The following is a 71,522-nucleotide window of genomic DNA, read 5'->3' on the forward strand; positions in this document are numbered from 1 at the left end:
GAAAACCCTTTCACACCCCGCCCCACCCTCACTGTAACCCTCCCAACATAAGCCACTATCCCCAACTCCATGGATGGTTCAGGCTGACCAGCCAAGCAACCTGGTTCAACTGACAAGCCTTAGTTTCCTCAACAAAAACCCTCCACTTGAACAAAGCCTTCTAAGCTAGCCTGTCTGTGCGCTCCCATTCCCTTCACCACCCACCCCCCCCCCCCCCCCCTCAGCCCCCCCCCCTCACACACACACTTCAGTCCTCATCTCTCTAATTACACTAGCGAGGGTGTGGGTGGGAGGGGGGTCCGTGCTAATACCGTCTGACCCCAGCCATTTACTTTCAATGAGAAACTCCAGTTAATTGCACCTTGTGCGGGTGGGATGAGTTACAGTAAATGTGTGTTTACTATATATATATGTATGTATGTATGTATGTATGTATGTATGTATGTATGTATGTATGTATGTGTGTGTGTGTGTGTGTGTGCGTGTTTGTTCGATAGCATGTACGTGTGTGTTTCAGTGTTTTGGGGTGAAGGGGTGGTAGAAGTGTGTTTACTGTATGTAGGCATGTATGTCATATAGTATGCATGTGTTTGGGTGGAGGAGGGGGGTGGAGAAGTCTGTTAACTGTATGTGTGTGTATGTAACATAAGTGTGTGTGTGTGTGTGTGTGTGTGTGTTTGGGGGTTGTGGGGGGGGGGGACATTACTCGACCACAGTAATCCTTTTTGTTAAAGCTAATGTGGCAGAAAAGACCCTCCAAGCGCAGTCCCTCTCGGCCCGGATTAATTCCAGTGTGTGTGTGTGTGTGTGTGTGTGTGTGTGCAGCGGGCATGGCGCTAAGGGTTCCTCGGCCCGCTGCTTCTGAGGATTCTCAAATTACGCCGTTCCAGACCCAGATTAAAACAGTCCGCAGAATACTGTGTAATGCCTCCTTCTTCTCAATCTTATCACTCCTGCTCTGAAGCATCACCCTTGCGGGTCAAAACATGCACTGTAACCCAAGGCTTCTTCCTTCATAGACACCCTATCAGACCCGCAGAGAACAGTTTGTTTTAGGCCAGCAAGTTAAGGTTTGGAGTGAGGGTCTAAAGAAGGGGTTTTGGACTGCATCAGTACCTGGTCTGCCTTCATAGAACCTTGAGCCACTCCTTCCGGTGCTTTCTGGGACTGGAGCCCTCCTACCTGGCAGGTGTTCCAGCCCTGACTCTTTGTGCCCAACACAGATTTTACAGTGGCTCCCACTACTACTTCAGAGATCTTGGAGCGGAGGAAAGAGTTTAGTCTCCTCGTGTCTTGGAGAGAAAGCTCAACTGCCATGCACTTTGCCACTAAGATTCCGCCATAAGCTACCCATATTTCTCCACATCGGCAAGCTGTTCTGGAGACAATGTTTAGCCCCCCTGTGGGGAATGGCTTGGGTGTGGGTGTGTGTGTGTGTGTGTGTGTGCGTGTGTGCGTGTGTGCGTGTGTGCGCGTGTGTGTGTGTGTGTGTGTGTGTGTGTGTGTGTGTGCGTGTGTGTGTGTGTGTGCGAGGGGGCAGGCGGCAGAGCTTCAAAATGGCTCTGGTCTCAGACTGTGTCCCCGTCATGGCCAACATCTTGCAAAACCCTTTTCACTAGGTGTGGTTATGAGCAGCAGTAATGACCCATGAAGCTCTCTCTCTCCCAGGCCCTGCTAATGTGTGCCGGCAACACAAAGAGGCAATTCAAAAACACTAGTTATTTGGACCACGCCTGAGCGGGCAGTTCTTTAAACCGCCAATACTATCTTTTGGAGTGGGGAGATGAAAGAAAGAAAGAATAGAAAGAATAAGAAAGAAAAAGCCACGAATCTATTTAAAAGGTGTACGGTCTTGAGATGGAGGGTGATTTACGCTAACGATGTCACCAGGTGCTGACATAGTAAAGCTGCAATCTGAGGATTTTCTGTGGCGTAAACAAGCACAGTGTTAGCTCTTTAGACCCTGTGGCTGGGTAAGTGGGACGGCGGCACATTCAGCGAGGTTTAGGCAACAGGAACAGAAGTATGAATACATTAAGGAGGTTAACTCGGGACAGCAATGGAGAAACCAACTGACTGTTGTACAAGATGGCGCCGTGCTAGTAGCAAATGGTTCCTGCAGTTCTTTCAATGATACACAATAATGTACAATTACACAATATTGTTCCTTTCATTTTTTCTTGAAGTAGGTGGTGTTCTTCTAAACATTTATTTGCTACAAATCATTTTGTTTGCTTCACTTGCATCTTTACAACAACAAAAAACATTCCACTAAAATGGCCAGAAATGTGATTATTGTGTTTGACAATACCAGGATACAGAATAATACACAGTCGAAAAAAATGCTAATTCCTCTTTTCAAATGTGTACGAGTGCACAATGAGATTTTCATGTTCAATAACACAAATTGTTTTTGTATCTCTAAAGAAAAAAGTTTACCCTTATGGCCACAAAAAGATGTAAAGCAGTTTAGTGTTGTGACAGGATAAAGTTTCCTCCTGTCAACACTTAGGAAAATAGGATATTTCTATTCAACATTGTTCCATTCAGATACATATTTGCAAAAGGAATGGATTCATGAAATGCACTTCATACTTAATGGGTCAGTTTATAACTATTAAAAAAGTGCACAGGTTGGTAACAAAGAAGAAAACAAAATCTCTGTGAATTACATACAGTTATTCTTTGATGACCAGTTAACACCCTCAAATTTTGAAGGAGTCTGTTTAGTTTCATTACCCATAGGTGGTACAAAATTACACTCATGGTCCTATACTGCCAGCGGACAAAGATGAAAAACAGCCCAGGCTCATTTATGAATCTACGCATGGCTGCATCTTAATAATGACTTCCAGTCATTTACGACCCTGAACAAAGAAGTGGACAAAATAAACAGATTAGTTCCAAGCAAGATCCATTAAAAGGTGCGAGAGAAAAGTATTTATTTTACCGTCCGTGCCACAAAGCGGCCAAACAAATTGTAATTTTTTCTCGTCCACCGCCGCGGGGTATTGAAAACACTATTTGAGAACAGCGTGGGCGAGGATCGGATTGGGCCACAGTTAGTGACGTTTCCAGTTGTGTGGATGGTTTGCGAAGGGTTAAATGAGAGTGCATGCCAATAACGAGAAGGTCCCCTCTTGGTTGCTGGCATCCTTTGTGAACCCCTGAGCATCTGGCTGGCATGGGGGGGAAGAGGATGCCCACACCTGACCTCCTAACGAGGTCTCGGATAGTTTCTGAGGGATCTCTGTCGTAATTAAGTGTCAGGGGACGGGCCGGGTCACACAGCAGATGAAGCTTGCTTCAAAAGACACACACATCCTGCTCTAAAGGCCAGATCCCTGAACGTGGAGCAACCGCCAGCCCAGCTGTTTCGTACCGTGCGAGAACGTGTTTCATACACTCTACTTCTTATGTCATGTGGGTGGTCAGTAGCACTTTTGGAACCAGAGGCAAAAATATTTGAATTAAAAACCTCAAAAGCAGGACAGAATACCGAGTAGGAATTACATGAATATGTATAATATATATATTCTATATGGACACACGACGCGTGACTCGTTTGAAAACGTGACTGTCATAAACGTCATTGATAGTTGGCTGAATGAGCCTCGATGGAGTACATATTGACAGCTGTGGTCTGTGAATAGTGCTCTCTGGCCAGCCAATGGCCTTGCTTTTATGATAATCAATACCTTACTCAGCTTTCAGCTGCACATCATCCAGTGATATAAATGTAACCAAATTAAGGTCATTAGATTGCATACTGCTGATCAGTGCACTTACTAATCAGTCAATAAAATGAAAAGCCATTTCCCGGGATAATTCGTTTTTGTGGGCCTGACCAGATTGCTGTCATATGGGTTGCCGCTGTGTTGAGTGCTGAACTGACAGAGGTTCATAACCCCTGAAGTTGGGAGAGAGGGGGAGCGATACAGCCTTTTCAGGACTCACAAAGCTGAAACACATGGACCATCACTCTTAAAGAGGTGGCGCCCAGATAGTATTTCAAGATCTCTAGGCTTGTTGTGGTGGCGTTCACCAGGAATGATGCCAAGAGCCTTCTCCTTTAAAGCAAAGATGTAGTGAAACAGTCAGGAGACAAGGGCCCACTTATGTGGTCTCGACACTTTTTATGGAAGCGTTTGGGGGGTAATCGTTTTGTTTTACAATATTTGACAGGAAAGCATGTGGCAGAACGGTGGGGAAAGACAGTTGTTGACGATTCAGCCATCTAGGATCAGTAATCTCCACGCCTTAAGAAAATCACGCTGAATAGCATCATTGTAAAGCACAACTGATGGGTTTTAGGGGCACTGCGTTTAGACATAGTCCTGGTTGACCTCCTTCAGAGGAGAAAGAAACTGACCAGCCATGGAGGGACAGATGCTTTCATTTGAGCACCTTCTCCCCCCCCCCCCCCAAAGCTTTCTGGGAGACCTTGAGAGCCTTGTTTAACCGGGGAACAGCAACCCTTAAGAACCTTACAGCTGCTTCAACCACTACATTCTCAACAGGGTGTCCCCCCCACCCCCTCAGGATCTTCCAAAGAGATATCTTCTCAAACACGGCGATTCTTCCTCTGCCCCACAATGAAGCTTCCCTCCCCACTTCAGCCAACTTTAACCACCCACCTCCTCCTCCTCCTGTTCCACCTTCTCCGTTAGGACGACGGCCGCAGAGCGGAGAGTTGTGTGAAGAAGCTCAAAGCCTTCCAGAGGAGAGTGGCTTTTGAAGGATAAACCCCAGGATTAGGAGGTAGATCCCTTTAGGTTTCTCCTGTGGGCCCCCACAAAACTGGCACAAAGGAGGATATCAGCCCCTCTTTTCACAGCTCATCACAGTAACCGCCCCCTAGCCAGATTAGATCTAAAGTAGAGGCGAGGGGGAGTACCGGATCATTCCGATGGAATTGGACCGATAATGGAAATAATGATAAGGAGGGACTGAAACGGTCCTCATCTTAATGGATAGAGGCTATGAATACTACTGTGTTAAGGTGAACCATCAAACCTTACGATGAAAGTGGAAAACGGTTTATGAGGGCGGGGGGGGCGCTTCAATACTTTATGAATATATAAGAGGTTGGTGGGGGAGTTCACTGTTGAATTGAAAAAAAAAGTGTTAATCAACCAAGAACAAAATGTATATTCTACATTTAAGGAAAACAAAAACAAAAAAACTTACTTAACTACACCAGATATTGTTTTTAAAGTGGTGCTAATCCTAATAAAAATATGAAGACAAACCTTAAGCAACAATCCCTAATACCCTTCTCACGGCAAAGTACCTCTTCTGCCAACTCCTTAAATCGACTAATTAAAGAGCTAGCCTGAATCAAACAATGGAGACCCCCAAGTGTTCTATGACATTCAATATGGAGGTCACTCGACAACTATGTGTGGGCGCATTAAGAAAAGGTGCCCTCCCTCAAAGAGCACCGCCTATCCTCTTGTGTCCTTGCGGTGTCCAAAAACACACCTTTGTTTTGAGGGACCCATAATTCGGCTTAACGGTGGGATGAACAAGAAAAGGGAGCCCCTAATCCTATTAGCGTTGCACCTGAGCTAGAATGGCTAATCCTGTTTAAAGTGACTACACAGACTCTGTAATCTCCTCCCGTATCCTGATGTTCAGCTGGCTTCACTGCAGCCCCGAGGTGAGACTGCAACTTATCATCACACAGTAGCCAAGTCTGCACAGCAAAATCCCATCGCCTACCTGGATTACCACTGGATGCAGTGGTTTCACACAAAGTCTATCAAACACACACCACGGACCCTAAAAAGCCTAAGCCATAAAGTATTCAAAGTCCCGTACTGTGCTGGGTGTGCATGTTGATTTGTTGAGAGGACAGAGAAGTGGCTGCTTTTTCTTCTGGACTCGAAAATACTTTGGGTGGAATTCAGTGTTCTCGTGACATTGAGTAAGTCATGTTGGAGGACAGTGCAAGTGTGTTTTGCAGTTCTCACAATTAGCGACTGCAAACTACGTCCATGAGCACTCGACGTGTTTATGTTCCATTCACCGACACAATTCCATACAATTAAGAAGGTTTTTTCCAACCTCGCCCGTCCTAAAGTGAGAAAATGCATCCCAAGCAGGCCTATCCCAAGCCTTAAATTATGGCAATTCCCTTTGCGAGCTCTGTAACCCACTTTCAGAACTCCTTGCCCCTAGTCATAAGATTCTGGCGCATGCGCAACACCGTTGTCCCTGGTTTCTATTGTCACACCAGTCATGTTCCCTCTCCAGTTACCGCCACTGTCCTCGTCTTCAAACAGTCTTCAGCTCTCCATAACCTCCCCCCCCCTGCTACTCTCCCCTCTCCTTTTCTCTCTGTCTGCCTCTGAAGCAGCCAGCCTGCTAACACAAAGTCCTCAGTCAGGAGGTCACCTCCATTAGTTTTTCTGTGATTCAAGACTTTACGGTGTCGCTGGAAAACTCTGAAATGTCAGGTTCTGGCAAACCGTGTTTGATTGCCTTTGTGCAAGAGACATTACAGGAGTCCTGCCGCCCTATTCTTCGGCGGTGACCGGGGGTAAGGCCGGAAGAGTGCAAAATAGAGCACAGATTGGCTACATGTAATGCTCAGAAATAAAATCAGCTCGTTGATATCAAAGGCCCGTGCAAGGCTGACGTCACTTCACACACACGAGACTGCATCACGGTTCTAACGGAATTGTAAACCTACACAGTCAGCCAAGTGAAGAATTATCCTTTTGAGCATCTTAAAACTCCTTCCCATCCCTTCTAAAATTGTTCACTCATTTCAGTTCACATTCAGCTTACCCGGATGATTAAATTATTAATAAAACTTTAGTGTCCTAATAAAAAAAATCTTGTAAACTAGATTTTAATTTAATTTCATTTATTGTAATGGTTGAATGATTAAATTTACATTGCATGTTTTTTACTGAGACTTGAAGACTGAGACACCTTGGGTTTCCTGTGCCAGAAAATCTGAATGATGGGAAACCATAATCTATCATTATTCAATCATTATTATCAATCTTTAAGAAAATGAATTGCTATCTTAAGGAATTAACACAGAACACCAACTAGGTCTGAGACGTTGTTTTAGAAGGGTGTAAGAAGCAGATTCACTTACAGCATGCAGCTTGGGTAAAACCACAAAAATGTTCAAGGACCTTAATACAGGCCTTTTCTACGTGCGCCCGTTGTAATCATACTAATGTAGGGAGCAGTATGTAGGTTCCATCTGGCACAGGGGTTGGACATTCTTGCCTAACTGTACTTTGTGTTCGGGACTCTCCTAGACCATCCACCTCCTTCCCTCTCCCGATACCAAGGCCCCACAGACAAAGGGCTTTCTTCGGACCACGTGAATGACAGGCTTGACATGTCTGCTATTCAGGAAAGAGAGCTCCCGGATGGCTTGGGCGCAACGCTACACTTCTTCACTAGCTTTTTTTCCCCCATTTTCCCCTTTCCATTCCATTTCCATCGTCCCAAATCTCCAGTTGTTTGAAGGTCAAAGCTTACTGCGCACTGGTGGTACAGCAAATCCCCCACCCCAACTCTCAACTGGAGAGCGCGCCACGCGGGCCTGAGACATCATTCGCTCCAGCCCATCACGCGGCCGAGCCTCGCTAAAAAGAAACAGGTGGAGGACAAAAAAGACCCGGCCTGCTGAAATCCATGAGCAGAACCAGTCGAATGCTTTTTAAAAGAACTAAACAAATAAACCTCAAAAACGTATAGTAGTTATCGGAAAAAATGTTCTGTAACCTATATGGCACGTGCAAACCCAGAAGTTGCCAGCGACTTGGAATGTCAATGTAATGCACTTTGTAAAATTAGATTTATACGATGGAAAACCCCTAATAGCAGGCAAGAACAGTAAAACAAGCCATTCATTAGCTTTACAGTGGAACAAACCAGTGATAGGGTTTTGTGGTGGTAACACACCAGCATAGTCCAAAATTCAGTGGCACTGAATGGAAACTGCTAATTGAACTATAATGTCATGTTGTTGGTGCATTTGGATACAAGCATGTAGGTAGTATACAAGCAGCATATTGGAAACTGGTGGAAAGCATAGAAATGCATTGTCCGTTGAACTAGCGATTACTGCAATAGCATTTTTGCTAATCTCTAAGCGGCATAAAACTGCTCTGAGAGTTGAGTGCTATTAAGTGCTTTAGTCTTGTTCTAAACATTTACTATATGGGTAAATACAAGGACCTTTTAGGTCTGTTTTATCTCAAGAGGGATGAAGTTCTCTCCTAAATTGATGGTTCTCTTTCGGATAACACAAATATTCCTTCACTCCGAACTTGCATTTGATAACAATCAGAACTTCCGCCATTACTGCCAAATTTGCCACATTCTTTCACTACTACTACTACTACTACTACTACTACTTTAAGACATTTCGGGATCCCAATAATTTGATACAAAGATTGACAATATGCCAAGCAAATTAACTTTCAACGCTTAGCATTTCTGTAAAATAATTTTCTGTAAAATATTATTGATTGTATTTTATTTTATTGAGAAAGCAAAGTAACATTTTGGTTTGCACTCTGCTTTGTGAAACACAAATCTTTTGATCTTGTGCTTTAAAAACCTCAATATAATTTTTATATTATATTCTTTTACTGTATATATTTTCCAACAACCTAAAATGTAAATTGCCAGAAGAACTGTCATTTAGAAATTTGTATCAGTCAGTAGTAATCAATAGAAGAACAAGTATAACTGGCACAAATATATTTTTAGGATGGTATAATTGTAGCTAATCGGGCGGTGCACATTAAGAATAATTTGTTGCTGACGTGTATTTTTAATTAGTACAATTTTCTAAATTGCGACCTTAACGGGTAGACGATTCTCAATATCATTCTTCAATGTCCTTTTTATGAACACGTTATAATTTAAAGCCAATGTTATCTGAAAGGTACCACACAGATCATTTAAAAACGTGCGATCCCCAGAACATTGACTAAACAGAGGTTAATCTCACTGCCAGGCTCAAGTCCAGCCATCTCTCTTTGGTTCCCGTACACATGAAGCTTTGTATAGAATTCTTTCCATTAAAGTTGATGTGAAACAGAAGTACTCTAAGTGGTCTGCACACAGATACCTTTTTGCTTTGCAGAGCATCCGTTTCTTCTTCGGTTCTGCACCAACAAACACTGGACTTCATCCCTTGGTAGGAATGTTAATTCATTTCCACAGCGTCATATTGTTTCAATCAAAACAGTATCAAGCCTAGCGTGACATGGTGAGATGATACAGACTCTAGAATTGCGCCCAAAGTATACCTGTGTCTCTATAGAGTGCGAGAACACAGTAAAGAGTACAGGTCATGGCCTGTTAGATAAAGTTCTCCATATTATAGTTCCAAGAACAGGGATGCTCTTATCAAGGCTTATTACTAAGATATCCTTTTTGGTCCAGTGAGAGGAATGGATTTAGATGGGAAAGCACTTTCAGAGAGAAGTCGTAAAATTCTTACAAGCAAAATGCAAGGTAGCGCCGGAGACACCATCTCCTTGACCGGCTCCATTTTAATGTGCTCCCATGCACGCTGTTATTACTGTACAGTGTTACCTTTCCATACACTTTCCATTCTCATTCAACCATGAAGGTTCCCCATTAGTACACCATGTCTCTCCATGATTGAATACAGCGGAGCCACACAAAATAGACACAAAAGTGCCCCTCGTACTTTTCCCTGGGTAAGTACTGGGTAAAAAACAGCATTATAAAACTTCAGAAATGAGGGAGCAATGAGACATTTGCCGGAAGCAGGCTAAAATAGCTTTTTACTCTCTGAAGAAGCATCTGTCCATTACAGTGATTTAATTAAGGTTCATTTGGAGAGAAAGACCGAACGAGAACCAAATAAAAGGGAAGTGGAGAGGGAGAGAGATGGAAGAGCAGAGTTTTAATATGCTTTGTCCATGTACATTTGCGTCAATAAACGTAAACTATTACTGAGGATTAATTAGGGGAAACGTTGTGAGTTCTTTTTTTCTTCTTTTACGAGGGTCCATACAAATTTACCAACATTTATATTTGTCAAATGCTCTGCAATGCTTTTACAAGCAAGGAGCTATTAGGACATTTAAGCAATTAACTGCTAGTACTTTATAGTGTTGGTAGAGATGTAAAACAGAAATAAAGTTACATTTATATACATTGCACGTAAATCCTATTAATGTTATTCTTTATTGGAAAGCCTAAAGAAAAACATGTCGGCTGTAAACGGTTTAACCATCAATATCTGAAACATTTCTGTAACAGTTTTCTTGTGATTATAATCCCAAGAAGTGATCCGTCATCAGTAAACTGGAAGTCAATCTTTCGACCATTGAAAATTATTCTAAAGTATGCTAAAATAATACCAATATCATAGACATTTACGGAGAGGTATTCAGAATAAGAGTTTTTGTTCGGGACACAGGATCGGTTTTATCCATCAAGGTTATGTAGCCTGATTCTAATTAAATAATTCACAAACTTGATTCACAAGATTACTAAACTGTTTCCCTTTTGTCCTAATTTTCCAACTGTGTCATTGTAGCTCCAGAGCACCTTACAAAGTTCACTGTTTCTCAGTTCTCTTGGTACACAAGACTGTCTCTATTCAAGGCTTGAATGTGGGTCAAGCATTAAAATGCATGAGTGGCGAATAAGGATTGATGCAGTGTTGATACTCTGTTAGAGGACTATTTACCTATTGATTCCAAATACATAAATCAAACAAGGAACCATTGGTTGTCACCCATGACCTTATGAGACCATGGCAGAGAGAACAAGTTACATAGAACGGATCGTCAGTACTCTGCTTACTGCCTGTGCGACAGGTACGGTGGTTTTCAGTCCCGCTAGGTGAGAATAATGAGGTGGGGGGAGGTCACAAGAGGTTGGTGACACACTGATTTGGAAGACAGACACCGGAGTTACAAGAAACTCGCTTTATTTGTTCACGACTCACATTTCAGACAGGATACATCTACAACAAATGCAATGTTCCTAGTCTGAAAGAGCTCACACTGAGAGCAGAAAAAACATTTGCCGGACTCGTGCCTAGAGCACTTTCAAATACAGTTGCTGTGTGGGACTGCTACAGATGAAATATTAGTCACGGTAATTTACTCTATAAGGTCAAGCTAGTAGTTACTCCTGTGCAAGTGTCGGAACATTGGGACAAAGAATATAAACTATCCCAATTTCATTGCGTCCCACATTTGCACAACTTTGATTAACACTGGAAATGGATGGTTGTGTTCTAGCAAATGAGTCAGACTCTGGGCTTTCACACTCTCAGGGTCATTTTATTTAATGAAGCTTTGAACCTAGATTACTGATTAGTCAATTCCTCTTTCATATCAATTGCTTATATAGATATTATGCACCAACTTGAATCTTTAATGAGATGTTGGAGCCCTTAGATGTAACATTGTGTCAAGCCATTAATGGCCTACTCTGAGCTAAAATATGGATCCCACTGTGTGAGACTTTTGCATTTTTATTATGAAATAATATAGTCGTTGATATTCACATTTTTAAAAATAAAAAAAGATTAATAAACGTTCCCCCCGCCCACTATCCTAAACATCTGCTTAGCGGTACAGTCATAAGACTTGAAAGTAAATGAATTCAAGAACTAAATTAATTGAAGCTCTAGTCTGCATGGCACCATGTAACGGCTGGCTAAAAGGAAGCAGTGTTTTATGTTAGTGAACGCTGCAGACAATCTTTTCATTTAATCGAATTCTCCAAATAACGAGTAATTATGCTCTCCGTCATGGAAAACTGCTTATTTCCCATTCCAGAGAGGCAGATTAACTTTTATCAGGACACAGATAATTCTATGTACTTTCTCCACAGTGTAATCCACAACCATCACTCAATTAAGTCACTGAGAAAGAACTCTTGTCCCGGCCCAGCTACAATAATGCTGCCCCATCACGGGATCAGTCATAGTTTTAGGGACTCAGCAGTGTTCACCAGAATGGTTCACCCACTTGTCATGTATCTGAACGAGTACATAAAGACTGTTTTGTTTTTCACCTGGTTTTGAACCCAAGTCATGTTTATGAGGAGATGGAAACATCAACTTACTAAATTAACTCCATGTGTCGCTCTACAAAAAGGTCAATATCAAAACACGGGGAAGGGAAAATCGCTATCCCAAAATACCTCAAATTAATAACGAGCACATCTGGTGAACGCACAACTGTGGACTGACCCCCAAAGTACTAGTCACTGGAAACAGAAAAATGAGTCTTCATCTGGAACGGGGGTAGATTTAACTACGGTATGTTTCTATCTACAGGAGAGAACGGGCTAAAAATCCTACTTGAGAAACAAAAAACCTAGTATTGTGTTACAACGCCTTAAAATATTACTACTTTGCTACACCTAAGGTACTAATGCATAAATCACAAACACAACCAGCCATTAAAATATATCACAGAGACCATCTCATGTGGAGCTTCACCACATTACACTGCGAACAGTATGTGGAGAGTGAATGGTGAAGACAGCCACATGCAGTGTTTCCTTATTTAACCTCTACATTCACAGTGAATATATCCATCTGTGAATGTGCTATAATCTCAAAAGTTGTGTTTTGCAACACTGAAAATACAGTGCAACTACATATATGTAATATACACATCGAAGCGACAAGCATGCGATTTTAAACTCTTCAACGATGGCAGTTATTTACAGTGTACTGGCAGGTTATGCCACCATTTTGAAGTATTTCAAAACCAGAGTTCAGTTTAAGAAATTTCCAAATTGATTTGCTTTTTCCACTAAGCCAATAACATCTCTCGATACCCAACGACTTCTTGTTTGCAATTCAACTCTGCGTCAAGGTGATTTTGACCTGTTCAAACATTATTTGTGGCCAACTTTAAGGATAGTCTATGTCAAGCTATTGTTTCGGCTGTCGACATACCGAAAATGTCTCCCATCAATGAATGAGAAAATGGCGGAGCAGCAATATCACCAGAGCAAACACGATGCAACGCCACCTAGAGGGAACCACAGTGAAATCAGCGACTTCAAACTAAGGACTAACTTCCAAGGTCAAACTTCCAAGATCAAACATCCTGGAACGTACTTCATGATTTGGGGAAATGGTCTCTCGGTCACTCACTTCAAGGTTTGCCCTCAAAACTATAACCACTGTGTACATTATAATCTGGACAGTCCTCACTAGCCAGCTAGCCTTTACACTCATCTCCATGTTTTCCAATAACCTCAGCAAATGTAGGTCAGGGGGGAGAGGGCCCAAGATATCATGAGGAAAGAATACCTTGTAATTTGTTGAGTAAACATCCATCAAATCACTGTATCATTGTCAATTGTAAGCAACTTACACGGTGAAACAGCAAACTGCATTGTTAATTTTAACAGTATGAATTCTAGAACATTCTAGAACCAAATTCTAAAAGATAAGAACCCTACAAAAACTATGGGATTCCTAAAGTTAGATGGCCATTCAACCAACCTACAAGTAGAACTATTCAATTCTGTGGCGGCATTTAATTTATATCTAGAAATATCTTACATTTGGATACACAGTCAACGCTTAGGTTTAGTTAGAGCGATAATTATCATATAACGCACACCATAGGAGATGGTTTTTAACAGGAATGATGTGAACTAAAACATTTTCAGCTTTCAAAACACTCCTTTAAACTGCAGTAATCTACAGCAATGGTCGCCTTGTACAAAATAATTATACTTCACGTATTTGCATGGCATTAAGTTTGTATCTGTGCATGTCTGAGAAAAATGAAAATCCAAAAATATTCAGGATTGGTTTTCAAAATACAACTTCCCCAATATGTCGTCACTGAAGGCTGGCACAGCAAGCAATAGAGTGCATACACCTCATTGAATCACTACACAAGCGTGTTGCAGTTTTTAATATGGGGGTCACCTTTAATCTCCAAGGCCTGCTACAGGACACTTTTCTGAAAAACCTGTCCAGAGAGATGATCTCAGCACTGGATAGATAACTGTCTGAACACTTTGTCTATAGCCACTATTAATTCCCACCTAAAGTTAAGTCATCAAGTCAGAATTGTAATATAAAACCCAGATTCATTTTCCTACGCTAGAGACCTGGAACATTCTTGTAACACACATTCTAAACTGTTTTGTTGAATTGCCTTCTATTGTTCAACACCCCTTTAGAGCCCCTTTGGGCTATCTTCTGCTCCCCCAAAAAAATCAAACTTATTTTGGGGAATATTCTGTATATTCAAATTTGGACTAAGTCACCAAGACAGAGATGTAGAAGAAACTTGATTCAGTTGAAAACTAAATTGTGCATCCCTACAAATCTAATTAAAGTATTAAAGGGGACATTAAACTTAAAATACATATCAAAATGAAACATTTGACCTTACATGTCAAAGACCCCCAGAGGCAGCCCAATGAAACTTCTGGTATTATTTTGATTAAACAAAGATATGCTATTGAGCAAAACTGGTTGTGTTAAAGTGGAATGCAGACATAGCTGTCAGAAAAATTGGCGGTTGGTACAGGACATGCTTACACTCTAGGTGTTTAAAAGAACGTATTGAAATACTTTTCCAGGATGAATAGGGTCATAAAGCATTATGATTAGGTGTTGATACCCTGTATTTGACTAAACAAACAAAAACACTTTGTAGTAAATTATTCTTACTTCCACATCACAGTCCTTTCTGAAAATCTTTTCACTTAAAAACAAGGTGTAAGGTGTAACCTAGGTTGTAAATCATAAATATGAGAAACTATCCATCTTGTAACTGGTCGGCTGCATGCACCAAAGTAAGGCAATAATTTGAGACTAAATTGGTTGATGTTCAGTTCAGAGTTGTCCCTTTCGCTGAAACCAGATGTCAGGGCTACATGTGTCAATGGATGACTAACCTACTGCTCCATTTCCTCATTTCCTTGATCAATGCTTGATCAAATGTGGCATTTAAAATGTTGCTTTTCGTGTTTTGTTTTCACTTTTTAGGCTACTCCCCAAAACACAGGTCACAGGACTGAAAATGATGAGAATTCCTAGTAGCACTAGGAGAAAGCAACGGTGTGTCGGTTGTTTCTGAACATTTCGGGGGACTGTGTTTTGAAGGCCTACATTCACTTACTAGCCCACTAAGACATGACGGGAGGATCGGTCTAGTATTCGTTTTAGAGTCTTTAACGTCTATGTGAGGCAAGGATATATGACCGAAGATGTTTCTAAATAAGCTACTGTTCCTTACCTGGGATTGGTACTGTTCCAGTATACTGCATATCTGTCGGATATCAGCTTGCTATCGTCCGCCAATACAGCGACCCAAGATAAGAGGGCAACAAGCAGAAGCGTCAACTCCATTTGATAAGTTATATACTTCTTGTCCATTGTGGGCAAAATGCGATGAAAAAGCTGCGTCCTTATCAATGAAATTATGAGTATATCAATACGATTACTTAATGATATTGCTTTTCAGACAGGGTATGCATGATGTTGTCCAAGTCGTATATGGTTAGTTCCAGTTCACGTTCAAATTCCAAGTTGTTTTGTCCACTCAAATTGAAAATACACAACGTGATTTCAGACTGTACATTCCCATTTGTGAGAACATGAAAGTCTAATCAGATGGAGCAGTGAGTTAAACTTGATTATCATCCATTAACGTTTCATTACTAATTCGATGTTCGCGCATGCTGTGTGCTCAGCTTGCTCTGCTACTCATGAACGGTAAACTTTTCCTATAACTATTACAATCCATTTTCTTCAGTTGATGTGATTGACAAATTAGGTATATTCTATACCCTCAGAATAAGACATTCATCAAATCAAGTACTCGGTGAAACAAAAGAAACTGGTGTTTGTCCTTTATATCCATTCCTTTCCAGCATACTTTTGAAAACTTTCCTTGGCTTAAATCAGTCAATTCTATCCAGTCTGCAATGTTTCTTTCAGCATGGTAGTAGCCTAATCGTAGTTAATTATAGTCCTCTATTGCAAATATTTGCAAGAAAATTCTGTCCATTCAACTCAACGTTTACAGGTCTTTGACGTTCACTTAATTTCTAATTGCCAGTAGCCTATAATTCAGTCAAGCATACGAAGCCCCCGCTCCTTCGAACGACACTTAAAATGACACGATCCTGCAATTGCATACCAATCCATGAAGATCTAGGTGCACGCGAAATGTCCAATTTTCCTTTTCAGTCGCTCACAAGCCGACATTGAAACTAAAGTCATTTTCCGTATGCACCTTAATTTCCATTTAAGACAAAAGTTGGCAAAATAACTTGCTTTGTGATTACGTTCTCTTCTCGTCCTTGTGGTTTCGCCGTTCCGCTACCGAAGCATGTAGCGCATTCACAGGGACCCAGCATATAAGGCAAAGTTGCACTGCGATTTCTACCTGCGTTGTTTGTGGTTGCTTCGGAGAGAAAGATTATTCTGCTTCATGCCCAGTGTCGCTCTTCACTCTCCTCAGTGTGTGGTGAACAGCCCGGTGAAGCCGACATTATTATTTTTTCCTTTTTTTTTGAGTCACGGTGGTTTTCTCTCGCGCGCCCTCTCCCTCCTTCAGCACATGGCTCGCTCCCTCTGGCTACGCTCAGCGGTCTCTCCATTCACCCCGGTTCACATAGCGGGGCGGGGCTGCGAGGAAGGGGGGACTGCTTCGGGCCCCTTAAACTTTTTGTACTCACGGTTCAAGAACTTATTTACAATTTACAGAGGTTTATAAAAGAAAGTTATTTAAAAGATAATTGTGTCATATGTATTTTTGGTATTATAACATACTTTTTCCTGGCAGTAATTCTTAGTTTTGCACCTTTTGAAAAACTATATGCCTATTGCTCTAGGCTTATATCTATTTATTCCTTTACGTGCCAGTAAATATTTAAATATTATTGTGTGTGTGTGTGTGTGTGTGTGTGTGTGTGTGTGTTACATTCATATTGACAGAGAGTGTCCCCTTAGTCACTGAGCATGTGATCCTCTTAAACTATCCTCTCACGGTTTCTCTGGTATTCCCCTCACTCTGGTTCTCTTTCAGGTGGCTCGTGTCTGTGGAGTCAGTGTGCAGCGCTGAGATCCAGCGAAGCTACAGCAGAGACGGAGCTTCTCCTCCCAACGTGTGATTCAGCACTGCTAAATATTTCACCGGCCCGGGGTAGGCGGCCCGGCGGACAGGGGCTAACCGGGGAGAGACAGAGGGAGAAGGGGAAGGCAAATACGTATGAAAATTTAATTCCCGCTTTTAAAAATGGCAAGCAGATTAATGGCGCACTGTTATAAAAGTTTCAGAGGTTTCCATGCATAAATGCATAGGGCTCGACAACTTGTGGACCGAGCTTGGTGGAGTGATTCTAGTCAGGCAGGTCGTTTTTCCACTGTAAGAAAGAAAAGGGGGGAGGGAGACTTGTTGGCCTGTTACATAGTCGCTAAAGCACATTAGCATGTTCACAGGGTTCTCCTGTTAGCTAAAGAGCTCTACCGGAATAAAGGAAAACATTTAGTACCTCTACTGATGGAACTAAATGGTATTCGGACTGTACAGGACCATCTGCAGAGTTGACGTGGCGTGCTAGAAGAAGAAAAAACTGTTGGATGTAAAATGGTATCAAATTGACTGTGTGATACATTCACTGTGTTGGTAAATTCACTGTAGTTCAAACCTAGCCATTAAACCCCAGATAGTAAATGACAGATAGTTTATTAACTCAAGTCAATTCCGTTTTCTGATTGGCAAAGATCTGTTCAGTCTATCTTGAGTACAAATACAATATCAAGATGGCTTTGAAATTGACAAAAGGTGTCTACGTTGTCATTGAGCTTGCAATTCCCTGAGACGGAATTGATTTCCCTCTCCTCGCCCATACCTGTTAGGTACAAATCGATAATGGAAAGAGTAGTATATCAGCTCTGGATGTGCTCAAGGGTTCAAGGGAGCACGCCCACGACAGCAGACTGTGTTGCAAGTGCAAACGCCCTGCCTTGCTCCAGGGTCAGCAGCAGTCTACAGCACAGACCACGGGGCCAGGCGTCTGGGTCCAGGGTCATATTTCTCCCCGGCTCTCGGCTGCACCCTGAAGGCTTTACGACACTAATTACATCACTTCTGGGGTTACACCAGACGTTAAAAGGCCAGCGGCTGGGTAAATTATTGTCGGAGACCTTCACCCTTTCTCTGGCCCCGGGGTCTGTTTGTAAAATGTGGCCTTACAAACTTGGATTTGACCAGGTCCATAAGTCCCACAATGCCACCTGTCTGAAAGGGGCTAGGCAGGTCTATTGAGCCCAGCATCCCCTGAAGCAGTTCCTTCAATAAGCATAAACAGAGGTACTACGGCTGTTCTTATCCTCCACCCTTCTCTCTGACATTAGCATTCCCTTTTATTACCAACTGACAAGCTTTATATTTCCTCTACGTCCACAAAGGCCAGTGAATGAGTGCACAGGTTTGATAGCTTTGAGAGTGGGTGGACAGTAGGCTGGTAACAAGTTGGGGGAGGGGGGTGGGGGGCAGTTTTTTGTCCTCTTCTCCTCCCCCACTCCTGACTCCCTGACCAGCAGAGGTCCCTGTGATGCACTGTGGGGAAATCAGTCCCAGATGAATCCCTGCCTGTCGGAATGATAGCCGGCTTTGTTGTGTTGCTCTGTCCTAACTCAGTGGGCATGTAAAATCATACGCTGGGAATCTCTCGCTCAAAGCTTTGAACGCTCAAGGCACCATCCCTCCATAAGGGCCGTGTGCATTCGAATACATCAGTCAGTGCCATGGGTTTAAGTATCCATTTGACATAACAAAGATGTCTTTTGACAACAAAAAAAACAAAAACAAACGTGTGCGCTTAATAGACTCCTTTCACAAGAGCAGTCGGTTGGAAATGAATATTGCCCTGAAGAGAGATGTGGGTAGTGAGAAGGAGACAAAAGGCCACATCTGTTTTTTCTTTCCCTAAACGATGTGCAGCACACCCAAGCAGCCACTGAGCATGTAAGACTATACTGGAGCGCAAGTACATAGCTCTTTAATAAAGCCTCAAACAAAGTCGTCTTTGAATAAGGCGGCGGCAATGGACATTCTGGTGGAATATTTAGCTTTACAGTTTTTCTCAATTGTTTACACACAAATACTGGTACTTGAGACACAATGACCACAACATGTAACTCATGCACCAACCCCATGAACCAATTGTGCTAAACTACAAGCACAATTCCTGCTTTACACTCAAATTGCAGTACTAACACACACTTTTTTCAAAACACTACACACAATTCTCTGCATTTGGCACAATTTTCATGAAGAAAATCTTTTGTTTTCACAAAGAACACACTGCCATTCAAATACGCACACTGACTTATCGCATGGACAAACACCTGTCACACAGTTTTACATTTAGCAATCAGAGCTTTATAATAAAAGGGCAACAGGTGACCTTTTCTGTTTTTGAGCAATGGATGCCAACATTGGAAACAGAGGCAGAGGAGTGAGAGTAAGAGGAGGAGGACAGGGAGGACGAGGATGAGGAAGGCCAAGGACCATAATCTCTGATGAGATCCGAGCCGCTTTGGTTGACCATGTAGTCAACCATGGTCTAACAATGAGGGAGGCTGGGCAAAGAGTACAGCCAAATTTGAAGGGCGAAATGAGAGTAGGTAAGAAATCTACTCTCACTACAAAATTGCAGTAGGCCTACTGCATATCAATACAGTACTCAATGAGTACAGTAGTAAAGTATTGCCTGTGGACTGTTCTGTAGGACTGTAAAAATAAAGTATGTTTCAAGTATTTGGAAAATGTATTCCTACTTTGTATTCCTACACAGTATTTACAGTATTTTACTATATGTTTGGCAGAACTGAAAGATTACCAACACATGGTGGTCAGGAACGTCTTCTGTCTCCTGAACAGGAAACTGAAATCATGAACATGGTCCTAGAAAATAACGCCATAACATTACGGCAAATACAAAGAAAAATAATAATAATGTAACTGTATACACTATACAATAAATTATTCTGTTGTTTTGTATGTAAACCGCTGTATGTGCAACTTTGTGTTGGTTGGGATGTACACTGTGTACATATATGTAAAATATATTTGTTACCGTGTATTTCTGTGTTCTGAGTATAAAAACAATATTCTCAAATATTTTACAACACACTTATGTATGTACTGTCTGTATTAAATCTAACACTGAACAAAAAAAGGCCTAACTCACTATGATGAATGAAGAAGTGTTTTCCATTCATCATAGTGTTTTACATTGAGCACATCAGTGTTCAAATGGTTCTTATAAATGTCTATTCATATGATGGTTTGTGTTTGTCATTTGAAAACGAAATACCATTTTGAGATTAAATAACATTGTTTTGAATGTTAAGTTTAATTTTGCAGGAGAAGTGAGGGGTTTTGCCCATTGTGTGTGTTTTTTTTATTTGTGTGTAGAGTTCTGAGAGTATGAGGTATGCATTCAGAAAATGTGTGTAACCAATCGAGAAAAACTGTAATATAGACTATTCTACGACTCAAATGAGAAATTGTGAGACACGCAATACACACCTGACAATGGCACACATACTCTGTGTTCTATAATAAGACACACACACATCCTCACATACTCAGTGTCTACACACAAAGAAACACATACACACACATATATAGACACATTCACCTTACACACAAAGACCCACTCAAACACACCCACACAAACTGCAAGTAGAAAGTTACTAAAGGATAGCTTTGTGGCTCACCCACACACACATCAGTGTTCCATTGCAGGCATGCCCGTCATTATCAGTGGTCTCTACATTAAGTCTGAGCAAATTCTGTGATGAAAGACCAAGCTGTGATGTCATAAAGACACCTGGATTTAGTCAAACCCACATGCGACGGTAACGATCCCATGTGGCTAGCCTGTTTTGTATGGTGGTCCTGCTTTTCCCCCTGTTGCTATTCAAAGCTGTAGCCGTGTCGCTAAGGAAACTGCCAGGGCCATGTTGCCTCCAGTGAGTGTCAGTGATACAGACCATGCCTGCGCTTGAACATTCCAACACAATTCAGGCCAGCCTCTACCCTGTCACTGTGGTAAGGTCATCAAGTCACTGGTAAAGCCCTGTTGTAAATCTCACATGCGTGTTGGCACTGTGACACTGGGAAATATAAAAAAAGGGCTGATCCAGGGGATGGAGTTGGTACACGATAATGACCTCTTTAAATCAATGATATTTTCCAAACTTTCATCCCCTTAACCTCGTTTTTATTGGGAGAAGTATGTGTGAAGCATTGAATGTGTGTGAAGTCACTGGAAGTCATGAAGTTCAATTAATTAAAGACATATGGTGCTGCTGACAACTAAAGCCACAACTTTAAAAAATTGTTAATATATCTTAACTTGACAGCATCTCTCAGTTTTCACACAATGTACAAGTGTCATTCTGTTTGAATTGGAAACAACTACACCATGGATCAACTGCAAATGACAGTTAAGTCAATAATTACAGTTCTTTTGCTAAATGGCATAAATAGTACGCTGAACTCTGAGCAACAGAACACTCTCTCTGTGTGCGCGCGTCTTTTATTTCTCTCATGGGTCAAAAACGGCGAACCGCGCTAATCAATTCCATCTGTTAGACGTTCATTTAACCTAATTAAAGCATTTAAGGCAGCTAAAAGTTGTAATACGGCAGGGTTGTAATTATCTCATCAATTCATAAAACATATTCGGTCCTCGCGGCGTTCGCTTTCACCGGTGTCTAAAGTCTGCAGATGTGAAGGATCATTGTGTTCCACCTCACGTGAGGTCAGTCCTACCTGCCCCCCGTTTTCCTCTGTCATGGAGCGCATTTGTGATATTGTGCAGCACCTGCTGGCGATTTTAAATACTGCAGAGAGAAACAAAACAAACTGCAGGTGCCGACTCCACTAAAGACGTGAAAGAAAGGGTTTGCAGAAATTCATCAGTCTAAGGGAAGAGTTCTGATGTGTATGTTTTGCTGAATAGTTAGGATAGAATATAATTAGCCTATAAATATGTCACTGTTGCTATTTTCAGAAAAAATAGGCAGTACCTTGTCAGAAAATCAATATAATTTAACAATGTCCTTCAGATTCCACATAATTTGATACGAGTCAAGTCTCTTTGACTGTATTATCGTTTAAAATGTTTGAATACCCATAAAACGTATATAAACAACATGCAAACAATACGTAGGCCTATGTTATGTACTTAGTTTATAATGAACACTTGAACATGTTTTGAATATCCAAACAGTTATCTTGCTAAATGAATCTATTCAGTCTGTCTTCCCTCTCCGGCTCTATCTCCACGATCATGCCGTCATTAAAGCATCCATACTCATCACGCATGACGCTCACACGTGGCTTTGGACAGCAGGGGGTTAACATGGGCCATTCCAGAACAGTTCAGTTCCAGAGAATGAGTCAGAGAGCTGTGGGCATCCTAAACAGGCCAATCTAATTACTGTCTGATTCCAGGGGGCTCCCCCATATTACATTACCCCCCCTTCCCCATCTCCTTCACATGGAGCGGGGGGGGGGAGGGGGGCTCAATAGTGACACCATTAGATTAGGCTGCCCTCTGTCACAGACTTGCGTGCTCTCCACTCCCAAACAGACGGTCAACAGCTTCAGGCTTCACTGCAGAAATGCCAGGCGTTTTTTTTCCACCCCCTCCTATGGGCTTTTGCTTATAGGAATTTCATCTGCTTAGTTTGTCCTCCTGCTGCGGAGGTAGGCTGTCAGGATGGGGGAAAAATGAGATACGAAATAAGATTTTGTATAGTTTTCTTGTGGTATCTGTTGATATTTCAAGGGCTGTTGGATGATGAAAGTCTGTGTTTTTGGGGTGGTTTCCTCTTCTCCAGCTTGTTCGCACAACAATTTCCAAACCAGGCCTGCAATCCACCAACCAGGAGGAAATTATACGTTGTTTAAGAAAAGAGTTTTACTGTTGGAGGGCCATGATGGTAAACAAATATATATATCAAGGGTTCATTGGAAGTTTACTCGAAAATTGCCTCTGCCAATTACGTCTCAATTTGTCTCTTTTTTTTTTTGTCTCTCAAATTGACATCGACTGCTCCATATAACGGCGGCGGTGGTGAAGGTTTATCTTATTTCCACTCTCGCTCGCATCCTTCTTTTCTCATGTCTTGATTTTCCTCCACCGATGTTTGAAGCCAACGAGCAATGTTTTTGCGAGAACAAACCCATTTCTTCCACCTTATTGCTTGTAACGGTTAGTTTGAATAGGTCTACAATCACCCGGAGCGTTGCTCTGTCGGCCAGAATATGTCTGTTTTGAAAGCATTGAAGGGGCTGCCGATGAGTTAGATTAGTTGGCCGTAAAGTTCATTTGTTGGAACAACGGGCATAAATAACCAGAGGCTTGCTGGCCCGAAGCAAGAGCAAAACAACAAACAACGAGAGATGGGCCCAAATGGATGCAAGGCTCCTGTCTGCAGCATGGTGAATTATGGGGCAGCTACCATCAGCTGACTGATAGACGATGTGGACGAGGAGAAAGCTCTTATGGTGGAACAGCAGGGCCATTAGCGTAAACCTATGGCTCTCTGTTCCTGTAACGCAAGCCTGCTGAACAAGATTCAATGTTTCCACTGGCCCCCTGTGAGAAAACGATAATGGAGATGAACACGTTCATACAGTAATGGATGAAGCCATCCCCCGTTCCCCGACCATACCATAAAACATGAGTGATCCATAAAAGGCCAAAGTTCTACACCATCAGCACAGACGCTCTACGGAAGACTTGCCTCCATCCTTCAGAAGCAGAGTTCATCCTTCACTTAGAGCTTGACAGCGAGTCTGTGGACGTCAACAAGTAATGTCTGTATTTCCTTTGTTCAGTGTTTGGCTGTGACTGAGCCGTAGCTCACATTTGCGACACATCTGTTTCGGAGAGATCGGTTCATTAGCACTCTGTCTTGGGAGTGAGAGAGGAGGAAGGAGAGAGGATGAAGAGAGAAAGGAGGAAGGAGAGAGGAGGCAGTGAGACAGGAGGAAGGGAGTGAGGCGGAAGTGAGAAAGGAGGAAGTGAGACAGGAGAAAGGATAGAGGAGGAAGGAGAGAGGAGGAAGGATAGAGGAGGAAGTGAGACAGGAGGAAGGAGAGAGGAGGAAGTGAGACAGGAGGAAGGAGAGAGGAGGAAGGAGAGAGGAGGAAGTGAGACAGGAGGAAGGATAGAGGAGGAAGTGACAGCAAAGGAAGGAGAGAACTGAGGAAAAGAGAATGACACTGCTCTCACTGTCTCGCAAAGCACACTAATCCCTTGATGATGGACAGAGTAATCCCTACTCAAACCCGTATGGCTGGAAACAATAGAAACCAATATGAAGTTGAGCATTCGCTTGAAACGAGACAATACTGAAGGGCTTTTATCAAACCTTCTTTTTGAGACCTGCATGGATGTAGGAAAGCCATGGATTAGACATGCACGTACACAGACTCGCACACATGAAGATACACACGCCACTCATACACACATACATAGAGAAATCTATTTATTTAAGGGCAGTTGGTGCTTGTTACACCCCTTACAACATATGGAAGCATCGCAACTTTGACACTACTCCATAATGTTCTGAGATTGCTTGTAAAGTTGAACACTTGGCCTATTTGCCCTTGTCTTTCTTCCACGTGCAGTGTTATAGACAGACTTGTTGCCAAACAGCAGTTTCTAGTTTGGATATCCACTGAGGCGCCAATCTGATCTGGAGGTTTTGGGTTGTACATTAAACATGGAAGACGTACAGAGAGTGAGTAAGTGAGTGAGTGAGTGAGTGACTGAGTGAGTGGGTGGGTGGGTGGATTAGAGTGAGAAAGGGAGTGAACGAGTAACGGACAGAAGGAGCGAGCGAGGGAGTGGTTTTGGAACAATCATAAGAGCAATATGGGCAATGTGGGAGTTGAAGCAGGGCAGGGAATGTGGAGGAGAGCTCGGGGATACAGAGTAGGCTCTACATGGTTTATTTATGGTCGCACCAGACCGAAGCTGGGCCCCAGGTGGGCCTGGGTTTCCTCCACGGAGACTCCTCAGGACCAGCAGACAGTTTCCAGCCCCTCATCTCGAACACTCCGGTTCCTCAGCAGTTTCAAGGTTTTCCCCAGTTTGCTCCTCACATCCACCTTTCACTGGCAGTGATAAATATTTTTACAGTTGGAGGTTGTAAACTTCATCTTGAGAGCTTTCTGGCAGCTACGTAGCGACAGGTCAACTTTCAAAGCCGGAATCACGTCAAAAGAGAACGCAAGCCTCTCATCCAGGCGTTTATCATTGTGACAACATTTCTTTTAAGAGCTGAATTCATTCTTCACTCTAACATTATTGTGATAAGTTAAGCCAGAAACCTGTAAACGGTGCATGTGGTATGAAAGTTTCGATACAGTCTGGAACAGGTCCGTTTGTGGAGGTTGCATGCGGTTTAAAGAGATGGCTGGGGAACTGTAATATCTCAGATAATGGATCTTTTTAGGGTTTTGTGATAACCAGATGTTGCTAGCAGAAGCAAGGCCCTTGTAAGGAGGATTCAACATCAAACCACAGTGAGATTTCCAGCATGTTTGACTTTGCAAATATACTACAGAGTATAAAATCATACACCACATTAAAAACCATGATAAAGTCTTTAGAACAGTCTTACAAAATGTTCTATTAAAATTGGAGGCACTGTTTACATTGGTGCAGTTTACATTGTTGTTGGAACATTTTACATTGTTGAAGTGGTATTTTATATTTACATTTATATTTATTCATTTAGCAGACACTTTTATCCAAAGCAACTTCCAAGAGAGAGCTTTACAAAAGTGCATAGGTCACTGATCATAACAACGAGATAGCCCCAAACATTGCGGGTAGCCAAAACATGAAGCATACATTGTGAAAAAACTAATAAATGCCAAAGGGAAGAACCATAAGAGCATGTAGTTAAACAAGTTACAATTAAACAACATGAATCTCAAAAAGTGCAAGAGTGTACCTGTAGAAAAGCAAGCAACAGTAAAATATTTCACAGCGAGTACAACAAATTAAACTAGAGGGTACAATTTCTTGGGAAATTGTAGGGTGTGCTTGCTTGCGTCGTTTGCACAGGGGTCCGTTTTTTAATGAAATTTTTACAACTGATATTTCTGTATATTTTATATAAAAATACATACTTATTAATTATAAAGATTACATAGATTTAAAAGCATTTTTTTTTTGCTGCTCATTTACAACTCAAAATACGAGTGAAGTGTAGAATGAAATAGATGTCTTCTCATTTCCCCTGCAAGAGGCAGCCTCATAGCTGAATCAAAACGAATACATTTGGTAGACCGGTGTAAAAAATTGACCTAATCTCTATGACTTAAACGTCCTTTTAAGTTTTTCCCTTCTCGTGATATTTTCAGGCATTTAGCCTACTCATATTGCATTCATTCATGAATAAAGAACCCCCTTTGAATATTATTCTACGACGTTACCAGCAGTAGAAGATGGAATCGTGATTCAAACAGTACCATCTGCTAACTGAAAATATGCCCCCAAAAACGTAAATAAGCTTGACATTTATTTAGTGGAAAATCGCTTTCATAAAAAGCTCACTGGTAGCGATCATTGTCAGTAACAACGCCAAGTGCGATATAGCCCTGTGTGGAGAAGCTTCCCCGGTAAATTGTACTACTACGGTACAGTAGTAGACTACTGCTGTGTTCGTCTTGGTAGCGATTGCGTTGGTTGAATTCGATTTAACGTTCCGTTGTACGGTTTAGGCTGAAATTAATTATTTTCATGAACAGATTGACAAAGTTTTGGCTGTGGCAATGAAGTTCAGGTTAGTAGTTACATAGACTTTTGATTTAAGTAAGGGGAGTGACGAACAATTTTCTGTCACCGTTTGACTTCCTAAACAGCTGTGTACTGTAGCTAGATGTTTTTGTAGTGTGTCTCGCGTAAGCTACAGCGTTGCAGTGAGCTACACTGGTTTGAAACCACAGGTAATGGTAATTTCACCAACAAATCGTTTACTAATGTCAGAATAAATCCTACAACGAAAATGTATATGTGAGGAATGTTTATTTTAACGATTGAAAACAGATACATCATAGACCACTGTAGTATGTGTTGCCCGGGCAACACAGGCTAATGTCATGATGCTAATATTTCAGTGAAATAGTAGACTACTGTTTCCGAAAGTAGATGTACTTCCTTAATAATATCAGCTTATATTGTACATTACACATCACAATTGTGTGTCATATCACAAAGTAAAATGAGTAAATATTTATCACCCTGGCCTCTTTGCTTGTGGCGTTTCTGCAGCTGCCTTGCAGTAAAGCTATAGTTAGCCTAGCTATCCCCCAAGTTAACAGATGCGAAACGAATGTTCTGCCAAAGGTAGTCACGCGTGTTTTCGTGACGTTAGTGACGCAGTGACGTTAGTAACGTCAGTGACTGTGGCTAGCAAATTAGCCACCGTTAGCTTCACTTTTCGCCACAAAAACTTAACTTAAGCCTAAACCATGCAACGGAACGTAAATTCCAATAGAAGCAACTCAATCGCTACCAAGACGAAACTTTTGACACCTACGTTGTCTATGTAGGCCAAATATTGGCTGAGTTTTAGGGGGGCAAAAAGAATAATAATAATATATATGTGAGAAAACAAAGGTTGTGCCCTTGCCGAAGGCAAAGCACATCCAATAATAATATATATGTGAGAGAACAAAGGTTGTGCCCTTGCCGAAGGCAAAGCACACCCAATAATATATATGTGAGATTACAAAGGTTGTGCCCTTGCCGAAGGCAAAGCACACCCAATAAGTTACAACTAACCAACAAGAGCAACAAGTCTCAATAAGAGTCATTGTCATCCAGGGGAAAACTAACATCTGGTCCAGCAAATCATTCCTAAGTACCGTTGTACTCCCGGAACAAGTGCGTCTTAAGCCTTTTCTTGAAGGTGGGGAGACAGTCAGTGTCCCTGATGAAGGTGGGGAGGTGATTCCACCATTGGGGGGCCAGACAGGAGAAGAGCTTGTGTTGTATCAAGTCACAGAATCAAGTGATACATGTTTTGGTAGAACACCAAGTGTACAGTACTCTGGGTGAGGTGATGGTGAAGTTTTTAATCAGATTTAAGTGTCTGTTACCAGTATGCTGGCTACTTACACATTTAAGGAACTCTCCTGTTAACAATCAAGTTTAAAAACATTGTCAGTTAATAAATCTTCTAATATGATGCTAATATAAAGCACCAAATAAATGCTCCATTAAGATGATGCTGTTAAAAGATTTAATTAAATGTGATATTGCTCCGAGGGGACAAGCTGTTATTTTGAACAGTAAGGAGTTATGCAACCATGTAAAATATAATTAGGTTCAAATGAATCAATGGCTGTCAGAGGTATTCTTTTACTCTCTAGTTAATTATGCAAATTAGGAACACAGTTGTACAGACCCTATTATGTAACTAACGATCCACATCTGTTTCTGTCATATATGTTATATATGTGCGTGCACGTTTTTGTGTCTGTGTGCTTGCGTGTGGGTACTATACTGTACATTCACCGACCGTACGGTAATCACAATGACCCTTACTACATAGTTGTCCATTTTCCACATGGCTTCCATTTCCTTCTCTTTAATACTGGATTTATCTTGTAAGAGATGGTTGTCAGAATCGCCCGGTCAGGAAATCATCATCCGCAGTGCCCGGCTCGTCTTGTGGCTGCCAGACTCAACTTGGACGAGGCAGGACGGACGAGGCAGCCTGGGCGAGGCCGGACGGACAAGGCAGCCTGGGTGAGGCAAGCCAGGCGAAGACTGCCGAGTCAGCAGGAGGGGAGGAGAGAACCAAGGCGTGGAGAAGAACAGATCGCGTGATTCCTGAGATGATTCTGTGGAAACAAGGTTTGAGTTGGGGCCCCGGGGGTCGATATCTACAGAATGAAAAGGTCTGTTAAAGCCATTGTGTCGTCGCACTTGGAAAAAGAGAGCAATATATAACGTTTGACTTCATTCAGGTTAGGTTTTACCCCGTATTAGTTCTGACCCAGGGCTGGGTCTCAATAGTCTCCATCCGATTTCTGTCCTCATAGCCTCGATCCCATGCAGCGATCAGTGGAGGACTGGACAGGACGTCATCTCCAACTATTAAGATGTACTATCACCCGAAAACCCGAAAACTAGAAGAGTCTGAATCGCGTTACTCTAATTGTGCCGGGTGCGTGAACTGACGAACGCCCTGCAGTGTTACTAAATTGTGTTTGTTCTGTATTTGACCATCGAACATTAGGAATGAGAGGGAGGAAGAGGGTGAAAGCAAGAGAAAACAAGCCTTTTTTTCCCTTCGTGAAGCGAAATAGCTCTGATCCCTCGCCAGCCATACTGACACAAAGACACATCCGATCATTCTGCTCGCTCTGTGTTGTGGTCATTAGACGGCACAGTTGCACTTTCGGGGTTAATGGCACTGGGAAAAACACAGAGAAACAAAACAGAGTAATTGACAGAAAGTCAAATTGGTGGGGGTCTCAGTTCTGATTCAAAGAGCTGTCTAGGTTTGGACCCCATGCAGAGGCTGTTGGTTCAGTCTATGTCAAGCTGCTCTGAGCTTTTGCTCTTCCATTTCCTGCCTCCTAATGACAGGCATCACAACACAGGCACATCCAAAGCAAAATAAATGAATTGTTCTCATTTGAATGTAAGGAAGAAAGAGATCAATCCTGACCGTTTTGATCAGTGTGGGATTACAAAGGGAGGGAAAGAGAGAGAGAGGGAGAGGGAGAGAGAGAGAGAGGGATAAAAGTTCTCTTTCTTTCTCTCTCTCTGTCTCTGAGCCAATACATATTTCATGCATTCACAAAGAGAGATTTTATGTTGTGTGGGAGACAGACAAACTAATGGACTGCCTGGACTTTCAAGCTTTAAAGGAAAAGTGCAAGGGGGAGGAAAGCTTTCAGGCAGTGACATCACCCTGCTTGGCAGTGGGGCGTCTGGGTGGCAGGGCTTCTTTTTTTTGGCGAGGTAGGATAAATTAAAAAGGCGCACAATTGCTACCAGAAGTCACGGTGACCACAGACAGACTAATTGGAAACAGCAATGTTCTGGCCTGTAGCAGAGAGGTAGAAAGCGTTGCTGCATGGAGGCGGGGGAGGTGGTACAGAGAGCCATGCATTCTGAGAACCATCGAGATCTGAGAACTTGTGCTAAATCCCAAACCAAGGTTTAGCGGGCTAACAACCTTCTGACAAACACAATCATGTAAAGACGTCCCAGCACACCAGTAAGATTTCGTGTAAAATCTCTTTCTCAAATGATTTTCAAGTTCATCAAAGGATTTACGCCTGATCTATAGAAAAAAACACTTTCACACTTACAACGACTGCCATTCGATTTCAAGTAGCACAGTATTAAGCCATAGATTAACAGTCTCTCCGTCTTATTTCTTTGATTGGTTACATACATAGTTGCTTGTGACTTGGATTATACAGTTTTGCCGTTTCAGAGAGGATGTCAAAAGGTTAAGTGTATTGGGTGTTTTTGAATATTTGCTGAGCTTATGCTTGTCACAACTGACCTGGCCTCAAAGCCACATGACAGCTCAGGGTGCCAATGGGCTCCAATACACACAGTAGAACCACAATATTCAAGATTTAAATGAATTATTATTGAATTTGTAAGTATCCAATTTGTAAGTATCCAAAGCTTTTGAGAGTTTTGGGTTGTGTGAGCGGCTTATCGACGATTTAGGAATGGCAGATTTCTTTGTTCCAGAGGGAACGTTTCACACAACTTTCACCTGGATCCCCAAAACCCTCCAGCAGGTTGTCGCTCACGAATGTCAATCATTCGCATCACTAATAGGATGACGTCCCTAATCAAAGACAGGGAGTCACGTGTGGCCAGTTGAATATCAAGCTGGTAGCGAGGGTGAGCAGCTCCGCTCCGCTGCGATTTACAGCGCCACGAACCAGATCCAAACATCTGGTTCCAGGAGGAGCTGTGGTCCGACCGCTCCCCCGTGCTCCGTGTTTAAGAGCCCTCTAATGGTGTTGACGGTGGGTGAGAAGAAAGGCAGAGGAGCGACGTGGCCGAGGAAGAAAACCAGAAGCCTGGCGGGTGTGGGGCTGTTTGGGCGCTCCGTTCTGGAGGCCAGAGACCTCCACCGTGGCTCAAACTGCTGGGTGGAGTCCACAGAGTCTGAGCACATATGAAATCATTCAGTCGGCCTCTGAGGTGTTTACATTTCCTTTCCCCTCACACACAGACACACACACACACACATGCGGGCGAATAATACTACGCCTCCAAATCAATACTATCCATCTAGTCTATCAAGACTTCAGATTGCGCTGCGAGTGAGCTCTGTTTTCCTGCGTTTTGAATCGATGTTGTTGTTGGCGTGTGGGGGTGAAAAACGGAGAGGTACAGTCAGGTGGGTAGGGGGCTCGGAGATCACGGAACAACCGACAGCCATCATCTCCTCAGTCCTCTGTATGTTAATTGTGCTGCCTTCGGGTCACCGTTGTGTTTACCCAATTTTACCCAATACAAAAACAAATAAAAATAATTTTCTTTTAACCATTGCAATGTGGGGGGTCTGAGACAGCCCGACAGTTAAAAGAAAATGCTTCACTTTGTTTTTGTAGGAGGTAAATTTGTCGCAATACGATGGTGGGTCACAATGACTGATGGGTCAGAATGACCCGAAGATAACACAAGGGTTAATGAACTTTGACATGACACTCAGCCCCTCGTGTGAAACATAGACTCACCATGTCCATCAGACGGCGAGACTCCAAAGGCGTAACTCGGGTTACTAGGAGTCCAACCTGTACTTGATGCCAGAACGTTGATGTTTCATCTCAAGAAAACAGTTTGAGGCAACAAAAAAAAGAGTTTGTGTGTGTGTGTGTGGGGGGGGGGGGTGTTTTTGAAAGTCATTCCCATTTTTTCCCCTAGTCGGAATCAAGCAGGCCAACATCTTGGATTTAATGGAGTGGTCGCTTGAGGATCCATCAGACTTTAATTGGCCCGTTCGCTATTGTGCAGTAGGGGGTGGTTGGGGGGTGGTTGGGGGGTGGTTGGGGGGTGGTTGGGGGGGTGAAAAGCTCTGGCGTCCATTTTAAGCAGTTCACAAAGCCCTTCAAGATTTGAGTTGAGGACTCAGCGATAGAGATTCTAGTGGCAACCCATTTTGGCAACTTTGGGAGAGAGCAGGTTAGGACATGGAAATGCACCACTCTTTCTCCTTCCTGTAAAACTTACAAGTGCAACCAATTAGGGTAATTGAAAACAGAAGATGTGTCCAATTAATAGTTAGAGGGAGAATGCAGGCAGCGGTGAAAAGCGGTTAGCGATGGGCAAGAGTGGAGGGAAAATAGGCAATTATTTACGTCTCACATGCCAACGCAATTACCTATCAGCACAGCACTGGGAAAGGGGGGGGAGGATGGGTATGGTAAAATAAACAACAGGATGGGTGTGAGTTGGCAGGTGAGGGGCGGATGGGGGGGTAGGGGGCACCAAGCAAGGGGGGGTTTGACCATCAAGAAAAAGGCACTTGTGAAGGGAAGCATTGAACCATACCTTTGCATAATATCCCGTTTAGGGCAAAAGCACTGAGCTGTCAGTGGAATGCTGAAACTCGGGACCAGGTTAGCTAAATACATGATGCACCTGTCAGAAATGCCCCCACCATTAGCTGGGTGGATTTTTTTCCTCAGTGCTATTTTCCCCCTCTCTTTTCCCCCCTTAAATGTCAAAACACGCGTGACTGCTCATCCACTCCTGGTTGACTACAACACAAACATATCCAAACCATTCAATTCCTCATCCCTTTCCTCCTCTTTTAACGACAGAGGACGGCAATTTGGATTAGCTGTTTTGACAGCCATCTTGTGTTTGTGGTCACTCAACGGGATAGCGGAGTGATGGGAGAACTGTTAGTGTTTGTGGAAATATGGGGGAATAGATTGGCTCATAAGTAGTTAGCTCAGTTGGGGGAAAGCGTAGGGGGGCGATATTTGGGTGGGGGGTAAAAGGTGGAGAGGAGTACGGCAGAAGGAATTAGCATTTAAAGTACTTGCCCACCAGGCATTACCTCACCTTGTGCGCTCAGCCAATATGTTCCCTGCTGGCCTTTTAAAACTTCAGCCTAAGCCCCGCCAAAAATCACTTCAACTTCAACAAACTTCTCACCAAAGCTGTTTGCTTAGATTTCATGTTATATTTCCACCCTTTTTTAGGTTTCGTATTTTCCAGGATCTTGAGGGATATAAATGACGACCAGGTTCATACATGTTAATCTACTTGTATTTCCTTAAACGGAGAACTGAATGACGGATTTGCTATAAACAGGGGATTTTCCAACTTAGGCCCTTGAGAAGTGCTTACAAGTGGTCCTTACTGTGCTCTTTAAATCATCGCCTGCAGCTAACCTGGAAGAGAGGCCCTCAGTGACATCCGACCAGGTCAAGTAAGTGATGAGTGGTTGTACTGGAATATAAAGGAGCACCTATTGAAATGCATTACACTGGGGGGCAATGAGCAGTGATTGACATTTAGTTCAGGGCCTCATATTTGAAACCCTTGTTTTATTGGCTTTAAATAACTCTGTGACAGTCCAGTACCTGAAGAAGCCTCCCTCATCACCCAGCACACCATATATGTAAGTTATATGGCAGTTATGTGACGAGAGCCATTTAGTGACTAATCTGAAGGGCACCGTGCAAGACAATGGTTTATGTTTGTGTAGAGGCCATGTGTTAAAGCGTGGGATCTAATTGTGCTCAGCTACAGCGCATGACTTTGGTTGACCATTCTCAGACAGAGTCTGGCTGTGCACTGATCACAAACTGAGATGAGGCATGCAGCCAGCAAGAGTTAGCTCAGGTTAGCCTCAGGTTATACAACAGGGCAGCTGAAGAGTGTCAGTTAGCCAGGTGTGTCTGTTCTCCTTCCCTCGCCATGAGAGGAAACTGCACCCCCTCCCCCTCTCTCTCATTGGGAGATGCTAATTTGCTCCAGAGCAATCCAAAATAAATAAACAACTCAATCCATACCAATCCATGTTTTTCCCATCACCTCTCCATCTCATTATGCAGCTGCTGGATTGCGTGCTTGTGGTTTTGCCTTCCCATGTATACATATTTCCCCTCTGAGTTTAACGTATGGACTCAATACTGTATTGCATAATTGATGTGATGGGGCCTGGAGTTGTTCTCACCCCAGCTGTGTGGAATCAAGAGCAATGCCAGATAGGCAGTGGATAACTAGAGAGCAGATTCCTCTTCTCTGGAACATCCTAGAACTGACTCAAAGCCATGGGCCATGTCCCTGTGATTGGACCAAGGTAGCTGGGTAGAAAATGAGGCCAGTCTCCCAGTAATTACAAGAATGGCCAACATTTATTCTTCGTCAGGGCAACATCCTGACTCTAATTCATGGGGCACTTTTTGGTGTAATTAGAACTATTTTTAGGGTGGATACTTGATTTGCTCCCTGTGGTCTCCCAGAGGTGCCCAAAACAAGAAGCATGGTACAAATGGGAGGAAAAATCATGGACACAAATGACACAAACACCTCTCAGATAGTGAGTTCCCCTTCAGATTGCAAACCTGTTCAAACAGGTGGAGCCTCTTCTCAGTCTCAACACGGCCTGTCTCGGCGTCTTTTCGGACTCTTCACAGCACGTTGTGTTCATTCCTAATTGGCCCCACTGATTCACTCATCTGAGCCACTCTAAAAGGTGGCACCGAAGTAATTAAACAAGAGGACGTCTCCTAATTAATTACATGACACAACAAACAAGCTAACGGCAAGAGTACAAGAAGGGGCTTAGTCACAGTGCTCCACTCAAAGAGTTCACTAGATTGGATAAGCCGTCCCTTCCAGAACACCACAGGTGTCCCAAAGCTTAGTAACCAACCCTCTGAAAGACTCATGAATGATGGAAAGGCTTATAATAAAAAAAAACATATTCTGCAATTCATATTAGCATGCAAATGGCTTGTATTTAGGGCGTAGGTTCTCTTCAAGGTCACCCATTGTCATAATGGAAGGTCTATTGTCACTTTGAAACAGTTAACGAGTTTGGGACTCCAATCTGATCCACCTGAGCCCCTTTGCTCTGGTGAGTGATGGTGCCTTCACCCCCCTTATCATCGAGCGTCACATCACCGCCAATCTGTCAGATACACGCTCAGTCAGGGAGAAGACAAAGTAAATAATGGACTCCCCTCTACCAAGACACGAGGACCTCTCCCCCACGAAATCCTCCGTTCCCCTTCCCCACGGTCGGCCATCTCTGTGATGAAGCACCCTCCGTCAGACGCGTTCGGCTCGGTCAATTCAGACGAGCCAATCTTCCTTAAGGATGTCAGCGGAGCAGAGCCCAGACACCCTGCGCTACCCTCCACTGACAGCTGCCGGGGGGGGGGGGAGGTGAACGGGAGAGGAAGATGGATAGATAGACGGAGCAGGGAGCCCTGGCACGTCGGAGGGCTTGTGAGAGGCGTCAGTCAAACGGCGCCCGGTCGTTTCAGGAAGTTACACGGCGTGTCAGAGAGTTACTGACTGGATTAATCGGCACTCGGCACTCTCCTGACCGGTTCTTCCAACAGGCCAGCTGTCTAAATAGTTTACGGCCCAGGTCGTCTCATGTCAACCTTCCCCAGACGAGATGGGCCAGGGTAAGGAGAGCGGAGTTATGTGTGTTGGCATTGGTTGAGGATAGGGCAGGAACATAAGATGCGTCCCTCCGTAAACAAAGGGAAGTGCTTCCTGAGTTGGCGTGACAACCCCTCCACCCTAGAAATGAACAGGCATTATCCTAACAACACCAGCGGGCTTGTTTCTTTCACTGGGTATTCCACTGCATGACCTGAATGAACACTAGGCCTCGGAAACAATACCTAGTGGGAACATCTTGTGACAAGATCTCTGTGGAATACTCTACTATTTAATGGGACAATCCAGGTTAAATTGCTAAAATGCTCAGAATAGTGATGTGACTTGAAAAAAAGTTTGCATTGATGAACACTGGAAGACGTGCATTCCGCCATGTTGAAAGCTTCCCTCGGATGGTTATATCCAAGTGCTTCAAATGAACACATTCAACCGTGCTCCTCAACACGCAACTCAAACCTCCAATCCCCGGTAATCCAAAGATTGTCTCTGCCACATATTTACAGTAATGTCTTTCAAAGACTACTTTACACTGACAACCTCAGCCAATAACTTTGCCTGCAGGTTCTGTGTCAAGCTATCAACACCTTTCTAGACACCGTTGCGCTTGAGACTACCCCTGCCTACAGTTCTCCCTCGGGAGGAAGGAAGAGGGAAACTAGCCCTTGGGGCAGCTAGGCGAACATCTAACATTAGCCCGGATGACAGCTCATACACTGTCTGACAGTAGGAAAGAGCGCTTCCCTCAGACAACGTCGATGCTTTCCAGAGTGCCGGCCCGCAGCGAAGGCAGGCCTCTGATATTGACAGAGTCGTTGCTTGCTAACACGGACATATGGAGAATCAGCAGGACAGGCTGTCTTCATAAACATCACGCCAGTGTACAAATCAATTAGATGGGGGGGAAGAAGGGAGGGGGGGGGGGAGGTGAAGAGGAAGGTCTATTACAAACTGACACACACACAAGCACACACGGTGTACGCGGACGCACGCAACAACAGATAAATCCCCCACAAGTGCAACGATTAACAAACACGGGCACATATACACGCCTCGTAATCCCCCCCCATCCCTCCCTCTCTCCCCTCGCCGCCACGCATCCGCGCAAACACAGGAGGAGGCCGGCCCGCCCTCAACCAGACACGGGGGTTTACATATGTGCGCTCACGTACGACAAACAAGCTTGCAATTCCCTCGGATTACACCAACCCCCCGTGTGATAACATTATTAAACTACCCACGGAGGTGGAGAAGAGAGAATGTCAGAGGCAGTGACCTCCGTCCCTCCTTGCTTTCGCAGCGCGGGGCTTCTCGCTGTAATCGCGATGGCTTTTAAGGGCCAGCGTCCGGATGAGTCGGAGGGCCTGGCATGCGGCAGCACGCCGCGGTTTGAAAGGCAACATTAGGGAAACATTGGATGTCGTGCTCTCGGGGCACAGGCAGGATTGGCTCAGTTTGGCGCCACAGCCAGGCACAACGGGGCATGGAAATGTGTTCCTAAGTAGCGTGTTTATCTCACTTCCCATCGCGTTCTGTGTCTGCTTGTGTGTGCCTGTGTGTGCCTGTGTGTGTGTGTGTGTGTGTATGTGTGCAAACGCAAATAATGTGAACAGAATAAGGACTAAAGGATTAAAAGTCCAAAAACACAGAGATCTTTTCTCATCCTTCTTTGTTTCCCCTCCCGTGAAACCAAGATGGCCGACAGGGATCATTAGGTATTCAAACGAGCCACCTATCTGTCAGCTCTCAGGAGGCCATCATCCTCAATCAGGATCTCCACAGAGAGGTGTCCTGGGTTGATTTCTAATTACAATCATAATATCTCGGCGTCTCACATCCCCACGCCTCGGCTCTCAGCTCTCATACTCACACCCTACACATGCGGAATGCAGGTTTCTTGATCGGGGAGGTCAGCTGCAATGCCCTCCCTGTAATGCAGGATCTGTGTTTCTGTGACTGGTGAAGTAAGACGCACAATCAAATCAGTGTCTTATTTTCTGTTGGGGGTACTACCCCATAGGCTGCCTGCTGGTATGCAATGCCAATGAGCAGGGTCTATTAACTTCAAAGCAGAGGGAACAGGAGAACAGAGGTTTTAAAGGTGCAATGGGGGGAAACAACATCATCCCTCCCTCCCTCCCTCCCTCCCTCCCTCCCTCCCTCCCTCCCTCCCTCCCTCCCTCCCTCCCTGCGTCTCTCCTTCCCTCCCTCCATCCATTTTAACAGGCCTTCTAGGAAAAGGCCCCTGTCATTGGGTCCTGCTTGCTGAGAGGAGGTCTGTGTGGTGGGGCCTGTGTGTGTGTGTGTCTGTGGGAGTCTGTGGGAGTCTGTGCATGTGTGGGTGTGTCTGTGCGTGTGTGGGTGTGTCTGTGCGTGTGTGGGTGTCGGTGCATGTCTGTGAGTGTGTGTGTGTGTCTGTGGAGGTGCTGAGTGTAAAGATAGAAGCTCACATGAAAGGAGCCTCTCTCTGAGGCACTGCCAGACAGGCTCAGCGGCTGCTAGAGAGGCTTAGTCTGCGTGTCCTGAATAAGAGGGTGAGAAAGAGAGAGAGAGAGAGAGAGAGAGAGAGAGAGAGAGAGAGAGAGAGAGAGAGAGAGAGAGAGAGAGAGAGAGAGAGAGAGAATGAGTGGCATGTTTTACAAGATACAATAACTATCAAATGTAGTGTCTCATATACAGAGAGACAAAGTACAGTAGGACTGTGTGTGTGTGTGTGACAGAGAGAGAGAGATAGAGAGAGAGAGAGAGAGAGAGAGAGAGAGAGAGGGAGGGAGGGAGAGAGAGAGAGAGAGAGAGAGAGAGAGAGAGAGAGAGAGAGAGAGAGAGAGAGAGAGAGAGAGAGAGAGAGAGAGAGAGAGAGAGAGAGAGAGAGAGAGAGAGAGGGAGAGGGAGAGGGAGTGCTACAAGGAGAGGTGAGGGGGAGCAGAATGAAGTAGCCACTGCCGGTAGCTTTTGAAGCTTGAGGCGAAATTACAATCCCAATGTGACACCAGGTGTTAGCGCCAGGTAATTACCTCCCAGGGCTGAAGAGGCCTTGCTGTTCACCCTGGCTTTTTTCTTGTTTGGCCGCCAGTATAAAGAGGTGTGAAAGTGTCTGCCGATAGTATTGTGTGGCTGTGGAAAGGGCTCATCTCGTCGGCAAACAACCCAAATCCAGCAAAGTTCGAATGGCCTGCCACCATGCATCTGTGTGCATGTCCATCGCCTGTCTGAAGAAGTTTACACATCGAGCCGCTTTCTTTACTTGCGGGCCTCTTGGCAGAACTGCACTGCGACACTATCGTTTAGCTGGAGAAATACAGATTTCTCTTTCAATTAAGTTGGCCTTATTTCCAAGTCGGCCTCGACAGTGACCTCCCCCGTCAAACACAGAGCGGGATTGCGCGCCAGGATTAATTTGTATTTCTGCTGGGGGGCAGGAAGATCCCATGCCTCGCTCGATGACGCTGTCATAACAGTCGCTTTACTCTGCCACAAGAGGTGCTGTGAAAGGTCGGGTCAACTAAGTCTTGTCAGGATTATGAGGAATAGGAAAAAGACAGAAAGGAGGCGTGACAGATAAATATATACATAACAGTAGATTTCTCAGGCTAGTATTTGAACAAGAATCAGAAACCAGTCGAGGCTTCACAGGTTTGTTATGAGAGCGACTGAGTGCACTCCCAGGCGAGGGTCCTCAGTACAGGTCAAGGTTTGTGGCGTTTGAAATGCTCATTGTGTGGTCCTTTCAGCGTGAACACGATCGCCTGACCCTTCTCTTTGAGAAACTCTCTCTGAACTGGAATCACAAGACCAAAAAGCCCTCCAGACACTCCAGGGATTTAACCTGAGTCTCCTGACAACTCCTGACACTTCAAAGTTAACTTTCACTCAAACTGTGCATAAACTTTTCGAGGAGAAGAAAAAAAAAAAAAAAAAAAAAAAAAAAGAAGAAGAAAAACAAATACATTTCCTCTCAAATATTGAATATCTCACAGGAACAATGCCATGTGAAGAATGGGCTAAGGAGATTGAATTGCCTATTTATACCTGTTATGACATTTTGAAAAGATCACAAAAAGAACAGCATCGGATCTAACATTCCCCTCTCACTACGCAAATGGGTTTTTCATAAGCCCTAATAGGAAATTATATGTTATTATGTCTTGGCACTTGACACACTGATTATAAAATGATACAATACAAAGACTGCAAGACGGGGGGGAAATGAACCAGTGGGGGAAACACACTGATTTATTTTGAAAAGAATTACATTTTTTTATTCATTACTCTCCCAAGAAGCAATATACACCTCATTAAACGAAAATTGGAAAAAATGTAATTGTTTTTTTTTTTTCATCCACTCATTGCTGCCACTGAATCCTCTGGGTAACCTCTAAAATCTCATTCTTTCCAATGCTGCTCCTTTGCCTGTGCCACCCCCTTCTCACATAAAGACCATGAAACGCAGAATGCTATTCAGCTACACACACACTCGCACACTCGCACACACTCACACATACACTCACACACAGCTTTTTCTTGCGCTCACATTCCTAAGCATTGTGTGGTCTCAGACAAATGAGCAGCAATCATAACAGGATCAAATCAAATTCAGAGTAAAATCAACTTACTGGTAAATGCATGGGTAAATGACTTCCTTCTCATTACTTAGTGAGGCTCCACACAGCAACACATCTCTCTCATTGCTCAATCACATTCCTCTAATTTCCCCTAATGTTGCATCTCTGTTTGCTGGTTTGGGATGTGCTGCACAAAGTATCCCGTAATAGGCAGAGAAAGTATATGTCTGACAAAGCAATCCATGCAATATGCACAAGCCGTAACGCATGAAATCCATCTCTACATTTTTTTCAAAAGCTATTATTTTGATATAGTTAAATTAGATTGAGTTTTCATATCACTCCTCTATACTTTTCAGTGCTTCTAGCACTCTTTTCTTCATTACTTTGTAATGATAATTAGCTGTTTAATTGAATAACTTGCTACTTTCATAACTCTATACAGAGACATAAAAACTGGAATCTAATCCCCCCAAGTTAGAATCCTGAAGGGAAGGCATCCCAGTATCAAACTAGGTGGTATCCATCAACGCTGACATTTGACCTTGCTCCAGTAGTAAAACTGTGACTGTATTCTCTGAAGGCAGGCTTCTCATTAGAAGTACGATCACCGAGAGACGCTCAATAGCCAAGGTCAGACAAAGGCCCGTCACATTCGACAGCCAGATGGCGGCGCCCGCACGGATCCTTCTAAAATAGATTAATGCTGGCATATTGGAAGGGTGAAAGGTCCGTGGGGTGAACAAACAATGAGTTTAACTCCCTTTGAGTCGGGTCAAAACGTACAGAATGAGGCCTGGCAGGGAGGGGGAGGGGGCTTCGGCTCCAAATAGGAGGATGAGGACTGAAAGGTCACGAGTATTAGCAGAACACACCCTGAAACTAGACTCCCGCCTCCAGTCCTGAGGAGGGAGGCTGGACCGAACCGCTAACGTAGCCTCCGACTACAGCTTTTGTTCCCCCGCGTTACAAGAGGGGGGAGAAAAAAAGGCAACCGTCAAAGCGCGACAAAAAAAAAAAAGGAGAAATCTTTAATCACAATCTTGAAAGGAACTACTGAGTGGGGCTGTGTCTCCCCTCTCTTCTGAACTGTCCGTCAGCCTTACGCTCTGGAATTTGGGGGTAGCCACTGAGGGGTGACAGGCGCGACTGTGGGATGGGTTTTTGGGTAGGGTGTGTGTCTGGTGGTGGACTGGGAACCAGGGGGTGGGTACTAGGGAGGGGTGGGTGAGAGTGCAAAGGACTGTGTGTGTGTCTGCATGTAGGTGGAAAGGGGGGATTATGCAAAAAAATCTGTCCAAAAATGACTCAAGTGGAACGCTCCCCGCTTGGCTACCATGTGACACCAAGCTAGCATGCCGGCGTTTTTTTTTTCTCCCACAATCCTTCTTTGTTCGCTGGCGTGTCACCCGGGCCCGATGTGAGGAGAGGGAGACGAGCCACTGATCACCAGGAGGAGCGAGGGCACGGCGGAGGGGAGCGGATATGGACCTTTCTCCCTCCCAGAAAAAGGGCTCAAATCTCTCCATCTCATTTACATGGGATTGAATTCAAAGCCAAACACTACTCTTCTTCTTCTTTTTCATTATCCCTCTTCGTCGCTCCGGGTTTCTTTCATTCTCATTGTGTTTGAAGGGGCAGGAGTACATGGGAGGAGACTTTGATGTAGTCGACCCTTCGTCTGGGATGAACCTCTGAAGTCCCGTCTCCAAACACATCCTTCTCAGGGTCTCACCCCTCTACGGCTGGTATGAGGTTCATCTCTGGGGGTGAGAGTCTGAAGACTAACAGCACTACAACTTCACCAAACAGAGCTTTACGCTGCACCGCCACGCTACAATATGGCTCCTCACACTATCACTACTTCTGGTTTACCATGTTAGCCCACATTTCCTCTCTCGCTGCTCCAACCGGACTATGAGGTGAGCCAACAAGGGCGTGGGGCCATCTGTTTGCATACTATTTACCCAACAGTGGCTCTTTTCATGGTAGCCAAGGGAGGCCAGAAGCAATAAAGAGTCAGTGAGCATGGACAAATCGTCATGTGATAAAGAAGCTGACAGACAAATATGTGTTCATAAGGTCTTAGTGGGTAAAACTTTCCTTCATTACCACCCCTGGGCTTCTGTCAACACAAAAACCTGGCAAAAAAAGTAGAAAGCATATCCCATTGGAAATAATGTTTAGGAGAAGACAGTTCATGAAAACATTTCATGTGGAAAGTTGGAGAGTGAGATATTGTACACATGCTGTATGCATGTCCACTGACAAGTGAATAGTGCTTTTGTCAAGAACAACTAAACTAGCATCAAAGTATAAACCTGAATTATGAAACTGTAAAATGAAAAATCCCATTGATTACAAGAAAGGCTGCATTTGCATGGAATCCATGATGGATGGACATTGAATTGAGGATACCATTACTGGCGGGTGAGTGTCTGAGACCATTTCATTTAGGTAGATGTCCCCTGTCCTCAAGACACGATTATCCTATCTTTCCCCACAGAGCTATCATCAGTTTGATCTTATTGTATTTTAGCTAAGACTTGCCCTATGAGGGAGATTTGTCTGCACACAGGAAGGAATTTTCCATGCAGAAAACATTTCGCCTCAATCTTCTCACCAGCCAAACTTGTGACCCTTAAAAAACAGAACAAATGGCATCTTCGTCCCCCAAAAATATAAAAATAAAACAAAATCAATGCCCTGCTTTTTTTGAGACAGACAGACAGGCAGAGATTGAGTGTGTGAGGGAGCGTGTGTATATGTGTGTGTTTAGAGAAGTGAACTTAGCTCAGGATCCCCCCTTACCCCCCAATACCCCCCCCCCCCTCCCACCTCCTCAACTCCACTACTGCCACTCTCACAGATCTATTCAGTTCAGGTCTCCTTTGTTCCGCGACTTCCTTTGAGGCCTTCGGAGTCTTCTCCTCTCCGTCTTTGTGTTGGGGATGAAAAGGGCGCCGTTTATTATGTCTCCCAGTGGCGCTCCAGAAGCCAGGAGCAGCCCGACCACTCAAGCATCGAGCAAGGTCAGGAGTGAGCGTCTCCTCTGAGGAAAAAAAAAAGTAAGAGGCTAGAAGGGGAGTCTGTGCGAAAAAGAGGCAGAGGAGAAGAGGAGGGTCGTTGGGGGGGGGGGGGGGGGGGGGAGAGGAAATAAGGGGGGATAGAGCGAGGGAAAATAAAAGAGAGGAAAGAGATAGTGCTCTCAGCCTCCCTGGCCTCCGCGGGGCTTTCCCTGTGGCTGGGTTTGACCTCTGTGTCTGCGTGTGAGGGAGAAAGAGTGCGTTCCTCTGTCAGGAGACTATCACCTCACATCTAGTGTCATCAAACACTGGAGGAGGCTTGTGGAACCAGGCCTACGGCCACACAATGGGAGCCACACACAGTTGCAATGGCTATGCTTCTGAGGGAAATGTTTCATTCAGGGCTGCTTTTCCTGCTCTTTTGAACTGCTGTGCACTCATAATCATACCTCACACCTTCCCACACACCTTAAGCCTAGAGCAACCTAAAATACGTATAACCTAAAAGGCAAGGCATTTATTAGCTAAAGATGCCAGAAGGTAAAATTCCCAACCAGTGTGAATAGATTTATTCAAACTGGATTAGTAAAGTAGAAAACTGCAGTCAAAAGTCAAGGGTGAATTTCCATACTCTATTTCAGTTGCATAGGAATATGCAACCAGTTAGGGAGAAGCCATAGTATGCTTCATAAATCCCATTCTTGGGTTTGACTTACAAAGCCCTGCCAGTTATACTGCCATCATGACTCACAGCTTGAAATAGGTGAACTTTCACGAGACACGGAACAACAGCTTATACCAGAGTCCTTCACTAAATGCCTAAATTGGCTTCCATTTATACAGTAAATATCCAACAGTATAATTTCATTACATCACATTCAAGGAAAACCTTCCTCTGCCCACATCATGTTTAAAAGGATCACTGCAAACCTACCATGACAAGACAGTAAGGTGCATACGTTTTATAGTAATATCATGTACTCTACCTGTCAAAAAGTCTTTTGAACGTGTGTTGGGCTGTCTGCTGAAAAGTAAGCAGATAGACAACCTATTTAATGTCTATGAAAAGAGATGGAGTTCTGAATGGTGCCAGAGAAAACAAGAATTATCAACATCACTTGAGCAGTTTTCTCTTCATTGAAATGCAGAAAGGATCCAAGGCAGGCCACACGGTCCCACTGAGTTGCATTTGGAATAAATTCATTTCTCTCTTTGCTCTTTCTCCCCCCCCCCCCCCCCCCCCCCCCCGTTCCTCTTTTAAATTTCAGATTTCTATGCTCCAGTCATTGGATTCCCAGTGAAATTTTTTGGAGACGATTTCTCTCGGCTCCAGCTGTGCCACTCAATGGCATTCGTTCCCCTTGTTGGCTTGCTTCTCCACATTTTTTGGAGTGCGGCAAATTGCCGTTGACACGAGTCAACCGGAATTACCTAATACTAAGTCCTTTTCATAGGCCGGGCCGGTTCTCGGATGTTTGCGTTGAGCGAGGATGTCACACTGGAGTTTAACAGAAGTAATTGGAAAAGCATATGCAGACTAGCTTGGGTGACACACACACTGGGATATGCACCTGGAGATGCTAGACACCCCTCATGGCGAAGCACAGGGAGCAGTCTGCAGACGGCAGTAAGCAATAGGAATGCACTTAGGGACTGACAAGAGGAGCTGTAGACGAACTGTTTGTGTCTACGGGGCATATTGGCTGTTTCATGCACCATTTGATTCTAAACTTACTTTTTAGCTCGTCAGCCCTAGGCTGTGCTTCTACAATTTGTTGTCCAGGCAGCGCTCCCTTAGAATACTTTAGTTATCAAAGGTACAGTAAGGTAAAACTCAACTCGTCTGTATATTTTTTTTTCTTCTTTTTTTAAGTAACAATCCAATGCTTTAAAAAATTCTGATTTTAAATAGTAATCAGGCTACTTTGATTGATTGTATGATTTGATCTGTTGTGATCAACACCGAACGTATGAATCAGAAATGAAGTAAACGATATCTAAAAACGATAAAGATAATTATTCATTAAACGTTTAAGAAATACACATGCATTTGCCTATTTCCAGTTGAGCTATACACATTCTCAGTTCTTTAAGAGCTGGCATTAAGTAAAACTAGGTTGCCAGGCAGAAATACTGTGTAGTTGAATAGATAGTGGAAATATTGATAGTCCTATGGCGCCACCTGGTGGGCATCATGCCCTTACTGATTCATAACCGTCCTAGAATTTGCACCAGAATGGAACGCTACTACATCGAATCAATATTTTGACTCCATTCATAATGTTCAGATAAAAATAGACTTGGGTCTTATTATTCTCATATGGGATGTGCCTTTCAAGAAGCCTCTCCTGCGGCCGATAATCAACAACGAGTCTCACAACATATTTGTTTTATTTGAAAACAGTAGAATGAAAACAAAGGAAGCTATTGCAGCTGGTCCGTGAATCTAGGTCCCACCACCAAACACAGAAGTTCAACACTCACAACATTCACACACCACTCACAAGCCTTCATTTCAACAGTCAGATCACAAAAATTTTTAAATACATCGAATTGACCCTCACCCCTCCCTACAGCTTCTGATGTGTGGCCCCTTCCATTCCTCTCTTGCTAGTGCTTACACCTATTCAGACTAGATTCCTTCTATGAGTGAGTATGAATTAGGAGCTAAATAAATAATAATGGATCTGTAGTTAAGTACATGTGCATCGTGATCCACAGTCTCCTGTATAATACACAACAACTAGATTTGTATTGCTGAAACATACACTTTATATACAAAAGGCAAAACGTGGTGAAAGACACATGGTGATGATGGGGGGGGGGGGGGAGAAGAAAATAGCTATTACAAACTATAATAGTGAACAGTTGATTTCAAAAAGCTCAGACAACTCTTTAAAGCATGGCAATGAATAAAGAACATTTATCATAACAAATCAAGAGTGGATGTGGAAAAAAGAACAACATGCATTCTGAAACCAACCTCAGGCTCAAATGTTTACAGAAGTGATTCACAGATGTAACATGATTCCTATCTATAGTCTCCAAAATATCGACGACCTCCAACTCGAATAGTAATGGATGACATTGGAGCATAAAACCATTTTCTCTTGGCAGGTTGACATCCAACTGACATGCATGGAATGTGCAAAGTGAAAGAACAGCCTTCTACCCTCTGAGAGTCAGGGTGGAATACTTATTAATTTGCATAATAAATCCTTTGAAAGTATAATGGTAGTTGGGAGTTAGGGTCCCCAACCCCCAGACCAGAGCAATTGACTTGCCCTACTAAAAGACTACATCCACACTATCTTTTAAAGCTTTCAAGGAAACTCAGAAAGTGGTACTACGGTACAGACACTGATGGCAGATCCAGAATACTATCAACATCAGTTTAAATTTTGCTTCATGTTCCAATAGAAACAAACATGGAAGTGTATTTTGCATCTTGCTTAAGGCCGATACTGAATTGACCTAAAATAAAACTGTGGGGCCCTGCATGTCCTTGATTCACCCAGTCGCAGGTCCCAGGATTAATGCTGCTGTTACTGTAGTCTTGACTGAACGAAAGTAAAATGTCAGAGACAGAGTTTAACATTATTTAAAGGGCAGTATCAATTTTCAATAGACGTAAATACAGAACAGACTCGTGGGAGATTTGCATATTCTCCACAGGACTGGGTCCAATAAGGAGAGAGGTGATGAAGTAATACGTCTTGGCATGTCTCATTTGATTTACCGCCACAGGAAAAACCCATTCTCTCATCAATACAGTTAGCCTCCTGAGACCATTAATAACAATTAGCCATGTTTCAAGATATAGAGGAGAACCTGTTGGGTCATTCTCTTGGACTCTGTAAATTAGTGGGTAAACTGTAATAGCATAGACATTCAGACAAACTTTATAAAATGTTTCTCTATATGTTTCGGACTTCATTTCACAAAATTAAACAGTTTCAAAAATGTTGGATCTAGATATCTACCACAAGAAAAATAACAATTTTAAGTCACAATGATAACAGGCTTAGACCAAGTCAAAAATGTATACAAAACATACAGTATATAGAAAATAAATAGCCTCAATTAATAATTGACCATTTTAAGTTTAAATAAAACAAACAGAATAAGTCAATCGAAAGCTTAAAGCTTATATTTGTTTGCAACAACTAAAATTCCGAAAAATTTAGTGCTTGGCCTACAGCAGCAATTACAAAAACTAATAATCATAACCTTAATGAGTCTCCAACCAAGGCACAACGTTGTCCTTAGACTAAAGGGAATTACAAGAGATTTACAAGATATGTCAATACATTTCAACAGGATTTGTGAGCCAGAATATTTGACAAGAACAGTAGTCAAAATTAACCTTACTCTAAGTTTAAATTAGATTAATAACATTAATGTGACTGCTGTAGAGAAATAAGTAGCTAAACTGTTTGGTTAAAAAAATAATAAAGGAAAAGTTTGTGGTTTAAGAAATTAACAGTAAGGGGAACATTCTTTACTGTCAAAGATTGTCAAAAAGATTTTGGCTCCAAGACTATCACAATGAGTATGTGCATTTCCCAGTTTATTGCTCACCCCATTTTCTTTCACCAGATGTAGTACATACTGTAAGCTGCTTGTGTATACTTCAAGCAGGTGGTATGACATTGGCTGGCTCACAAAATAGTCTTCTTGGTGTTAAGTTTACAGTAGTTCATGCACAATTATATCACTGTTCGTAAAATAGCATTGAACAGCATGATATTACTATGGATAATTTCAGGTGACCTAGAGAAAGAAACCTGGGAAAGGCCACATCCATTAAGGTAACTGAATAAGTAATCTAGAAGACAGAACTTGTTACAACATTCATGGAGCTCGTCATGGCAACGGGAATGATGAACACAGATGGTCCATTTCATAAAAATTTACGTTTACGTAGATTAGAAAAATAATTATACTTTTGCTTTCTCCAAAGTATCTTTGGCAATATAAATCTGTCCAACTGGTTTGTTCCTTTTACTAATCCTATTTACGCTTGTTTATTTGGATACAATCACAAAATCTCCTCAGCCCAATACAAGCAGGTGCTCCAATGTTCTTCTCAAGACAACGCAGATTCAGAGCCAGTTTTCTTATTTTCATGTCCATGAGAATATGGAAAACATAGATTTGCAACATATGTTGAAAGATAAGCCAAAGGAATGTTGAATTGCGTCCAATGTGCACCACAGCTGGTACACCGCAAAAAGTCAGGACTCATCTGATAGAGAAAGAGTTAAAGTGAGATGGCAAGTAAGAAATTATGAGACACTAACCAGAAACCAAAGCATAAATTGATTAACTGATTAAATCGGAGTAAACAGAGTTCAAAGTCTAGGAATAACACATGGATCAATGCCACTGGTTAGTTTTTGGCCAAAACACACAATATGTTCGCCCCATATTCCTACAAGCCAGCCTCATCATTAGACATTTCTTAATACTGCCTCACCTTCTCAGGGTCCGGGCGTCATACACTGTCTCGTCTTCATCGCTTTCCATATCAGCCATCTCCACATTGTCATCATAGTTAGACAGCAAGCCATATTTCTTCCTCTGGGTTGGCTTCTTCAGCCTACAAATAACGTCGTTGTGTCAATCAGGGGCAAGTTAAATTATGCAATGTTTTCACACAGCTGGTGAATAACTTGTTTACTCACCCCAGTCACGCGAAGTTAAACAGCTGAACTAGCCTAAATTACACAAATTGAACTAGCCGCGAACATAGCCATATTCATTCGTTAGTTCTGGCAAACACCCAGCTAGATACTGTAGTCTACTTTGTTAGCGACTTACCTTACAGCTCTGACAAGGAAATACAGCACTCCTATCACGCTGATCCCAATGAGGACGTATAAGGCCCGTTGAATCATCGAACTATCCGCGTTCATGCCGGTGTTAAGAATTTCACGATGAGAAGTGGAGTTTGGTGCGGTAAAATTCGTAACAGGTTGCTTGTTGGAGCTGCTATTGGTAACTGTTGATACAACTTCAGATGTGGGTTCCGACGTTTGAGCCATCACCAAAAAAGCCCACATCGATGGTACGACCAACCTCAATATTAATTTAAATATCATTTTTAATATCAGCTTCACAACACTTGTTGTCTCAAACTATATATCAGCAGATGACCATGTGGATAAAACACAACGAATTCGATGGCTGGTTGCTGTTGATTCTAGTCGGCAGCTTTCACGATAAGCTAGATAGATAACTGGTGAAAAAGTTCCAAGTTCCTGGTGTGACGTGTACAGCAGCTGGTGTTATTACTATTTATGTCCGGATAGAACACAACGTTGAATATATATTGGTCCTAGGTAAAACAGCATGCTACATGCGAAATATCCAGAAATTGTGTAACTGTACCATAGGGCTAACTTGTGATCGCTATGGCTGTTTTTTTTGTTATTGTTGCAGACTAGCGCGTGTTGCACATTCCTAACGAAGTTGTGTAAAAAAAATGTATTTGTTAGCTAACTAGACAACAAGTTCTGGCTGCTTTAGTTCCCCCACGCTTCAGAAGAAATGACAGGGAATTTAAAAGACAAGGAAGCGTATCAAAGGTTAAACTACCTATACCAGGTAGCTACATTTTATTTTTTGTGTTTATGTTTGTTCATGATCTAAAACGTGTATATATTAACAGCACTGTAAACATACTTGTTCCCTACAGGCTGCCCATTGTGTTTTGTCTCAAAACCCGGAAAACGTGGAGCTGGCTCGTTTTTACTGCTTTACTCAAAAGTCAATTGCCAGACGTTTGGTACTTAGACAGTGAGTATTGATTATCGATGAATGCTCGATGGTGCAGTTAGTTAAATGTTTGCCTTCCTATTAAGATTATCTTTAAAAATGTCCATCTTTGCAGGGACCCGTCAGTGAAAAGAACATTATGTAAGAAGTGCTGCTCTCTGCTGGTGCCAGGAGTAACTGCCACTGCAAGACAAAGAAGTAAGCTAAACTGTATTATCCTGTGCGTTTTCAACTAAGGGTGAAACTTGACATTATGACATTTTAACTCATAATATAAAAATAAGTATGGGGTCTTCATATGGTTTACAGTAATGAATGGACTGTCACAGCCATGTTGGGTTTGTGTGCCTTTACCCATGCCTAACTCAAGGGAACAAGCGCAGGATTCGAAGAACTGTCATACAATGCCTCAGCTGTGGTGAAACCAAGTCTTTTCTGAACAATCCAGATCACTGTCTCTGGGCGGACCGCCCTGAGGCCCAGCTGGAGAATCAGACACAATTGGGTGAACTAAAACATCTTGTTTCCAACTACCTGTTTGGCATATGAAGAGTACAGTTGACTGGTCTATAACCTAAATCATAGTAAAACAATGGCCTGTTTTATATTTTTCCTTTTCCTGATGTAGAAATGGACCCTTCTTTGCAAGAATCGCAGAAGCAAAAAACAAGTGAAAGACCTGTGGACAAGAAGACAGTTGTAGATGTCAGCCCTGCCCCAGTCACAGATGCAGGCCCTGCCCCAGTCACAGCTGCCTCAACTGAACCACAAAATATGAACAGTTGACGCTTGCACCACAGCTCACCGCACTGGAGGATTAGAGATGTCATGGAATGGCTTAGACTTTAACTACTGACAGTTATGATGAGTTGCTTTTACACTAGACAGAGAAGTGTGGATGAAGGCAATCCATCCGTAATCTCATTTATACTTCCGAGTGTCTTTGAAACAGATTCATGTAGTATCGATGGGCACGTTAGATCTTGTATTTAATACGGTGAACTCTGCTGAATTGACTGGGTGCAAGGCAATTTTTGCATGAATTAAAACAAATCGAATACATGTAAAACCTGACAATAGAATTGCGTGCAACTTTTGCTTTCAAAGTTTTTTTTTTATTGTTCCTGATACACAGCTAAATAAAATGCAAATACTGTACATGTGTATGCTTTCACTTTTTCTTTTTCTCTCCTTGGTCCCCCTTTGGCACTCTGTAACGTGTCTTCTGGGAATAAAACAAGTTCCTGGCAAAGATCCTGGGGATGTGGCCCATATACAATACCAGGCCCAGGGCCATTCCTGAAGGAAAGACAGCAACATGTTACCAGCTCGATATGCAAAAATGGGATTTAGATCATGAAAGTTCCAGTTCAGTTGATAATCTTTTTTTGTTTCTATTTCAGTTTATTATCGAGTGCTAGCTTTTCAGTTCAGACATACCTAAAATGGGTCCTAACCAGTAGACAACAGAATACTCCATGAAAGTGAACCCAGGACAGGAGAAGGTAAGTCCGTAGGCCAGGGAAGGGTTCAGGAAGGCCGAGGTATATTCACTAGCTGAAAGAAACAAGAAAGAAAGGGTTGAGTAGTATACAAAACCACTAGTGCCAGAGAGCAGCCTCATGAAGTCGGATTGTGTTTCCAAGAGGGAATTAGCTGTGCTCTGATATCTGAATCACAGACGAGAGAAGAAACATTTGTCAACGCTGACGCTGAATGTACTGAATCAGGCCAATTTGTCAAAGTAACGACTATAAGGTACGTTTAACATTAAGGACTACTTACCCACGTGGAAAAGGAATGTGAGCGTGAGAGCTACAACAGGAACCCGGAGAAATGCAGACCTGCGATGCAGGAACAGGTAGATGATGTAAAAGATGAGTGCAGACACTCCCTCTGTGAAGACTCCCTGAAGCAGGGAGACCTTCAGCGCCGGACTGCACTCCCTTGACATCAGGTTTTTGATCATGTGCATGTCTGTGAGTTCCAGATTCCAGTAGTAGACAGCCACCCGCAGGCCCAAGTGTGCACCCAGGAAATGGGCTGCCACAGCCAGAACGGTGGGCAGGGTGGAGCTCTCCAGCAGCAGGAACCTCATCAGAACCAGAGAGGGATTCCCAGTGGCACCACCACAGACAATACCATGGGTCAGCAGCATCACAAACAGTATGGTCAGAGTCACATCTGGGCCAAGTCCTCCTGCCCACTGACCAATGTCTACGATGGTTTGCACTTCAAGCCAGCATGCTACAAGCATAAATGAGGAAGCGAACTCCAGAACAAAATTCAGGCGGGGCCATCTACTGAACAGGGCTCTAACTGAGGCTCCAAACGCTGTAACAGCCAGAAAGTACCCGAGGGAAACATTGAGTCCAGACATGCTTTGAGAGATGCTATCCCTTGCCGGTTCTGCTTGTGTGTGAGGCTAGCCATGAGGGTCTTGTCTGTGGCTACGTGGCACATGGAGACACACATTTCTTATCTAAAATACACCACCATTTCATCCCACACAAGCACCTGCCAAAATACACACTGCCTTTTTCAAGGTCAGGTCAAGAGTGGCCTTGCTTGCTTTACTGAAGGCATTGAAAATGTCACAACTGACCTTTTTGAGACTGCTAGAAAGTCTATCTGTATTAAATTGGTAAAATATCGGATTATTTAAAATATCTTTATTTTTCAGAAGCAACTTGTGATACAAATCAATCGTACCCAGAATCAACGCACCTTGATCGTTTGGCCTGTTGCTATGGGGACGAGACCGCGTGTTGTTTGTCTGGCGTCAAGAGACAGGATAAGTGAACCTACTGTAAATTGGAGATCTAACTTGTGCTAGTTAGAGATAAATAGCTTGCATAACGCCGTGTCGCAGGGTCAGGTAATAATTACGTTTGTCAGCATCAACTACCAGTGTTATTATACTGAATCGAACTAGGTACTGTAGACACCACGGCAGCTGTTAGTCTACTGTCTGCATCACTAGTCTAGACTACAGTAATTCGGGATTCCTTTTTTTTTTTACAGTAGCCCAGATGGACTGGCCGACCTGGTCAAAAAACAAGACGAAAGACATTGGAACTTGTCGATAGTCAAGTTCAGCCCAAGTTCAATGGCTCGACTAGTTAGCTATCTACAGTACTGTAACAAAGCGTAGTTGGGGAGTTTGAATGACCTCTTCACGTTAGAGCTATCTTTACGGCCTTCCAGGGAGCTTCTAGCTAGATATCAACAACTCTGGTTATATTCTTCCTTCACAACATGTCATGAAAAATGACAACTAGACTTATTGCCTCATTCAATGTGTTGGACGAACACTCTAAGAAGATCCTGGCTAAGCATGCACGGGTAAGTGCTGGTATTAAATGAACCAACGTTTGAACTGTTTTAGCCTGTTTATTTCGAATATGATTTCATGTGTTTCTCGTTATTCACAATCCGTTGTTGATAGGTATTCTGCGTTTCTTCTTTCCCCCAGAAGAATCGCCTTTTTAGTCATACTCCCAGATCATCGCACGGCTCCCGCAACGAGCCAGACCTTCCACTATGTAATAGCTATGACTCAGACTTCGACTTCCCTAGCTCGAGGAGAACCCCCATTTCCAAACCTAAAACTAAGACTGAGATCATCAACGAGGAGCAGGAACTCCTGCATAGTAAACTAAGGTCTTGAAAGTAATCAGGAGTATTAGATTTGCCTGGCAGTCTGATTAAAGTTTTGATCCTTAACTTGATAACCTCTCAACATGATTGCTAATAAAAGATTGTTGCCAACTGTGACATGTCATGCAATTATCTAGTGATCAAGTGGAGGAATGATTGTGGTCTAAAATTGGTGTACCCCCATGTTGTCACAATAAATGCAGCGTTGTTTATGTATCTGTCCTTGTTATATGTGGCGACTCACAGACGTGTCACTCCAAGATCAGCAAAGTTTTCTGTACCCCCACCGTCCATCACCGAAGACTGCTGCTGCAGACCGGAGAATGCCATCAACAGCAGAGTGAGTGTCCTTCCCTTCACCTGCCCAGGGGACGTGTCCTGGATGAGGGATGACCAGAGGACAGAGGGGCTGAGAAAAGGTGGGTTCATGGGTTAGTCAGAGAAGATGAAAGCTGGCCTGGAGAACTGGTTGGTGGGGTTTTAACTCCTTCCGATTTCCTGCCTTCAGGTGTTTTAAATATTAACGTAAATTTTTTTTCCGTCTGTCTATCTCAGCGGCGCTAGTGCGTGTGTAACTGAAGGAGAGGGTACAGTAACTCGGCTTAGATTTCCAGGTGGTTCCATTTGTAAATTAACCTGTGATATCGTTCTTCCCTTCTCTTTCCCATCGTGTATTATTCATTGCTGCTTTGTTTTTGTTTGTTTTGGGGGGGGTTTTTTGGGGGGGGGTTGTTTGTTTAAAATCTAGGTTCAGTACCAAATGTTGACACCAGCTGCCTTGAATTTTTCCATTTTTATTTGAACACTTTAACTAATTCAGCTCGTACTCCTTCCATCATCTCTATGTGGGTCTTCAGACCAGGACTCTGAGGGCTTTATTATTCTAACTTTGAAAAAAAGAAGTACGGCCGCCTACAGGTCTGCAAACCATCCACCCCAGAGACTTAAGTGGTCCAGAGAGGTACAGTGACCTGTAAATATACTGTACATTTAGAGTTCCTGTATTTTGTTTCAGCAGTGTAGCCCAGTTTCCATAGGAATGTTAAACTTTTATGGCCGGTGTTATATTTGTTTGGACCAGGTTTACAGGGTGAGTGTGACTGAGGGTGTGTTTGTTTCGTCTCCCGGCTAGGTGGAAAAGGTTCCTCCTTTGGAAGCGGACAGTGATGTCAGCAAGGCAATGGTGGGTGGAGTTCTGGGATACACAGACACGTCTCACTGGTGCACCTCTCCCTCCCACCAGGACACCCCTCTCACGGCCTTCACAGGTAACTCACAGCCGTTGTGGTCTTCGTAGGTTGTTCATACCTAACCTCATAAACCTCCAGAGGTTCAGCCTCTCACGACATCCACAAAGCATCTCTCAGAACCTTCAAATGTATTGAGAAGTCATGTTGCTACCAAATGTTCTTCACTCGCGCAAGCGCGTTTCTCTCACTCATTTGAGGTTGTCTCCCTGTTTTCGACAGAGCAAGAGGAGGACCAGTTCTCCATGTCAGAGTCTGTGGGGAAGGTGGTTTGCCAGCAGCTTCAGCGCGGGAATATTGTCAGAGTATCCACCAACCGAGCCTCCAGGTGGCAAGTCAGCTTGCTCTCTAAGAACCGCCAAGTTACCTTCTTGTGAATTTGCGCTAAGCTGTTCTCTGTCACCGCAATCGTGTTTTATGTAGGAGCAGAGAATATCCACAGAACGACGCCCAGAGAGAGAAGCCGTCTGCATGGGGGGCGGAGCCTGCTGCAGTCTCAGTCCCTCTCAGCCTCGCAGACGAGCTGAATAGGTGTGTTAAACTGCTCTCACCGAGGCCTCCTTCTGTTTATGTCCCCCTTCCGGTAAGTAAATGCCTACTATTTTTACATATAGGTTTTGTGTTGGTGTGTTTTTTGGGGGGTTTCGTAACAAAAGTGTTTCCACAGATAGTCAGCGAGACGTATCCAGTGGTGTGCACCTCTGAGCTGCACCCACATGAACCCTTCAGTTCCCCCAGCCTTCACCACCTTGACCTGTCTGAAAACAGTGCCCCCTGCAGGACTACAGTCCTCTCTGCCATTGTGCGCATCACTGACTCCCTCCAGACAAAGACCATGGTCAGGAGGGAAAGAGAGAGAGAGAGGCTGAAGGCCTGGCCCCAGAAGCTTTTCTTGGGGATGTACAACGTGGGCCTCAAAACTCTCTCTGCTGACGGGAACATCAGTCAAGATAGAGACCTTGGAAAAGTTCCCCTGCATAGCAATCAGCCACCATCCAGCAGAGGGAACCATCTTTTCCCTTTGGTTGCTCCACCAGTCCCCTTGACAGCACCCCACAGGCAGACTGATGATGTTGGGACGGTGCTCAATGGAGTCAACCCAAAGCAAGGTAACAGTGGTGTCCATCCTCGCAATGACCTCCGACACCATGCTCACAGGACCAGAAAGAAACTACACAGAGAACCGGCAACTTGGCGAAATAACAAAAAAGACTTCCTACACATCTCCAAGCCCCTTACGAACACAAACACGAGCCGGTTTGTTCCTAAGCAACAGCCCTACAAGGAACGTCTTATCGATCAACGGCAGAAGTGTAATAACTCCATGATGTCGCAGGTTGATGACATCAATAACGTGGGTGTGTATGGAGTTAACTTGTTTGCGTCCAGACCTAGCAGCAGGGTACAGTACAAGTACCAGGTCCACTGTACAGGAGAGGTTCTGCCTCTTCTGGAGGCCTCCGTGGGCCCTCCAGCTTCCTCCCAGCTCTCAGACCGCTACTCCAAGGGCTCAGGAACTCAGACAAACCGAGCAGTATCTGCAAGGACAGACTGTACGTTCATTTCAAGTTCTCCCTACGATCCGGAGCAAGCTGTAAACATTCCCACGGCCGAATGTGTGGATTTACTTTGAATTTTGAAGGAACCTCAATTTAAATGTAAAACATATATTAAAAAACATTCATCTTTTGCATACATATTATGTGTGCTTTGTTTGAACTAATAAACTTGAGTGGATTTAAATTGTTGTTACTCAACTACCACCAACGATTTCAGACTTCCTACTTCCTACCTTTTGTCCACAAGAGGGAGGCATCTGATAAGTTGTTGATACATATTTCCTGGTGGGAGACCAATAAGAAAATAGTTTGAAAGCAATTGTTGAGATGGTGAAGGACATACATGCAGGATGGGAAAAATGCAGAGAATACATTTCTTCGGTGGACAATCCAGCAAGCATCGATGTTCTCTGAGTCACCACTCCCTGCACGTGATGCTACTGTAAGATGAATAAACATTTCTGTTCTAAACAAAATGACCAGCAATGAAGCACAGAAAGACATACAATGACATAAACCACTTGAGGCATCAATCACGGAATAAACACTTATTTTATTTTGTAGAACAATAGCCCTTACATTAGCAAGGTTCAAACACTGCTAGTGACCATACTCAGCGGTCAGAGTAACAAGCACAGCCAAGTCCTGAATAAGGAAGGAGATGGTCAATAAACACCCAAATAAAACAGAAATCTTGTGTCATGAGATGGAAAGCTGTCCATCTGACCAAATCGCAGTTGTCATTTCTCCTGCTTTGAAATAATGTGGTGTGATAACACTGCATTGTAAATGGAACATTACATAATATAAGTGAAAGGGCAGCGACTCATGGAAGTACAGCGTTTTCACAGCTGCACTTAACACCCAGTCTTCGTGTCACAATGTACCTTCTGCACGCACGCCCCCCTCACTGTCCTGTCGATGACCCCTAAACACTTAGCCCAGTCTGCTCCTCCGGTCCTCATGTCCTGGCAAGGAAACATCTCAGCAAGCCACTCTACCGAACAAGACAGCCTCTGATCAGTCAGAAGTTCCGCTCTGGCTCATTCGCTGACATCATGGCTGGTGCTACTTCTGCAGACCTTACCTCTGATGGCCTCTATTTTATTGGGGTCCAGCATCTTGACCCCCTGGGCGGGGTCCTCTGGGAGCCCGCCAGAGGTGAGCAGGGCCTGGGGGAAGACTGCTGGCAGCACCAGGCCCACAGCTGCCTGGGGCAGGGCTTGTCTGAACACCTTCCTGTAGACTGAGACAGGGATGTGCACCTTCCGCATGGAGCTCCCGATTAGCACTGTGAAGACAGGCCAAACACCAATCCTGCATCACACCGGCATGGGTTTTTCAGCTGAGAACGTACGCATCTACCAACCGAAAGCTACCTAATTTGTCGTCTTTTGGAGTCGAGGTGTCGGGCCGGACAACCACAGCGGCCCGGCTTTCAACAGCCTCCATCGCTTCCAGCGGTGACATTTTGATCCTCTTCCCCAATTCCACAAACCAATCCCCATTCTCCTGCATACTGCATTCTCCACAAACCCATCTGCATTCTTCCACTGTCTCCTGGCTCCCATTTCCAGGCCCCTTAGTCTGGGACTTCCTCTTGGGAGGTCTCCCTCTGGGTCTCCCTCTGGCTGGGGCAGGCTGAGGGCCTTGCTGGCTGACGGATGGGCTTATTTTGAGGCTACCTGACTTCGACCTCCAGGGTGCCGGGTCCAGCTGGGGGAATTTGGGGGCCAGAGAGAGGCTATTCTGACAAAGAGGGATGGACAGGTGATTCCTCTGCCCTACACAGCTATCTGCTGAGGATTCCTGAGGGCTCATCTCCTGGAAGGCAGAAATGAAACAAATTGACTTGTGTTCACTTTTATTATCAGACTCCATCACTATTCCTGGAGATACTGTGTAACACATGTGCTACAACCTGGGAGAGGATGTGGCTCCCGCCAGGAAACCTGGTGTGGAGATGCTCAATCTTATCCTCCGACCTCTGAATGGTTGAATACCAAACCTCATTATGCAACTTGTTAATCAATACAACACTCATTATTCAGGTGAAAGTGTGAGTTTCTCACCTCTGTGGTGTTGATGACACCTTCAGACAGTTCCCCAAGCATCTGTGAGAATACAAATGACAGAAATGTGGGTTCCTTTGTGAAGCTGTATTTGAGCTTTACAATTCTATTTGCCTTATGTACCCAGACAACAACATCAGGAAACTGCAAATATTCCCTAGATAAAAATGTGAGCCCCATATTGCTGCTAGTCTCCTGTAGTAATTGATGATCAGCACTGCTGTGCAAACCAACCTGTGACTGTGATTGGGCTGCTACATTTGACTGGAGGGTGTCGATCTTCTCCTCAAGTCTATTCATTGCCACTCGCAAGAACTGGAACAATACCATAGCTGAAGCTTTATCATCAAAGTCTTGGCTGTGCAAGGGCTGGATTATTAAATAGCACACTGGTGCAGCTGTACCTCACAGTGGTGTAAAATGTTCATCAGTATGGCATATTGCTTGTCGGTGCTGCTCTGTGTCCATTCCTGCAGAGAAATACACTTATTAATATTTTTACAAATCAAAGACTGTAAAAAGAATGTACGACATGATAGCTCCTCAAAAGTGAAGTGGAGTCAGGTGGCTGAGCGGTTAGGGAATCGGGCTAGTAATCAGAAGATTGCCGGTTCGATTCATGGCCGTGCAAATGACCGTGCAAGTGTCCTTGGGCAAGGAACTTCACCCTACTTGCCTCGGGGGAATGTCCCTGTACTTACTGTAAGTCGCTCTGGATAAGAGCGTCTGCTAAATGACTAAATGTAAAACATCTTGATCGCCCCTTGGTGGCTGGCTGCAGTATATGTCATAAGTCCCGCCCCCTCCATGTTAGCGGATCACGCTGATGTCTGCTTAAGTGCTAATTCCTCTGATATTTTGTATACATTTTTGTACAATGGGAGGAATCGGGGACGCGTCGTCCATTCTTTTAACTGTCAATAGTACAAATCCAATTAAATGTCTTTGTATTTCCCACTTTTTACATGCAAACTCAGGCCTGTTGTGGGGAGCTGGGACAGCCCTGGCTCTGTTGAAGGTTACATACACAATATGGCTGTAACCCCGCCATTTTCCCGCCTGCAATTAGGTAGTTAATAACGGCTGCTAAAATGTTGTTTCAGTTCATTCAGATTCAACTGCACCTATGTCCCGTTTAAATATCGCCTGACCTACCTTGGGCTTTTTATCTCTGATACTTCTCAGATGGGGTTTTGGTTTTGTATGTGTATTTTGTCGTTTTTTGCGCCTGTTTTCTGTCCTGAATGGCTGAACGTTGTCTGCTGATGCTGAACACGGAAAAAACATTGAGGACAGAGTCAGGGATTTACTACATTCTGAATGCCAATACATCATTGATTAAATAACTCAAACGTGCAATCATTAATATTTTTTTGATTAATTCACAATTCCATTTATATAGCATCCGGTAGGCCTTGCTTTGGTGCTTGCTAGCACATCACTCCAGCGTGGCTATGACATCTAGTCAGGTCTAGGTAGGTCCATTTAGGCAAACAAGCTCGCCCAAATTCATATCATATTGACATGCAGAAAACTAGCCAGAAACCTCTGAATCGCTGCTGTGTGATTCACCTCTAGATTCAAAAGGTGCGAAGATCTCGACATCTGATATTGTCTCAGTTTCACCTTCAGAGACCCAGTCAGTGGTCGAAAACATCTGATCCACACCGTCCGCTTCGAGTTTGGCTGATATGTACTGTAAAGTTGCATCGCCGTCTTTGACACTTTGGAAAGAATCTACTTCTTTCGTGTAATTTTCCAGGGTTCTCGTTTCTTCCCCAAGATGTAATTCAGATTTTATTCCAGTTTGACACCCGACACTTTTCATGCTTTAGCTTCCGAACAGTAACAGCCTCTCTGGGTTCTATGAAGCCACGCGCCCTCAACGCCACTGGATATTGTAAATTGTGTCAGAGGTCAAAGATCAGAAACCTGGTGATAAAAAAAAAAAGGTTTTACTGATTTACACCTTTTGTCCCTCGCACGCATCAATGTATTTCATTCATTCCGCAGTCTGTCAAGTCCGACAAATTGAGTAGTGAGAATAAAACCAAAGATAAAATCAGCTGAAAGAACCAACACATAATGCACAGTTTTACAGCACCGTATTCAACTGGCTAGATATTTGTGTTATTTCACCGAAATAATCTGCCAGAGCTCTTTATCCAACAAATATAGGCTAAGTGCAAAAAATAAGTGCATAATTTTACTCTTGAACACGTCACTGTGTTCTAGCATACTGCATATCGCTGAGATTCACTCCCTTCATCTTCCACCTCTCCTCCACTTTCATCCCTTCCCCTCCTCCCTTCCATGTTCTCCGGGAGGAAGCTCAATCATATTCACAGCAGGGAGACAGTTTTCCCTCCCCCTCACTGCACAGCAGTCGACAGAGTTCTGCAGTCAGCCCAAGCACACCTTCAAACTACAAACATCACCCAGCATCGCTGCCACAGACACAGTATTGTTTTCCACATATGTTCCACAATTTTGACAGTCATATAGTGTTCTACATAAGATTTATCATTATGGGGGTTTCAGATATTTGTTTTTGTTTAGAGTTATGTGTGAAATCTATAGCTGCAAAGTCAGGTTGGATGCCATTTCAGTGATTGCTGCTTTTATCTAATAAAAAATAAAAAACATTGGCCTGTGGTTTGGTTCTTTGGGAAGTTATGAGTGCTTGTTTTGAACACAGGAAACCTGAAATGATAACAAAGTGGAAGGGAGGTTGCGTAATGTGTCAAAATAAAGAGGCTTGCATCGACGTCTTCTCCTCTACTATAAAAAAAACCCACGACAGCGTCATTAGTTTTGCTTGATTTATTTGAATCTGTATGTCACATTGAAGACTAGTTGTTACTCTATGTCTTTTGACTTTGGATTGCATTTGTCCAGATTAAAGGAAGGCAGGGAGCTCTGGTCAGCCCTGGTCAATGTCTGCAAAGCTGATATGGACAAGACTGCTTTGTTCCCCTTGCATGTTTCCTGAATTGAAATTTGAAGTGAAGAGAAAATGCAAACAAAGCGCTTGACTGTTTGGCGACCTCATGGGCACTCTTCAAAGGGTACTGACCATGAACTTTTCTGCAAGTCTTAACAGGGGAGGGGAAACTGGCTGGGCCAGCAGCATATCTGTAGATAGCAGGCCTAGTCTAAGAGAGAGAAAAAAGGCAGATGAAAGACAACAGCAACTTTGTTTCCCATCACCACTGTGTTGTAGTCCAATGAACCATTTGTCTGGTTGTCACATGATGTCTCAAGAGGCTTCTGATACTCAGAAACCAAGAAACTGGTGCCATGCCCTTGTAATCAGTGTAAGATCCCAAGGTTGTAATTTTAATGAATCTAATAGTTCCCTAAATTGATTGTTTGTGGCAGGTTTGGGAATAGTTTTCTTTTTTTATGTGTATGTGTTCTGAAATATACAGTGTCCTCCCACATCTTGTGTCCTGAAAAATGTCTGTATGTAGTCTATAGATGATCACAAAGTATCATATACATTTACATTTAGTAGACACTCTTATCCAGAGCGACTTACAGTAAGTACAGGGACATTCTCCCGAGGCAAGTAGGGTGAAGGGCCTTGCCCAAGGACACAACGTCATTTGGCACGGCCGGGAATCAAACTGGCAACCTTCAGATTACTAGCCCAATTCCCTAACCGCTCAGCCACCTGACTCCCATATGGACACTAGGCGGATCATTCTAATGTAAATCTTAGGCCTTCAAAGCCAATCAGCATCTACATTTTCTTCCTAACCGAATGAGGGACAGGGGAAATGTAGTGTGGAAAATCGTATTAGAGAGAGAGAGTGGGCTGCTGGGAGCAATGACACACAGTCACAGAGCACATTGACTGCAGATGTTGCTGACCTCCCTGATGCAGTATGTCACTTGAGCAAAGCTGCAGGATGCTGCTTGTGAAGGGGAAATGTCGTACTGCAGAGGGCTTGGAAGCAGAATCTCATTCACTCTTGTATGATGTTTGATTCAAGTTTTGGTGGCTGGGGTGACCTAAATTCAGAGTCATTCATCCCTGACCTTTCGTTGCATCCTCTGCTCAGACACCAACAATGACCCCCCCCCCCAGCACTCTCTATCTTTCTGGGTTTGCCTTTTATTTCATTAAGTCCCGTTCATCATATCCCTTGGTTTGGCGGCCCTTCTGTCTGACTTTCACTGACTTTCATTATTCCCTCTGACCCTTTCCCTCATGCAAGTAGTCCCAGTGGCAAGTATTTTATTTAATTTGTAAAATGTCATTAGCGGAAATAAACGTCTTTATTATATTTTTCATGACAACAAGAGGGAAATCATGTATCAGAGTGAAAGAATAATATATCATCATCCTCGTGGGGATACTTGACAGATCTTCAATCACTTTATATTCAGTCAGAAAATTAATTCTGACCTGTCCTGTGTATCCAAAATTTAATTGTATAGTATTCATAATAAAGAACATGTCTTCCTGTTATAAATCAATGTTGTGGAGCAGAATGATCTGTTGGGCTTGATTTTAGAAAGCACAGTAGGGGGAAGGAATCCCCTGAAATGTGGAGTTACTTAGGTATGCCTCGTGGCTCATTAATGTGCATTAAACAGCTTTCCAGTGGAACAATGGGAGGCCCAGGTCCTGCTCTGACAGGAACTGATAGGAGACCTATTAACCTGTCCCCATCATACTGCAGCACATTGGCCCTCTCAGATCAACAGGACTATGTCTTTCCAAAACCAGTGTATAGACACAACATATTAATTCGCATAGTCTTTTTGGCTGGAAAAAGGGCCCTTGGTGATTGTTCGAAAAAGATGGAAGTGGAGGCTGAACGAACTAAATCTAAATGTAACATCAACACTGCAATGCATTGTCCTTATCTGAACTGTGCAGCATCTTTATTCGCTCTCTGTTGAGACACCGTTGTAGCCTACACGTTATTTTATGTGGTCCTAAAGGGTTTTGTTTATCTCACTATAAAACTTTGTTAGGTTTATGTATTTGGAGGGTTAGTAGGTTTATTTCCTTGAAATAAATGCAGCTTCCGATGAAAACCGAGAGAGGGAGGGCCTAGGGAGGACCCGCTATGACGCTGCGCGCGCAGCCTTGCTGTCACAGGATTACATCGTTCCTGGGGGTATTAACCGAGGCTGGCAACGTCAGGACTATGATGGGAATATAAAGCGTTATTTATAACAGAATATAATCTCCCAATTCTGCCATTTCACTTCTTTCGTCACCTGAAAACCCCGTTTTGAAAAGAACTTCTGCCGGAATGGTAGGTAAGCTTGTTCTGTTAGGCTATCACTCGTGTGATAAATATATTTTGTATAGAAGGATTGCATTAACAGGACTTGGGATGAACCAAAGCTATTCGGTTCTTTATTTACCTTGTCGCCGACATTTTTTTGTGTCTACCCAAATAAGCGTCCTACTTTTAATATGGATATAGTATGGAACCGAGAGCATATTACGCGTTTCCTACAGTTTGCGCAAATTTAAATTAATCCACTTAATGGTTCTAAATGTAGGCTATTGTCCATGCACAAATTGGATATGTTAATTCATCAATATCAACCAGGATGTCCGATCTGTGCTTTATGCATTTGGCAAAACGGTGTCCTTATTTAAAGGGAAGCAAAATGCCTGAAGCATACAAGAACGCACATTAATGTAAGATTTGGTATACTAAGATACATTAAAAAAAAAACTGCCATACGATATGCAGATTCAGCGTTTCACCTTGCGAATGGCCATGTATGTTCTGCTATTGATTCCCAACGAACTCGATTAAGAACAATAGCTCGTGGCTATATTTTCAGTAGATAAGGCAGGTTGCTCATAAACTGGTTTGTGCTTTTTGACTTTGAGGGATCTGTAATGTAGCAAAGCAGCAAGTAAAAGCCTAGTGTAAAAATGTAAACAATGGTCCTCAGGTCTACTGCTCTACTTTCACAGGGTCATGCAAGGCGTTTAGCAAAGAAAGATAGGCCACATACACTGATATACCACTGCTTTAAATATAACACATTTATATTGGTTCATGCTTGCAAATTAACTTGACTGTTGTTGCCTGAGAAGCTTTAGTGAATACACAGTCAGCCAGTTTGTAAGCAGCACTGATGAAGCCAAAGAAGCAGAAAGCCTGGCATTGAAGGATAAGGCCTTACCACTGCCTGGGAACAGTAGATAAATCAATGCTAGCTTTGTGACACTCCTACGGTTTGCCTGGCCTGATATCTCACCATATGTAGCCCACTGTGTGGTCTCTCTGCATTAGAATCAAAAAAGGGAAGAATGTTATCTGTCCTGACAAATTCCCATGCTAATGTTTAAAGATATTCATTGAGAAGGAATCGTAGCATAGCAATGATGTATTCCACTGTTGTTTTGTCTGCACAGTGGAGCTGGGAGTCTGGTTATGTTATATATCTTATCTCTAAACATATTTATGTCCTTGTGAAAGGCCCTGCTGTGGTTGATCCATGTTTCTGCACTTAACTGAATAAGATGTGCGTTGTTTAACGCATTTGTTTATGTGTGTACTTGAAAGCATACAGCATTAATCAACTGTTTTCAAAACTCAACCACACTAAAACAAGGCTGTTATGATCTTTACAACATAGCAGAGGCTCATTTACGACATAGTAAGATAGCAATGTTTTGTTTAACACTCTCAGCTATGTAACATCAAGTACTGCACTCGACCCAAAGAGCAGGCATATTTGAAGAGAGACAGCGAAAACAGGCCTCTCAACCAAAACAGCACATTTACATCCAGATTGTTGTCTCCACTGTCAGCCACACAGCCTCTGCTCTCATCAGTATTCTGAATATAATAATGGTAATTTGATTTGAGTTCAGCCTCGCTCGTATAGGCGGGTGGGTGTGTGGAACATGAGATTAGTCTCTGTGCACGTCTGTAGTACGGGCTAATTAGAGCCGGGCGGGGGGAGTTTCTATCCGATGACCTTTGGGTCTAGGCCGCTTTCGAGGCCTCGTCTCTGGGTCTTTGTTCTCCTGCATCTCCCCTTCTGTGTTCCTCCCTCCAGCAGCCCTGACGGAGGTGGACCCACATTTTGACTGTCCTCAAGTAGTGCATACAACGTGTAGCAACAGGGGTATAGTCAATTGCACCCCTTGTCAAAGAAAGGGAAGCGATGTAAACAAGGACGGAGAGAATGCATTGGGTGCGTAACTCGAGTGTTCGTCAACGTCGACCTTTGCATCCAACCGTATTTTCTCTGCATGGAACTGTACCGTTCGCTGTTGTTGTTGTTGTTGTCCTTCTGCCGTAGAGTGCGGGAGCGCATTCCTTTGCCGAGGCGAGACCAAGACGTAAATGTGGAAATCATTACAGTCGAGGCGGGAGAGATTTCCACCCAAGCTGCTATCCTTCTCCGTTTGCCCAGTCTACCCATAATGCATATAAGCGCTGACCCAATCTGCACCACGATGTTTTACTGAGGGACTGTGTTTTATGGCTTTAAGCAGCACTGAACAGACACCATGGCCCCTCTTGTCAAAACAGTAAGTGTTTAGAGCTCGTCCTACTTTGCTGTAAAGATAATGGATGATCATCAATAAGCGCTCTGGTTTCCACCGCGTGCCGTCTTACATTACCTCATATTTAATTAAAGCACTGTTGCTTTGGTGATATTTATAACTGTCCCTGACCTCCAAGCCTCTGCTGACATGGGCAGTGATGGAAGTCAGATAATGGCACCAGAGGACCTTGGGAAGGCCTGCATGGCTGACTGAGTCCCTTCAAGGTAAACAGGACCGGAGGTCATCCTTGATTAGTATTCAAGTCACATGGAGCGAGGAGTGACCGTAGTGATAATGTATTCTGAATGGAAACTGGTATGTGTGTGTGTTTTAGATGAGCTAGGTTTAACCCATTCTGCCTCCACTTTGACATCACTCTGAGTTCAACTCAGAGAGACGTACTGAAAGACCATACGTTAAGCAGTTGAGTTCAACCTCGATTAAATCGACAAACACACACGGAGGGAGGAGAATGGGCACACCTTCTACTCTTCCCACGGTGCTGTTTCTCGTTCTTGTCACCACCTGTGAAGTGCTGAACTCACATTCCTGCCCGCAGCTTCAGCGGAGAGCTACGATGCGTGCAGGGCAGCATAGACGCCGAGGCCAGGTAGCTGGACGTGTCTCCTGCAAGACCTCCAGACCACCTGACCTGAGGGCAGATTCACACCCCGCTCAGCCTTCTCCGATGGGCTGTAGCTGCACACAGGACCTGGATGCAGGCGCCCCCTTCGGTTAGAAATGTTTGCTCTACGTGGCGTGATTATTATATATATATATATATATATATATATATATATATATATATATATATATATATATATATATATATATATATATATATATATATATATATTCAATTATGGTTAAAGAGAGGGGAGAATATGAAAGGCCATGCTGCTTACAGCTTGTTCACCTGACATGTCATAGGGGAACATTTGCTCATTTAAAGTAATAGTTATTGATTGATAAACATGCTTCCGAGTGGAGTGCGTCCATGTGGACAGGTCCCCATGGCAACAGCATGATACGGATGACTGGTGTGACATCCTTGTTGACTTATCCACCAAACAGAGGGCGAAGCCAAATGTGTGGTTCATATCGTATCCACTCTACCACAATTTCATGATCTCACTGGACATCATTCACAGTGAACAGACACCCATCTTTTTTACAGTCTATAAATAACGTGTTTCTGCCTGGCTGGGCCAGGAAAAGACCGGGGTTTCAGCACAGAGGCCACGAGCTATAAATACACATAAGCTTTTATTGGATTCTTGCAGGGTGTGTTTAAGCATGTTTTTATTCCCAAAGCGCACACTCCCTAGACCTGTCCCTTGTGTCCAATGGCGACCAAGTGATCAGCCAGGCGGCTATCCCAGGACCTTCATGTGATCCATCAGAAGGCTGTTACCATGCTGTTGCTGTGTCTCGGCCGTGCAGCAGAACAATATAGAAGCTGCCCTAGGGGGAGAAAGCTCCTCTGAATCGCTCACTGGGGCAACCCAACACCACATGGAGGCAATTTGGTCAAAGACATTTGAAATAGGGCCCTTCCTTTGTGGTGTGGCCAGCTGGTTGGCATTCTGTTGGGATATTGAAGCGCTTCTAGTCATTGTTTTAATGTACGATCACGAGAAGCAGAATGTTAGCGTTTTTCGTTTTGCTTTTTAGCTTTGAGTTTCGAATGGTTTAAAGGACACACATGCTCCTCTGCGTGTTGATCCATCTATAATTGAGCTTTGCTGATGCCTTAGAAGCCTACAATACCTATTGACCCCCCCCCCCCACACACACACACCTCCCCTCCCCCCATCCCATGAAGCATCATGGGAGATGGATGAGGACTGGCAGCTCCGAGTGTGATGTCAGGGTGTGATGTCAGCTGCCACACTGAGGAAAGGATCGAGTCAGGACCACAGAGTAGGCCGTGATGAGAGAGGAGTTCTGCATTCGAGCTGTTTAGGGATGGAGATATAATCCAAAATCTGGATGGATTAGATGAGACACATCCACTCTTTCTCAAACCACAGGTGGTCTAAAAGCTTTGAGTACAGTATGTCTAGATCTGTGTTTGTTGTTATGGTTGGCCCTGTCTTGCAAATGTAGTTATGCTTTTTTTATGATGAGTCTTTCCTGTAAAGTAATATTTACTAGACTGAATCATCTCCAGACATTGTGGCCACCTTGTTGTATTTCCAGTTCTGCTCTGTGATTTATACATTTTTTCGCAATTAGTATTTATTTCAGCGTTTTGGCAGGCTATTTAATACATCTTAAACCAATAAAGTTAGATTTATGGTCCTGGTAGCATTCAAAGTATGTGTGTTTGTTTGCCAAATAAACACATTAATGCATTGAGTCTTAGTTGACTGCATCATGTTTTACTCTTTGATGTACAGTGTGTAAATGATCATATTGAACATTAGGTGACAAACTCTTTAATAGATCCTTGGTCAAATCTAGTTTTTACTATATTACAATTTTGGGGAAATCATGAGAACAAATAATAGTGAACCAAGCAATCATAGTTTGGTGCCTTTAGTTTTTACTGATGCACATTTAAGAAGAAACCGCTCCATGGGAGCCCAGGAGCATACATTTAGTACATTTCTGCCAGGGGCTTCTTGGACCCTGAAATGGGAAGCTTCCCTCCATCCAGCTACATATGGCGTATTACCCCAGGCTTAACCTCTTCACCGCAAGTCTTAAACCACAGGAGAGGAGGGGCGTGGGGGGCAATTGGGGCTGGGAGGGTGGGAGGGGGAAGGGGGGTGGTGGTAGCCTCCCTCCAGAGTGTCTGTAATCAGGGGGAACCAGGCAGGGTAATGGAGCGATTTGACTGCTCAGCAGAACCCCTCCATGTGTTGGTGGATTAAATCTGGGTTTGAAGAAAGCGATAACCTCAAGTCTGCCCCATTTGCTGACGCTTTAAAGACGGAAACCAAGAGACCCCGGTTTTTATTGTATGTCGCTAATGGTGTTTTTTCTCCCCCCCCCCCCACCACCCCCCCAGGACTGCATACACCAATGGGATAACCACGAAACCCGACACTAGCTTGTGAGGAACGCTTTCTTCAGACTACAGACCAGAAGATGGAGGATACCTTTAAGGACGAAGTTTCCCCGCCCGTGTCCAGCTCCCAGACCGACGCGTGTGACCGTGAAGCGGGAGGAGGGAACGTGATCGGCAAGTTGGAGAACGACGTCAACGCGGCCATCCCTGCGGACCCCTGGGACATCAGTGGACAGGGCCTGACGAAGGCGGGGCTCGCCCCCTTGGTCGACGCTTCGGGCCCCCCGGCGCTGAACCCAGCCTCGGAGGCCCCGGGGGCCGTGGCTCTGAAGGTGGCTACGGCTGTCCTGCAGCCTCTTTGCCTGGGGGAGAGCCCTGTGATGCTGCCCATCCACCTCCAGATGGCTGGGTCTGCTGCGCCTCAGGTTGGCCAGATGGGGGCAGCGCCCTACTTCATGACCAACCAAGGGCCGATGTCTCTGCCCCTGGTCCTGGAACAGCAGCTCTTCCAGCACCTGGGTCCCTCCGTGATCCCCCAGGGAGGCCCCTGCCAAGCCATCCCCCTGCAGAACAACATCCTGTGTCAGAACGCCTCTCTGACGTTTGCGCCTCCCCCCCCAGCGCTGGAGCAGAAGCCCGGGCAGGCCCTGGACTCAGGCCTGCTCTCTCTCCTCCAGAACCCGGCCTTCGCCGCCATTCTTCAGGACCTCTTCCCCACGGCGGGGAACTCCACTACCTGTCAGTCACCAGGATCAGTCCAGTCGGACCCTTTTGCCTCTGCCTTTCTCTCACCCCCTCCTCTCCCACATCCCTACAGCTCTCCCCTGGCACCGCTGGTCCCTCCAGCCACCCTCCTGGTCCCCTATCCCGTGGTCATCCCCCTCCCTGTGCCTCTGCCCATTCCTCTGCCCATCCCCATCCCCGTCCCTCAGAGCGAGGACTCCAAGGGGAACCTGCCGAAAGCAGCTTGCACTGTGAGTAAAAGCACCCAGACGTACTCTACCTCTCCCCCTCCGTCGCCCGGGAGCTTCCTGTCGTCCGGTCAGCTGCGACATGCCTCCTCGTCCGCTCTCCTGTTGGCCGAGGGAGAAGTGTTGGACCTGTCAATCAAATCCTGTCCCATAGAGCCCAAGCAGGAAATGCCCTCTCCGCAGGAGAACGTGCTCGACCTATCCGTGGCTGGCGTACGGAGGACCTGCATCCAGTCCTGCGGCTCCGGTGGTTCCCTGAAGGGGGAGAGAGATCGGCCGTGCCTGTCTGGTCAGAAGGCCCACCCAGGGGCCCTATCTCTGGGTGTGCTACGGCCCCTGGAGTGCACCCAGAGGCTGGACTCCAAGCTTCTGAGCGGCCTGGCCTCTCTGGAGTTCAGCCGGCAGCACAAGTGGGTCGTGGACAGCAGTGGCGGGGGCAGCTCCCTGGGCCGGGAGGCCTCTCTCAGCGGGGCGGGTAACCTCGAGATAGTCAGCACCTCGCAGACCGCCAAGGTCATCGTGTCGGTGAAGGACGCCATCCCCGCCATCCTCTGCGGGAAAATCAAGAGCCTCTCGGGGGTGTCCACCAAGAACTTCTCCATCAAGCGAGACGGCCCCCAGGGGGCGACCCTCCAGCAGCTCTACGGAGCCCCATCCCGGGGCCAGGGGGAGCAGCGAGACCCCAACGACCCCCTGAAGAAGGTCCCTAAAAACCGAGCCATCAAACTGAAGAAGGTCAGCTCGCAGGAGATTCACATTCTTCCCATCAAGAAGCAGCGCCTCGCTGCGTTCCTCCCCAGGAAGTGAGAGTGATCGAGAGGGAGTGAGGGGGGGTGGGGGGTGGTTAACCTCTTGCGTCCTCCCAGCCAGCACCAAACACCACAATAGAAACCACGTGCAGTCTGAAATAGTTTCTAATGGAAGGCATGGAAGATTTAAGGTACAGCATGATGCAGGAGCATTGTTTAAAAAGGTAGCGGCGGTATATTTATGAACACCTGTACCTTTTTGCGAATTTTATTTTATGAGATTAACTCTTTCTGGGGATCGAACGGGAATGAGCTGTCCATATGACACTGGTGGAACACTGCTCTCTGACCATGAACTCTGGACTACCAGTGGTTTCAATCTTCTGGGTTTATGGTTGGTTTTCACTTGTTTTAATACCTATGTGAGCAGACTATAGGCCATGAAACCGGATTCTCTGAGGTCTTCAGGTTACATTATTAGAGTGGAGCTGTATATAATGTCAGAGGCTGTCTGTGGCTGTTTAAACCTGTCCCATCCTTGAAAATGGCTATATTCATCAATAGCCCAGTGAAGCGAAGCATCTTCTTTGATGAGGAGGGGGTTAGCATGGCAGGCTGA

At 44.1% G+C, this 71,522-nt stretch overlaps 5 protein-coding genes across 6 annotated transcripts in view; 2 read left to right on the plus strand and 3 right to left on the minus strand.

The window, feature by feature from the left end:
• LOC136936057 (ephrin-A2-like) overlaps positions 1 to 15,542 on the minus strand; it is an 88,902-nt gene extending 73,360 nt beyond the window's left edge. Inside the window, exon 1 of the mRNA XM_067229789.1 lies at positions 15,258 to 15,542. Within this exon, the coding sequence (XP_067085890.1) occupies positions 15,258 to 15,397 (140 nt within the window). The 5' untranslated portion in view covers positions 15,398 to 15,542. The remainder of the gene's footprint in view (positions 1 to 15,257) is intronic.
• Positions 15,543 to 45,675: 30,133 nt separating this feature from the next.
• Positions 45,676 to 49,530, minus strand: fam174c (family with sequence similarity 174 member C). Of its 2 annotated transcripts, XR_010875040.1 has the most exons (3): positions 49,127 to 49,146; positions 48,783 to 48,905; positions 45,676 to 48,551 (listed from the first exon to the last, which is right to left on the minus strand). XR_010875040.1 is itself a non-coding variant. In XM_067229893.1 (2 exons), exons 1-2 carry the CDS (start codon positions 49,405 to 49,407, stop codon positions 48,779 to 48,781), a joined length of 408 nt encoding a protein of 135 aa, XP_067085994.1. In that variant the 5' UTR covers positions 49,408 to 49,530. The 2 variants fall into 2 exon arrangements, 1 of the variants encoding a protein (XP_067085994.1); XM_067229893.1 differs by lacking the exon at positions 45,676 to 48,551 and having other exon boundaries at positions 48,779 to 48,905; positions 49,127 to 49,530.
• rpp21 (ribonuclease P 21 subunit) lies at positions 49,251 to 51,241 on the plus strand. The gene is made up of 6 exons (XM_067229892.1): positions 49,251 to 49,373; positions 49,835 to 49,912; positions 50,004 to 50,104; positions 50,199 to 50,281; positions 50,454 to 50,588; positions 50,712 to 51,241. The coding sequence occupies exons 1-6, from the start codon at positions 49,326 to 49,328 to the stop codon at positions 50,867 to 50,869; spliced, it is 603 nt and encodes a 200-aa protein (XP_067085993.1). The 5' UTR covers positions 49,251 to 49,325; the 3' UTR covers positions 50,870 to 51,241.
• On the minus strand, positions 51,189 to 52,463 carry aqp12 (aquaporin 12). The gene is made up of 3 exons (XM_067229891.1): positions 51,865 to 52,463; positions 51,524 to 51,636; positions 51,189 to 51,382 (listed from the first exon to the last, which is right to left on the minus strand). The coding sequence occupies exons 1-3, from the start codon at positions 52,461 to 52,463 to the stop codon at positions 51,255 to 51,257; spliced, it is 840 nt and encodes a 279-aa protein (XP_067085992.1). The 3' UTR covers positions 51,189 to 51,254.
• Positions 52,464 to 69,263: 16,800 nt separating this feature from the next.
• On the plus strand, positions 69,264 to 70,961 carry zmp:0000001174 (retinoic acid-induced protein 2). Its single transcript, XM_067230147.1, has one exon. It carries the CDS (start codon positions 69,264 to 69,266, stop codon positions 70,959 to 70,961), a length of 1,698 nt encoding a protein of 565 aa, XP_067086248.1.
• The last annotated feature ends 561 nt before the right edge of the window (positions 70,962 to 71,522 follow it).

Source organism: Osmerus mordax, chromosome 26, assembly GCF_038355195.1.
Source record: "Osmerus mordax isolate fOsmMor3 chromosome 26, fOsmMor3.pri, whole genome shotgun sequence".
Classification (NCBI taxonomy): domain Eukaryota; kingdom Metazoa; phylum Chordata; class Actinopteri; order Osmeriformes; family Osmeridae; genus Osmerus; species Osmerus mordax.

Bases quoted from the DNA above. Each gene is read 5' to 3' on its own strand.
- aqp12 (XM_067229891.1), bottom strand. From the start codon at position 52,463: ATGTCTGGACTCAATGTTTCCCTCGGGTACTTTCTGGCTGTTACAGCG. The intron at 51,637-51,864 runs GTAGTCCTTAAT...TCTTTCAGCTAG, and splicing joins TTCCTTTTCCACGTGGGTAA to TGAATATACCTCGGCCTTCC. The intron at 51,383-51,523 runs GTATGTCTGAAC...TCTTTCCTTCAG, and splicing joins CTGGTTAGGACCCATTTTAG to GAATGGCCCTGGGCCTGGTA.
- zmp:0000001174 (XM_067230147.1), top strand. From the start codon at position 69,264: ATGGAGGATACCTTTAAGGACGAAGTTTCCCCGCCCGTGTCCAGCTCC.
- fam174c (XM_067229893.1), bottom strand. From the start codon at position 49,407: ATGATATTTAAATTAATATTGAGGTTGGTCGTACCATCGATGTGGGCT. The intron at 48,906-49,126 runs GTAAGTCGCTAA...CGTTATTTGTAG, and splicing joins TTCCTTGTCAGAGCTGTAAG to GCTGAAGAAGCCAACCCAGA.
- rpp21 (XM_067229892.1), top strand. From the start codon at position 49,326: ATGTGGGTTCCGACGTTTGAGCCATCACCAAAAAAGCCCACATCGATG. The intron at 50,105-50,198 runs GTGAGTATTGAT...CCATCTTTGCAG, and splicing joins AGACGTTTGGTACTTAGACA to GGACCCGTCAGTGAAAAGAA. The intron at 50,589-50,711 runs GTGAACTAAAAC...TTCCTGATGTAG, and splicing joins GGAGAATCAGACACAATTGG to AAATGGACCCTTCTTTGCAA.